Raw genomic sequence first — 72,089 nt, forward strand, 5'->3', positions numbered from 1 at the left:
GTCCGTGATCCAATTGTAGATGGCCGACAGGATGATCTTGGTGGCCTTGCTGGCCTGCATGGCCATGCAGATGAGCGTGGCATACGAGTAGGGCGGCTTCACGTGCGGGTTGGTGGCGTAGTCCTCGTCGTTGGGCGGCAGGGCCTGCAGTCCCGAGGGGGCACTCCGCGGCGTGCACGAGGACGTGGGCTTGCCGGGCGTGTGCAGCTGCCCCAGGCAGGCAGGGTCCACCGCCAGGGGAGAGACCGGCTCGGCCGAGCCTGCCAGCTCGTGGGAGCCGTGGGGGTCTGTGTCCCCCGAAGGCAGGGCGGGGGCCTTGGCGTTGAGAATAGAGAATTCCTGCAGCCACTGCAGGCTGGTAAGGTTGTCATTCAGGGTGTTGCACTCCTCCAGGCCGCCTTCCGGTCCGGCCTCCTCCGCTGCCCCTGCTCCCGAGACGCATAGCCAGCTCTCCGCCATATCTGCGGGGACTCTCTGAGGGGGCGGTCAAGATCCACGAGCCGAGCCGAGGGTGGCCGCCCGAGCTCTCCGGCCCGCTGACTCCCGCGGCTTCAGTTACGCAGCCTCCCGGAAGCGTGCTTCCATCCCGCGATCCGTGGGTAGCCTCCTCTGAACTGAATGTGGTGCCTGCAGGGACCATAGCGGGAACTGAGCGCCCTTTCTCCACCCCCGAGGGGAGAGTGTGTGCGAGGGGGGAGGCTCTTACTAAAATCCTTCCTGCAGCTGGGGAGGATCATTTACTGCCGAGGTCTGGGAAACAGAAGCTGTGCCCGGGGGTCCGACCCACACAGGGTTCGCCTCGCTCTTTTCTTCTTGGATCTTTTGGAGGAGACTTAATTAGCCAAATGAGGGAATAGTGTAGGGGCATGCGAGGCCACCCCTTTCTCCCTCAAAGCGGGGAATTAACCCCCCTCTCTCCCTCCACACAAATGGACATGGGGCAAGAGAGTCCAGGAGGGCAGTACGACGGGTCGGGGGGTGGGGGAGGTCGTCTGATCTTTGAAAAGGGATATTAGGATGGGGATCAAGGGGAAGGAATGAAACCAAACAGAGAGTTATAAGGGGGCGGGAAGTGAGTGTCCCCCAAACGCCTCTGATGTCAGTCCCCGGGCCCACCACTTCCGTCGGGGACGGATGGGAGAGCAGGCTGGTACCGACGCCCTCCCTTCCCAGGCTTGCAGCCCTCCCCGTCCCTTACCTGGCTCAGAGCGCAGCCCGGGCCAAAGGAAGGTTCTCAAAGAAATTCCTCCCACTGTCCACCCTCAACGCGGCTCTCTGCTCCCAGCTCGAGGGCCCAGCCAGCAGTCCTCGTCTGCTCCCAGCTCGAGGGCTCAGCCATCAATCCTCGTCGCCACTCATACCCGACGGCGCCTCTCTGAAAGACAGGGGCCCGGGGACCGGCACTCAGTAGCCGCTGGCAAGGCGTCTCCTGCTGCCATGGCGATGCCCCGCCCATATAAACATCTTCCGCTTCTGCCATTGGCCAGGGCGTCACCAAAGAGACCGAGGGCTCTTAACCGCTCTCTCACGCGGTAACTCTCTTCAAACTCCCTCCTGCCGCCCTCTCCCGCGCGCGACGCAGCCCCCTAACCGCCACCGCGTCCCGGCTCCGCCCATTCCCGCCCGAGGGCCCCGCGCAGGGCTCGGAGAGGCGCGCGGCTCTGCGCTCCCACAGAGGCCCCAGGGCCCTCAGCGAGCAGTTCGCCGCGGGAACCGTACTCCGCCCCACCCCCTTCCCATCTGGGCTGCTCACAGGCGTCGACGGCTCCTGGGACGCAGCCCGTGGCGCGGGGGCCAGGGCTGGGTGCATGCTTGGGGCTTTCCTTTCCTCTCCTCTGGGCTGCGAGTGGCACTTCCTCACGTTTCTGCGGCCTGTCCCTGTCTCCCGACCGAGGGTCGTCTTGGTGCCCGCAAGCAGGTCTGACTCTCCGATGCCACCTGCCGCTCAGGTCCGCAGAAACCGCAGCCCCGGTCGCAGACACCCCATGGCGGCTAGGGTAATCCAGTGTTTCCCGGTAAGCGCTCCCTCCCCGCCCCGTCCTCAGCAAGATTCCCAGAAGCTGACATTCCAGAGGCTTCTTCGGAAGTGCTCTCCCTCCTTTCCAGATAGCCGAGGAAACAGAGCCGGTGGGTGAAACCCAGGAAAGCCGTGGACTTGCCAAATTCTTTTACTGGGGTCATTTGCCCCATTAATTTCACCAGCCTTTAAGTGACGGACTAACGGTGGACTGTGGTCCTTCCTCCTCCCCTCCCCTAGCCTCCCTCCAGTCACCAGCTTTCCTGCTCTTCAATTATTGAGGAGCTGCAGTTGGAAGTTCTCCAGTTGAAGGGGTGGAGGTGGGGGGGTGGAGGTGAGGGCTCCTTATCAGGCCTCTGCGCAGGAGCTGTGCCCGGGGGATGGTACACCAGCTCCCACCCAGAAACATGTCTTTCCCTCTACCCCTTGCCCTCTCTCACTCCTCCATGTCCAGCTTGTCTTCAGTCAAAGAATTAAAGGCGTGCTGGAGAAAGTCGGACGGAAACTTTCACAAATAAGCCAACTGCGCAGTTAACAGCTCTCCTTCCCTTGTGAACAGTTTTATTCATTTTTAAGAATCATGCAGCAGTCCATAAATATTGCATCCTTGACGTCCCCACTGTAGTGTGCCCATGAGTGTACTCCAGGGAGTGAGGGGTACACAGATGGCACAACAGTACACACATACTTACACACACTAGGTGGGCAGATCCTAAAGCACAGTGAGCAAGCAGCATGCCAAGGTCAGGTGAACAGGACACAAACTCTCCCCAGGTGAGATGGCTTAACGTGTGTGGATCCGTGCCCAGGAGATGCCCCAGCGTGGGCATGACCTCTGGTGGGATGGGACTGGGGAGGAGAAGGAAAAAGGGCTCTGTGAGAAGGCTGGGATCACCACACCACCCGGAAGTGAGCTCATAGGTGAGCTCCGACCTGAGTGTGGCAGGAAGGAGCCCCAGGCCTCTGGTTAGTCTGCGTCCTTGTGTGAGAAACCAGGCCCCGTCATATTCTCTGTGGGTCAACTGCTAACAACATGACCATCTCCAGATGATGACTGGGGCGGCTGCCCTCTTCCCCGACAAGGCTCTGTGCCCTGTTCCCTGATCCCAGCCCTTTTGGATGGGATATTTCTGCTCGCCAAAGAGCTAAATGATGGCAAAGTGGTGAGGGGATGGGGGAGAGAGCAGGAACTGTCTGAGAAACAGGAGTGAAGGGCCACTTCTCACCTGGGTATGTCTTGGTTATGGAACCAAGGCCTTGAGGAATCTCTCTGAGCCTCTTCCTGGGAGAAGACAGACCCTCCAGAAAGGGTGAAGACAATGGCTTCCTCTTAGGGTTCCTGGCCACTGTGGCAACTGTTTACCTGCATCTCCTTCATCTCAGGTAACACCACACTGTGAATACTACCTGCCGGGAGAGGAGGTGGATCTGTATGCCACCACCCCAGGCTAAGGGAGGGCCCCCTTCCCTAGTGCCTTTGGGGCTCAGACCTCAAGGAAATCCGGAAGTATGGTTATTGCTCGCATCTTCAATATGAAAGGGGCTGTAAGAATGTTTCGGGGAAAGAAAGGACATTAAATGGGGCCTGACACAGCAGAGCCCACTGCAGGATTTCAGAGCGGGTGGACACGGGAACTCAAGGCAGAAGCTGAGATTCAGGCTTGGCTCATGTAGTGTCTGTCAGGACCACAGGCCTCCCCCTGCCCACCCCCAGGGCAGGATGTGAATCACAACCACCAGGCAGTGAGGGTCACCACGCACCTGGCGGCGCAAAGAAGCCACACAGGAGGTGCAAAAGATCCCCCGGCACTGGGCTCTCTTTGAGGCCTTGGGAAGGACCCTGAAAAGCTCCTCTAGGGCAACAATTCCAACTACTAATTCAGGCCATCATGGTGGGCATAGCCGAGGGCTCTGTCACATCTCAGCCTCACAAACTGTTGGATCCCACTTTGCTTCTCAATCTCATGCTCCACTAAATAACCACCTCTTCCAAAAGCCAGCAGACAATGCATCTATCAGAGAGCTATGAGGAATCCATTGATAACACTAGTGTTGAGAGAGGGACAGCCAACAGCTTACGGTCTTGCTGTTTCAGGCTGTTATTTATATGCCCTACACTGGACTGAGGTGGGGTGGACATGTGATTTGAACAATATCTCTAAATCTCTGATGAGCCTATGGAAGGCAGTACCTCCCCCTCCCCCCATCAGGCTCAGCTGATCTGGAGGACAGGGGAGGAAAACCGGTGGGGTGGGGAGCCTCCCAGACCACCACTGACCCCAGCTCAGCCCTGCCCCCAACCTCCTTTGGGGTTCCTGGGCACCAAATGAGAACCACCGGTCCACCCCTCTCTCAGCTTCTTTCTTCAACTCTTTCAGAAAAGCGGGGTGGAGACGGGGGCAGCAGGGATAAGAATGCCACCTGACAGGGCGGTAGAGATGAAACGTGATAATATACGACAGTCCCTAGCAAGTGCCTGGTACATAGAGGGGGTCAAAAATGCCTTTGCAGTGTCACCTTAGGATGGAGCCCCAGGCCTTCCTGAGTGCACCTGATCATAAAGAACTCCCCGGTACGTCATCATTTAACTGAGGGGTTCTCAGATTCAAGGCCTCCTTCCTAAGCAGACACACGAGGCATAGCCTCTGCTACCAGAAGCAAGAACTGTTTTCCCAACCAACCTTCTGGTGGTTGCCACTGCTTCTTGTCCTTGAGAGAGGAGCTCCTAATGCATTTTGAGGGAAACCCCACTTACAGTGCAATATGGCTTTCCCTTCTCACAGGAGTCATCCCCCAACGCCACCCCAAACTGCAGGTTTCAGATTGGTTATGATGTCCCAGAGAATAGAAAATGCCAGATGGGTGTTTGTAATGAAGTCACCCAAACTCTTCAGTCTTCTTGGTCTACCTCCTAAGGAGAAAAAAAAAAGATGCACAAGAAATAACCAGTTTGTAGACCACAGCTCTACCTGAAGATCAAGATACAGTGGAAACATTCCAGAGACTCTCTGCAAAGGGTCTCATGAGCTGCAGTTCGAGTGGCTTTAGCCCACAAGGAGAAAAGAAGTTTCCAGTCCCCTCTGAGAGGGGAAGGATCACGGTTGCAGAAGAAGATGAGTCTGGGAGAAGGGGCAGGTGCCCTCAGCATCCAGCTTTCACGTGGGCCTAAAAAGTCTCCGTGTGTCTTGCTGAGGATGCCCAAGAGGTCAGTGGTGTCATGAGGCCAGGATGGGATGTGAGAACGGGAGGAGAGCCCTGGTACAGGGTCTGAGGCTCTCAGGTGGCCAAAGGACCCCACATGCAGAGCCTCTTCTCGGGTCCTCCAGGCTGCCAGATGATAAGTGTCAGTGCTGCGTGTTCCCATGACTGACCATGTTGTCGTCACCCTGCCAGCCACCTGAGAAGAAGAAAGGAAGGTTACCAGATCTTTGGTTTGGTCCAGATGGTGTCTCTGGCAGGACAGTCTGGGAGGTTGGCATGAAAACTGGCAAGATGCGCATTATCTGGAACTCCAAGAGGGTACAAACCACAGCACGTGAAACTTGGGAGCAGTGGCGCCCACTGGGCTAGGGACACTCATGGCCACTGTGGACCACTGATGGAGGGACATGCAGGATGGTCCTTGTTTTCTGAGCTTGCCCTAGGATCCACTTTTGTATCTTTATTTGGTCTTGAAGTTTGCCTCAGTGTTACAGCGGACCAAGAACAGAAACTGTGTCTGGCTGAGACTTTCACGAGAGCAGGAGGAGGTGAAGGGGAGGGAGAAGAGTGTGTTAATTTGGGCTCAGAGTTAGTGTTTGCTGTGGGGGCCAGGGTGGGGCAGGAAGGGACTGGCTGCCCAGCAGGGTGCCAGGGACCAAATGGCATGGCAGAGAACAGAGTGACGGCTCTTCCTCTCTTTCTGAACCCGAACAGCACACCGCGATTTGCTATCAGCCGGTGCCACCAACCCAAGGAGACATTAGCTCTAGAGCTTTGGGGTCCCCCGGGTCCCATCCATGAAACTCATCATCTTCCCCCCTTGTACTGCAGTTCGTGCACGAGAAGCACCCACTGCCCATGCTGGAAACCCACTCCTGGTGCTTCTCTCTCCTTCATGCTCTTTATCCAATCCATCCTGACCTCCTTCTTGTTCAAGCTCTAGTAAGGTCTAAATCTGTAGTCAGAAAACCGGGGTACAGCCCCAGCTTGTAACGTACTGTGTGACCTTGATCAGGTCACTGTACTTGGAGCCCTGATTTGGAGACGAGGACTTACCTCCCAGGGATGCTCTGAGACTAAACGAGGCGACATGGGAGAGTGGTGAGCAGGGCGCCTGACTCACAGAATATGCGTAACAACCATCCGCCCCCCAGGCCTTGTTCAGGCTACACTCATCTCCCCGAATTCGTCCTCCCAGCCCACAGACTGGCCCCATCTGATTCATTCCCCCCAGTGCAGCGAGATGCCTCTTCTGAAGGGAGAGGATGAAGCCCTAACCCCCTGAGGTTGGGGAAAGAATTCCATCCTCTGGCCGAGGACTGCTGAGCTGCCTCTTCCATCACCTGCCCGCAGAAGGCCCCCCTGAAGCCAGATAGGGTCCAGCGTGCTCCGAAGTGCTCCCCCACTGGCCCGTACCACCACCCCATTTCTCATGCTGTGTGGAAATTGCTGGATCCTCCAGCACACGGTGATCTCCTCCAGGGCAGAGCCAAGAGCCATGCCCTTCAGAGGGCTCAGTTCGTGGACGGAGCCAGCTGACCCTGGAGGGTGGGCGTGAGGCTCACTGCGTCATGTTTGAGGGAGGCCACTCACAAATGTCTGGGGTCAGCTTCAGGTTAGGCCAGCAAAGACAGGAAACCCTTTAATGGCAGAAATACTAGGATTAAGCGGGTATAAACTGTGTATAACCATAAATGTCCTGGTGTGCTAATCCGCCCTAAGGCTCTAATTATAGTCTTGTGGAGGTGGACCCCAGGGGAAGGGGAGTGAGTGGGACAGGAAATGTTTAGGTATCTCTCACAGCCAGACGGAATGGGGGATCTCCACTCCCTGGGGGTACCGGAGTCCGGCACATGGGTCCACAGTGCTTTTCCCCTCTAAGGGTGACAGGATGAAGAGCAGGCAAGATTGCCCCTTTAATTTAGGAACCCCCAGATGAAATAAGTTGTTCCTTCATTTTATATAATTTGGTAGATCTCATACTTATTCCTCTGTGTTTATGGGGCAGTAGTCCAGAACTGCGGCTGTTCGGTAGGAAAGACCAAAAGCAAATGGTAAACAGGAGAGAAGAGTCACACACACAGATACAGACACACACACACACACACACACACACACAAAGTCAAATCAAAACACTGCCGCAGCCTCGCCGCCACCACCACTGGCTGCCAGGCTGCCTGGCTCTGAATTCATGAGTCCTTGCTACAAACACCACCGGTCCAGATTCTGAGCCAGGGCTGAAAACTGGCTCCTTCTGAAACAGCCTGAAGACTCAGACCTGAAGTCTCTGTTCTCCCCAGCTTCTTGGTAGAGTCGGTGGTGCTCTTTCCTCTAAAAAGGATTCTGCCAGACCCTCGGCGAAACCCTGCTGCTCCGTGCATTCTGGATGCAGAAGGTAAGCCTGGAAGTCGCAGGAGGACTTCCTGAGCGAGTGCTACCATTCTGTCCAGCCCTCAGCCAGAAAAGGGAGCCTGGAGATTCAAAATCCTTCACGGGAGGTAGAGAATGGTGGTTCCCACTTAATTCCATCCTCAGGCTCAGAAACGGTGGAGTGTAGAGACCTCTAGAGGCAGATTTGGGGAGCACATCGAGGGGGATTCCACACACCTCTTTCCTGCCTCTACCCAGCCACTAATTAAATTTAAGGTCTGTAACAGTTCCACCATCTTGTAGAGTTTCTCCAGGAAAAGAGAAAGTTAATTCCAATTTTTCCTTAGTATCTGGGAAGCATAACCCTTCCTACTGGCCTGTTAGTCTTGAGTTATTTCAGGGCTCCATAAGTACTTTTGTTTGTTTTTGGCTGCGCAGTGGTTTGGAGGATCTTAGTTCTCTGACCAGATATTGAAACAGGCCACTGCAGTGAAAGTGCTGAGTCCTAACCACTGGACTGTCAGGGAATTCCCTCCATAAGTACTTCTAGATTTCATTGGTATGCCCACTCCTGTCCAATGCGGTCATTTAAAAACATCTGTATCGGGCTTCTCTGGTGGTGCAGTGGTTGAGAGTCTGTCTGCTGATGCAGGGGACACGGGTTCGTGCCCTGGTCTGGGAAGATCACACATGCCGCGGAGTGGCTGGGCTTGTGAGGCATGGCCGCTGAGCCTGCACGTCCGGAGCCTGTGCTCCGCAATGGTAGAGGCCACAACAGTAAGAGGTTCGCGTACCACAAAACAAAACAAAACAAAAACATTTGTATTTCCACTAATAAACTCAAATTATCTTTGCTTTTTCCCATCACACTCCCCAGAGACTTTTCACAGAATTGTCACTGGTCCCCTGACCACTATCCTGCCGCCTGTGTGATACTCCATCAGATTCCTTGGAGCCCTGTCTACCTAGCACAGCCTCGCGATTCTAATCGGCTCACCACCTACAATGGTCAACTCAGATTTCCTCCCTTTGAGAACCTTGCAGAGCAATCTCAGAACATACCATCACCCCCCCACCCGCCGCCTTGGTCTTGGGGCCAAAGAAGACCCAGAGGCTTCTTAGGGGAAGAGGTGCTGGAATGACACAGGTACTTTCTCAACATCACTCCCACAAGGGTGATGAGAGCAGCGAGGATGGGGACCTGAGCCATCCTTGCCGCCAGCTGGGGCTCCTGACAGAGCACCTGTGGGCCTGGGGAGGGTGGACCATGGGATGTTCCCCGGGCTCCTTCCTTGTGGGCGCTCCGTGAGGGGAGTGGCATCCGTGTGGGGAGGGAAACAGCGTGGAGAGGGGGAGCAAGTGCCTGAGAAGCTATCCTGACGGCCAAGCCAGCCTGAGGTACCTCAGTCTTAGGATGGAACTTTGAACTTACAGCTGAGCGTGGTCAGGTCTGTTGATTCCACGGGACGTACCACAGTGGATGCTCCTGTCATTAACCCGACATTAACCCGACATATGCTTCCGGAGAGTTCCCCAGCTCTTTACTACCAGTGGGACGCTAACAGCAGAAACCGAGAAACATTTTACCAAGAGAGCAGATGCACTTTCCTTCTCCTGTAAGAGCCCTTGAGACCTCGGGGTGAGGCTATGATGCGACCCTCAACTCCCTCTCCCGGCAGCCGCCACTGTCATTCGGTTTCATGTCTGGCCTGAACTGTGAAGCCAGTTTAATCTGAGAATGGCTGTCTCCCGAGATCACCGTAAAGAAGCCCAGGCATTGTTTTCCTTCCAGGTCTCGCTCCCCTGCTGCAATCCCAGAGTGGAATAAACATCCACCAGCAGGTTGGCCCGAAGGAGTGAGGGAGAGGAGGAAGCACAAGGCCTGGGGTCAGTTTCCACCAGCATGGGTGGCTGAAACAATTCCCAGGAACTCTCTCTGCCAAACACGGGGGTTGGTGGGGAGTCACTGCGGGGAGGCAGGAGCCTAGATTCCTCTCTTGAAGCCCAGTGAGCGGCTGGCTGGCACAGCTGCCACAGACTCAGGGCGGAGTGAGGGCAGAGATGGCATCTTCCCCAACTAGTGACCAAAACAAATCCTGCCTGTAACGTTTGCTACAGAAGCATCCACGCTTTTGTGGAACAGGGATTAATCTAGTCTCACAAATATTTTTTTTCCTGGAAAATTTCAGCATATTAAATACAGGCTCTTGCCAGTTAGGAACGGAAGCCTCAGCGAGGGCCCCTTGGATGTGCGTGCGCCCAGCAAGCTTGGGGTTGGGTGTGGGTGAACATGAACTTTCACATGAAGTCTGGATAACCTAAATGAGTTTCAAAATAAACAAACTGGACAGACAGACGTACATTTGGCAAAAAGACATGAGAAACAAATGGACAGACAGAAGCCAGGTAAAGAGTGGGAAGGCAGGAAATGAAGTGTACCCTGGACCTCAGCCACTCTGGCCCAAGCCTGGCTGGGTCAACACTAAGTGGGAAGGGACCGGAGAGCCCCTGGGAAGGCCGTGGGAGGCGTCTCTGGGGATTACCGCTTCCTCCACCACAAGCCTGCATTGGGCCAGAGGGGTGAGGACCTGGGTCTTTTGCAAGCTGATGGAGAGTGGCAACAACAGGAGTTTGTGTCCCTCCAGCACCTGTAACCACGTCGCCAAGAGAGTAAAGCACTGGACCCATGACGGGACGTGGCTGTCCTGAAGCTTAAGCATGTCCAGGCCATGTTTAAGAGATAACAAGCCATGCAACATGAAGGCAGTCTCTGCAGTGAACCCAGGAGGGGCAATTTCGACCTTGTCCACCCGGCAAGACTTGGCTTTAGAGCCATGGTTGGTGAAGCCCTTGGTGAGCATGGAGCAGAGAGACATCAGTGCCCAGAGTGTGACTGACAGGTGGGCTTCTCCTGAGAACACATCCTGGATTCAGTTTAGTGTCATGAGAAGGAATAAGGGGCATGTTGATGGCCCTGATTGAATTTACAGTTAGGGCTCCAGGGAGAAGAGTCACCCTCGACCCCTGATCGTTCCTTTGGGATCCAAATCTAGGGAGCACAAGGCAACTGGTGGTAGCCCAGGGCTCACTGGGTCACAGAGCTAGTCTATAAAATGCTGGCTTTGAAATTCCTCTCTGATGCTAACTAAACACACTCCTCTGAGGGGCTACAGGTTCCCTTTTCAAGGGCTCAGGCTCTCTTCCCAAGACCTTATCACAGAGGCCGTGTCTGCCTCAAACTGCCTGTTGATGGAAACAAGACCAGGCCCCCTGCCATGGGATCTGCAAGATCATGATGGAGGGGGCACGGTCAGGCCAAATCGGAAGGCTTTGGAGGTATTTTTGCGCCTTTCTCCATGCCCAAATTGTTTCGCTTAGAGCAGAGTCGCTCTTTGCCCGAGGACTCTCCCGAGGTCGCCTCACTTCCTTTCAGCAACTGACTCCCAGCACGTTAGCAAAGCCCATGCCTTCTTGCAGGAACTGCAGGGCAGGAGATGGGTGTCCCAGGGTGAGAGCAGGGGTGCGAGCAGGGGAGCGTCTCCCACCAAGTTCATGTTCAGCAGACTGCCACTCACCGGGTAAGCAGACTGCCACTCACCGGGTAAGCAGACCGCAGAGCACAGCTTATTGTCCAGTGCTTTCACGCTGGCGATATCAAAGCCATTGTTATTGTCACACTCCATACCTAGAAATGCGAATGTCCTCTGGACTGTAACGGAGTTAAGGCAGTTAGAGAGGACCTGGCTGTGTTTTTCTCTGCTTTGCTGTCCTTAAAATAAAAATCTTAAGGATGGAGACAAAAAACATCAAATCGTATGTTATAAAAAGACAATAATTAAGTGTGTAGAGCGGACAATAAAGGAAATTGTGTGGGTACGTTTGTGTTCTCGCTCTGTTCTGCTCTGTTTCCTTAACTGGCCCCTTTCCAGCCTTCATTCCTGGGAAATCAGACCCTGGGGAGGTCTGTGGGATTCAGACACGCAGACCCGGGCCCAGAGCAGAGCTAAGCCAGGCTGGAAGAGCTAGGAGAGCCACGGGGGAAGTGACCCCGGGCTCCAGCCTGTGTCTGTCGGTGCACGTGGGGTGTGTTCATGACCACAAGGCTCTGCGAAATGACTAATACATAAAATGGCAATTAAAGCTCTTTGGTCCCGTAATTTTGCACCTCAAATCAAAGAATCGCATTGTTCTCAAAATTATGATTTATTTGCTTTGAGACTTAATTTGCTATTCTGAGGATGTTTTAAGGGGCTGACCAGAAACCTACAGTCGTGTAAGATGGGAAGGGGACAGTTTTAGATGTTATTTTTTCAAGCCCCCCACCCGGTTGTTTTTTACTTGGTGAAAGGGAGAGGAAGAAACATACATCTACTGTGTACAGCATGTCAGGTGGAAACCACATATGGAATGTCAGGCGGAAACCACGTACGGCCCTGTGCCTTTAAGAAGCAAATATTCTACTGGGGACGACAATCACAATGGAGAACTCAGAGCCTTGCGCCCTGAAGACATCAACCGAGGAGAGGTAGCGCCCAACTCCGGCTTGGTTGGCGTGCACGTGCGGCAGAGGCACAGCCTGGGCGACCACCCCTCCTCCGGCACTACTTGGCCAGGAGAGAGTGGTCAAGTGCACATGCGCACCCCCTGCACACCACACCGCCCCCCAAGCAACTGCCATGGCCAAAGCAGAAGCGACTAGCATGACATCTGCATCCAGGCTGGGATCCAGGTTTGCTCTGGAGGTTGCCCTTCTGTGGAGGCACCTCAGAGGAGCAGAGGGGAGAGACACCAGTTCCTGGGACGCCTGGTCCTACACTCCCAGGTGGGATTACCAGCTCGCCTAACCGTCCCCCGCCAATTCCTTGCTCTATATGTAGGTCGTTCCTTTGCTTCTCGGCTTACTAGCAACAAAATTCTTCCGACTGAAGATATAATTGACCTTATTTACAAAACAGAAATAGAGTCACAGGTGTAGAAAACAAACTTATGGTTATGGTGGGGGGCAAGGGAGGGGAGGGATAAACTGGGAGATTGGGATTGACATATACACACTACTATATATATAATAGATTACTAATAAGGACCTGCTGTAGAGCACAGGGGACTCTACTCAGTACCCTGTAATGGCCTATATGGGAAAAGAATCTAAAAAAGAGTGGATATATGTATATGTATAATTGATTTACATTGCTGTACAGCAGAAACTAACACAACATTGTAAACCAACTCTTCCAATTTAAACAAAAATCTACTTGAGGCCTGAATGATGGTAAAGAGAATCGTTCCAATAGCCTACAAACACTAGTGTACGCTGAGCTGCTAACGTCTCTTCACCTCACCTTTGCTGTGCCGCCAGGGCTGTGATCCTTCTGCTACTGTAACATCAGCCATTTTCTTCACTAAAGCAGGAAAACCTACTGCCTAACAGTCGGTTCCCCCAAGGGGAGGAAGCTGTTCTCCTGCTGCAGATGAACTTTGGGGCTGCTAGAGCAGTTCTGTGAGACTCAGCTGAGAAGCTGAAGCAGGAAGGAAGGGGATGGCAGTTGCCCAAGAAGCTTCAGGATCTACTCAACGTAGATGGAGAACTCCATGTATCTTCTGCAGCCTTGGCTCAGAGGCCCAGAAAGAGCCAGGAAGGCTGCTGAGGTCCTCAGATGCCCTGCTTGCTTTGATATTCCATCAAGAAGACAACCTTTTCCCAAAGCCACACCCTTGAGCAGTGCCACCAAGTCACACCAGTGCCCCTTTCTGTACCCTTTAGAGAATACCCGGGAAAGAAATATAATAAAAGGGAGCAAAAAACCAGGTCTTTTACCATCTTCTTGTGTGGGTGATCTGTCCTCTTCTAGAACATCATTTCTCTAGGACAGAAGGAAGGCACTGTGAGTCCATAAAGCAGTGAAATGAGTCTACTGATTGTCAGAAGACAGAACTAATCACCCTCATGGTATCCATACATTTCCTGTCCGTGTGAGATGGCCGTGAGGCCCAGCAGAGGCAGATTTTGCTTGGCGAGGCAGGATCGGCCCGTAGGGACCAGGTCTGAGGCACGTTCCAGAGGGACCAGCTCTGAGGCACCTTACAAAGGGACCCTGGGACTGTCAGGAATAGCATTGGTAATAGTTTAGCTCACACTGTTTCTCTCAGGTGGAAATAAAAGTTGTCAAATGAAAAAGCCAACCGTGAGATCATAAAACTTTCAAAAACCCTTTAGGATCCCCAATCCCATCTAGATACTCCTTTGAGAACATCTGGCTCAAGAGAAAGTTGTAGAGTCCCCACTGGGAGCTGGGCATTCCATATACTTTGGCCACACCTCCTTCAGAGCACTTCTCACGCTGAGTTATAACTCTGATTCCTCCATCAGACGGAGCTCCGGGATGGGTGGGATGGGTGGATTGGGGGCGTGGGCAGGCAAAAGCCATGTCACTCTGTCTTTGTGTCCCCCAGTGCCAGGAAGATGTGAGATGCCTGTGCCAGGTAAATACTAAGTGAATTGGAGAACAAACATCCTCTCAAGGGTCTGCCCTGGAAGACTTCCCTCTGGAACTCACCCCACGCCTATTACGCTGAGAGCAGCGCCCTCTGCTAATCGGACAGTCCCTCTGCCTGCACCCTGCCTCTAACAGATCCAAGTGCACCACCTTGGAAGGCTTCTTCCAGAACAGCCCCCATCCTATTTGCATCCTCTGCCAGCTCCGGCAGTCCCTCTGACCGGGGAGGGGCACCAGCGTCCACCTTGCTCTTACCTCTGCATCCTGCTCTTTGGCGGTGGCGGCGGCGAGGCCCGCAAAGTTGCAGTCTGGAGACGCTGCTGGTGTCACCTACAAAGGAGCAACAAAAGTCAAGGTGCAGTTGCCACCGGCTCTCTTACCCAGCTCACCTGGCAGCAAACACAAACCAAGTCATCAGGACGGAAGTGGTGCCACAAGGAAGATCACATCTGAGGGAGTCTTTGATTCAACGCCACGGTACCCTGTTTTCCAGGGCTCCCCTCCCGAGCACTGGGGGCTTTGCCGATCTCCCTGGCAGGCCCTGGACTGAGCTCCTTGGGATTCAAGTACAGAGCAGAGCAGAGCGGCGAGGGTGATCCCATGCTCCTCTCTTACCTCTGCTTCTTCTGAGGGGGTCCTGCTGGCGGCCCGGGGGCAGGGGAGAGCCTCCCCGTTCTCTTCCGTGCCAGGGGCGATGTAGGAGCCGGACATGGAGGAGACGGTGTCGGTGCTGATCTGGGAGAACACCATGGACATGACCGACTGGGCCAGACTGCTGCTGGCAGGGTCTTTGGAGACAGGAGTTGGAGGAAGGACTCGGAGGTCAGGCCCGGCTGCTGTGAGTGCACTGGGAGCAGAGCTCTCTCGCTGCACCCGGGCAGTGAGGACACCAGCGGCCTGGCCTTGCCCTCACCAAATAGGGTTTAGATGGAAGGTTTTCCAAGGTTTGGCTCCTTTATGTTTTAGAGCTCCAAACTCAACCTCAGGGATCAGGGATTTGCTTTTCCCTGTCATAATGTTAAAGAAAACCTTATGACAGCAGGACTGGGAGTGAGATACCTGCTTCTCCCCCAGCTCAGCCGCTAGACCGCCCTCTCTTTGCAAGGGAGTGAGTCTCACTTCCTTTCACGCCGGGGCCTATTTTGTCTGCCGCTTAGGTATTAATTTGCTGCTCCCCAGTCCATCTGCGAGGAAATATTTGAAGCACTACAGACTCGGCTGACGGGGAAGAACCTGCAGTTGTTCCCACCCACCATCATGTACCTTCTGGGGAGGAAATTGTGGAGGAGAGAGGCGTCCCTGTGCAGGACGACTGGTCAACAGCTCCTGACGATGACAAGGTCAGTTTCTCACTTTCTGGGGTGATGCCACATTCTTGGGTGGGAAAAAAGTAAGCAGCAGTCAAACATGTTAGAGCGGAGGGGTTAGGGCAGGGGCCCGGGGCGAGGAGGAGGAAAGGGGGTCTGGGAAGGGCTGCAGGAGGCGACATGCAGAGGGAGGGCTGGTCTCTCCTCTCATCACTTCTGTGCACCCCTGACCCAGAGTGGCTGTCTCCCGGGGGGAGGTGCAAGCACATCCTGCCCGAGGCCCAGCAGCTGCTGGAGCCACACAAATACTGCCGCTCAGGTGACACGGGTCACCCAACAGCTGTGACACGGGAACACCCCAGGTTTCCCCAGGATTACAAACAGCTCTCCTTTTTTTTTGTCGTATGCAGACAAACAGCTCTTCTTCTGAAGGGAGAGAACACAAAACCAGCGGAGGCCCCGGTACCTGCTGGGCTTCTCCTCTGGGATGGAGGGTTAGTTCCAGCTTGATGGATCTAATACAAACACCGCCTGTCCCCCAGCCCATGCCCGGGACCCCCATCAGCCACCTGGGCTCGCAACCTCGGTGCACCCCAGGGCAGATGCAAAGGCCTACTGATTCTCTTTCTACAGCCACAATTAATAGTTCACATGCCACAACTAAGGAGCCAGTGAGCCATAACTAAGGAGCCTGCTGGCAGAAACTAAGACCCAGTGCAACCAAATAAATAAAGAAATATTAAAAAAGTAAAATAAAACCAGACTCTACATTTTATATAGGAACTTGCTTTTTTTGGTAAACGATGTGGTCATAGATATATTTGCACCTCAGTGGGTACAGCTCTACTTTATTTTTGGCTGAATACCAGTTTATAGTATTGATACACTATAATTTATTTAACAATTCCTGCCTGATGTGTGGAAAACCCACACACATCTAGTGTCAAAAGTGAATCAGGAGGGACTTCCCTGGTGGCCCAGTGGTTAAGAATCTGCGTGCCAATGCAGGGGACATGAGTTTGAAATCTGGTCTGGGAAGATCCCACATGCCGTGGAGCAACTAAGTCTGTGTGACACAAGTACTGAGCCTGTGATCTAGAGCCCGTAGGCCGCAACTAGCAAGCCCGTGTGCCACTACTACTGAAGCCCGCGTGTCTGGAGCCCGTGCTCTGCAACAAGACAAGCCACCACAGTGAGAAGCCTGAGCACTGCAACGAAGAGTAGCCCCTGCTCACCACAACTAGAGAAAGCGGCATGCAGCAACAAACACCCAATGCAGCCAAAAATAAATAAATAAATAAATAAATAAATAAAAAGTGAATTGGGAAAAAGAAGTGAATCAGGGACTTCCCTGGTGGCACAGTGGTTAAAAACCACCTGCCAGGGCTTCGCTGGTGTCGCAGTGGTTGGGAGTCCACCTGCCAATGCAGGGGACACGGTTTCCTGTCCCAGTATGGGAAGATCCCACATGCCACGGAGTGGCTGGGCCCGTGAGCCATGGCCGCTGAGCCTGCGTGTCCAGAGCGTGTGCTCCACGACGGGAGAGGCCACAACAGTGAGAGGCCTGCGTACCGCAAAAAATAAATAAATAAATAAATAAATAAATAAAAAATAAAAAATAAATAAAAAACTGCCTGCCAATGTAGGGGACACGGGTTTGAGCCCTGGTCTGGGAAGATCCCACATTCCATGGAGCAACTAAGCCAGTGCACCACAACGACTGAGCCCGCATACCACAATTACTGAAGCCTGTGCACCTAGAGCCCATTCTCCACAACAAGAGAAGCCACTGCAAGGAGAAGTCTGTGCACCACAATGAAGAGTAGCCCATGCTCACCACAACTAGAGAAAGCCGGCACATAGCTAATGATGACCCAATGCAGCCAAAAATAAAATTAAAATAATTAATTAATTAGTTAATTAATTTTTAAAAAGTGAATCAGCATTTTAGTAGAATACTGAGAGAAGAGGAAACACACAGGAGTATGTTTTTCCTTTACATGGACACTCAGAGAAGTGAAATAGCTGGGCCACAGCTGAAAATTTACTAAATATTGCCAAACTGAATGCCCAAAACAAAATCAGTTGTAGTACAATTATAAAGGAAGGAAGAAGGAAAGAAGATAGCAGACAAAAGGCAAAAAATCCAATCTAATACACACACACACACACACTCACTCAGAAAAGAGGCCCACTCCTTCCATGGACTTTACATTGTGCTATGGACTCATGTCCCCCTCCCCCATTCATACGTTGAAGCCCAACTTCCAATGTGACTATATTTGGAGATGGGGCTTTGGAGAGATAATTAGGGTTAGACAAGGTCATAAGGGTGGGCCCTTCCAGATGGGATTAGTGGCTTTATAAGAACAGAAATAGAGATATAAGTCTCTCTCTCTTTTTTTTCTTTTTGGCCACACCGTGAGGCTTGCAGGATCTCAGTTCCTCAACCAGGGACTGAACCCGGGCCACGGTAGTGAAAGCCGGGAATCCTAACCACTAGGCAACCAGGGAACTCCCAGTCTCTTTCTGTCATGTGAGGACACAGTAAGAAGGCAGTCATTGCAAGCCAGGAAGAGGGCCTTCACCAGCAACCCAGTCTGCCGGCACCTTGATCTTGGAGTTCTCAGCCTCCAGAACTGTGAGAAGTGAGTATGTGTTGTTTAAGCCACCCAGCCTGTGGTATTTTGTTACGGCAGCCTGGGCAGATGAATACAGGCTCCAAGGCAGTAGATACTGGGGTACTTGTGACCAACCGGTCTGGTTACACTGGGGCCTGGGCACAAACCAACCTGCAGACAAAACCCGTGCAGAGGATCCCATTTAAGTGGTAACTGACCCCAGGGGCTGCTTCTCTGTGTCCTCTGCCCTAACTTCTCCCCTTCCCTCAACTCACACTGCCCACAACTTTTGAATCTGCACCATCCTTATTTTTTAATGCTGCTATCCTAGTTGAGGTAGTTTTCATTCTTAACTAAAACTACGACCTCTTAACTTGTCTCCTTAAACTCCTCCCTTTCTGATTCACTCTACCCTGTGAGTTGATTTAAAGAGCTAACTTTCTAAAATGGAAATCAAATCACAATAGTTGTCATTATTTGAATTCTGAAAATATTCCAGCAAGATAGATTTTTTTTAAACTTTTTTTTAATTTTTAATTTTTTGGCTGCACTGTGTGGCTTGTGGGATCTTAGTTCCCTGACCAGGGATTGAACCCAGGCCTGCAGCAGTGAGAGCATGGAGTCCTAACCACTGGACCACCGGGGAATTCCTAAGTTTTTTTTTTTTTCGGTACACGGGACTCTCACTGTTGTGGCCTCCCCTGTTGTGGAGCACAGGCTCCGGACGCGCAGGCTCAGTGGCCATGGCTCACGGGCCTGGCCACTCCACGGCATGTGGGATCTTCCTGGACTGGGGCACGAACCCGTGTCCCCTGCATTGGCAGGTGGACTCTCAACCACTGCGCCACCAGGGAAGCCGTAATTGGGAGTTGTTATTGCAAGATCTCTAATCAATCTGCCCTTCTTTGGGTATTTTTTTAAAAATTGAGGTCACAGTAAAATAAATTAGATATCCTGCCTATAAGTGAAAAATACTAATCTTCACCTATTTACTTTGGACCAATGGAGTTATATCCTTGATTATTGTAGAAAATGGAATTGTACTTAAAAATAACTTCATACAAAATTAAAATATGGGAAACAAGTTTAAAAATAAATAAAAAGAAAAATTAAAATATGGAAAAACTGGCTATGGAAATCCTATTACGTTTTCATACATTTGAAAAATCTTCATCTACATGGCATTTCAATAACATACTTTAAGCTTAAGGTCACAAAAATAAAAGGAAAGTAACAAAATTGTATTTAAGCACCTCTAACTGTTCAAGTCAATTCTAATGCTACAGTGCTGCTTTTGTTATTCATGTTTTTACCTATTTAAAAAAATTATACGGACTTCCCTGGTGGTGCAATGGTTAAGAATCCACCTGCCAGGGCTTCCCTGGTGGCACAACAGTTGAGAGTCTGCCTGTCAATGCAGGGGACACGGGTTTGTGCCCCGGTTCGGGAAGATCCCACATGCCACAGAGCAGCTGGGCCCGTGAGCCATGGCCGCTGAGCCTGCGCGTCGGGAGCCTGTGCTCTGCAACGGGAGAGGCCACAACAGTGAGAGGCCCGCATACCGCAAAAAAAACCCCAAACAAACAAACAAAAATCTCACAGAAGAATCCACCTGCCAGTGCAGGGGACACGTGTTCGAGCTCTTGTCCGGGAAGATCAGGCATGCCGCGGAGCAACTAAGCCCGTGCGCCACAACTACTGAGCCCACGTGCCACAACGACTGAAGCCTACGTGCCTAGAGCCCATGCTCCGCAACAAGAGAAGCCACCACAATGAGAAGTTCATGCACCACAATGAAGAGTGGCTCCCGCTTGCTGCAACTAGAGAAAGCCCACGCCCAGCAGCAAAGACCCAACACAGTGAAAAATAAATTAAATAAATAAACAAAATTTAAAAATTATATAAGTAATACATGTCTTTGACAAAAAAAATACAAAGAAGTATGTAATTTAAAAAGTGATAATCTGGGCTTCCCTGGTGGCGCAGTGGTTGAGAGTCTGCCTGCCAATGCAGGGGACACGGGTTCGTGCCCAGGCCTGGGAAGATCCCATGTGCCACGGAGCGGCTGGGCCCATGAGCCATGGCCACTGAGCCTGCACATCTGGAGCCTTCGTTCTGCAACAGGAGAGGCCACAACAGTGAGAGGCCCGCGTACGATGAGAAAAAAAATGTGATAATCCAACACTATGAAAGGTAACTCCATTATTAACAATCAGTTTGCAGCCTTCCAGATTTTCCTGTACATATATAAACACATTCAGGTTTTCTGTTTTGCTTTATTTTGATATTTTACCTAATTGGGATATTACTCATATTGATCTGCATGTTGCTTTTTTTCCTAATGTACTGTAGGCATCTTTCCATGTCTGTACTTACGGATTGACGTCATTGCCTCATTGGTTTTTTTTGGCCCGCTGCGAGCAGCTTGCGGGATCTTAGTTCCCCAAACTGGGGCTGAACCCGGGCCTCAGCAGTGAAAGCGCCAGAGTTCTAACCACTGGACCGCCAGGGTATTCCCAAACTAACTGTTCTTAATGACTACATAATAACCACCTCTTGGGTTTCCCTGATGGCACAGTGGTTGAACGTCCCCCTGCCGATGCAGGGGACACGGCTTCGTGCCCCGGTCCGGGAAGATCCCACATGCCGCGGAGTGGCTGGGCCCGTGAGTCATGGCCACTGAGCCTGCGCGTCCGGAGCCTGTGGTCCACAACGGGAGAGGCCCCAACAGAGAGAGGCCCGCATACCGCAAAAAAAAAAAAAAAGGAATTTTGAAATATGTAGATATTTTCTTACTTGTTTTCTTGTTTTCTATCTTAATTGCATCACTGTCTGAGAATGTACTCTGTATGATTTAGAGCATTTGAATTTGTTGAGACTTGTTATATGGCCCAGCATTTTCATAAACATTCCATGTAGACTGGAGAAGAATTTGTGATCTGCAGTTGTGGGTGCAGTATTCTCTATATATAATCTATTAGGTAAGGTCTGCTTATCCAGTTGTTCAGATCTATTTCTTACTAGCTCTCCATCTGCTTGTTTTAACAGTTACTGATATATGCATCTTCCACTGTATTTGTAGATTTGTCTCTACCTTCTTGCAATTCTGTCCATGGTTTTGCTTTCTATATTTTGAGGCTATGTGTATTAGGCACACACAAATTCAGAACTGTTATGTCTTCTTGGTGAATGAAGCATACCATCATTATGAAGCATCCCTCTTTACTTCCAGTCATGCTTTTTTGCCATAATGCCTACTTTCTTTTGGTAGATTTTGCATGGTTTGTCTTTTTAAATTTTTGTTCTTCTTTCAAAAATTGTGGTGCAATGCACAATTTACTGTCTTAACCATTAAAAGTTTTAAAAATTGTGGTAAAATCTCTGTTAACATGAAGTTTACCATTTTAGTCATTTTAAAGTGTACAGTAAAGTACATTTACATTGTTCTGCAATTAATCTCCAGAAGTCTTTTCATCTTACCACACTGAAGACGCTATATGTGTATCCAGGTAACAATTCCCCATCCTTCCGCCCCACCCCCTGCTTGGTAATCACCCTTCCTACTCTCGAAGAATTTGTCTACTCTAGATGCCCTCGTACAAATACAATCAGACAGTTGTTTGTTTCTTGCTGCTGGTTTATTCCACATAGCACAATGTTGTCAAGGTTCATCCATGTTGTAGCATGTGTAGCATTTCCTCCCTTTTTAAGGCTGAGTAATATTCCATGGTGTGTATATGCCACATTAAAAAAAATCTGTTCATCTCTTGATGGACGCTTGGGTTGCTCCCACCTTTGTGTGATTGTGAATAATGCTGCTATGAACATGAGTGTTTAATATCTGTTTGAGTCCTTGCTTTCAATTCTTTTGGTTATATACCCAGAAGTGGAAGTGCTGGGTCATATGGTCATTGTTTAATTTTTTGAGAAACTGCCATAATGTTTTCCATGGTGGTCGCACCATTTTACATTCCTACCAGCAATGCACAAGTATTTTAATTTCACTACATCTTTGCCAACACTTGTTATTTTCTGTTTTTTGTTTTTGTTTGGATAACAGTTGTCTTAATGTGTGCGAGGTGATACTTACTCTGGACTTAAGTTGCTGAAAAAGCAAAGGACCTTAGGGCACAAGGACCCCAAACCTTAGAATCACCTCCCTGTTCTGTCTACCCCTGATAGTTTTCACTCTTATTAACCCACCAGATGTTTCCAAGCAGATGTTTTGAGGAATACATTGTCTATTTTGTTTTAGTAGTCCTTAGTGGGAGGGTTAGTCTGAATTATCTGGACCACCATCAGTTCTTTTTTGGATTTCAAAAAGAAATGAAGTGGGCCTTAAAGGTAGAAGGAGAGTAGGAGTCCATGGATTTAATATTTCTTTATTTTTTAAACCACGTTATTTCCCACATCTCTATTTTAAGTAACCTGGAGTGGATATCCTGGCTGAGTACTCACAGTAGCTCACATTAACAGGCAGTGAATTTTTTTTAGATTAAGAAGGAATAAAAAGAGAAGAAAATCCATGGAAGAAAAAGGAGTGGAAGAAGAAGGGGAGAGAGAAAGAGGACCTAGAGGGATAGAGATGGAGAAGGCAGAAAAGTGGGAAGAAGAAAAGAGAAAGATGAAGCAGGGAGGACAGAATTAAAGGAAGCTCCATTTAGTTTGACCAAGACCTGTAGCCAGTGCTTCTGTGGAAATCCAGAGTTATTACTTGTTTAACAAGCAAACAAACAAAAAATTCCTTTCATATTGTCCTTTCCTTGCCAACCATTCACTTATTTTCATGACTGGTCGTGGAAAAAGGAAACTAATTCATTCACTCAACAAATATTTATTAGGTACCCACTATATGCCAAGCTCTGTTCTGGGCACTGAGGAGAAACAAATGAACAAACCTACACAAGCCCTTGCCCTCACTGAACTTCTGTTCTAGTGGGCCACTGTACCCAAGGTACAGTGATTGAGGTGCTAAATGCTGTAACAAACAGATCACAACTTCTCAGCAGGTTAACGTAATAAAGGTCTGTTGTCTGCTCAGCTGAGAGTCCTTGCATGTATTTTTGGTCATGCAGATCTGCCCTGCTCATTCAGAGTCACACTTCTGCTTCACGTCTATTGGCAAGAACTAGTCACATGGCCCCAAAGGCAAGGGCATGGCTGGGAAATGTAGTTCCCAGTAACAAACACAAGTCTTTGGTGACCAGCAAACTGATTCTTCACATGGAAAGATACAGACAAGAAACTGAATAACAAATTATTTATTACTTTCGGAGGTGATAAATGCTATGGGAAAAATGCAGGAAAGAAATAGAGTGTCTGGGAGGGGGGAGTATTGAAAATTTAAATAGACTGGCGAGAGATGGACTCACTGGGCTGAGCAAAGCTTGAAGGAAGCAGAGGCGTGAGCCATGTGAATATAAGGGAGACGGCGTTACTGGAAGAGGGAACACTCAAAAAGGAGCCCATTATGGCTGAAACAGAGCCGCAAAGAGAGGCAGGAGATGAGGTCCAACAAATCAGAGGCAAATCGTGTGGGACTCTAGATTTATCCTCTGAATGAGATGAGAAGAAATCAGATGGGTGTGAGCAGAGAAGAGCTAGGATTCGATCTGCACCTTATCGAGACTAGTGTGGTGGCTAAGTTGGGAATACACTGAATGGGGGCAAAGGGAAGGAGATAAAAGTGCATGGGACCAGAGTGGCAACAATGGAGGTGATAAGAGATGTCGGTTGCTAGATACAATTTGAAGGCAAAGCAGGATTTGTAGATGGATTGAAGATGGAGTTTGAGAGAAAGACAGGAGTGACTGTGGCCTGAGCAATTAAGAGATGGAGCTAGGGAAGACTATGGTGGAGCACGTTTGTGGGGGGAACTCAAGAACTCACCTCTGGACATGTTGAGCTTGCGACGTCCATGCGAGTTTCATGTGGAGACGCTAAAAAGCTGCTGGACTAGGGTCTGAAGCTCAGGAGAAAGCCCTGGTCTTGAGCTACAGGTTTAGAGTCCTTTTTCAGGGTAAAGACGCTACTCAAAGCCTTGAGACCGAAAGAGAAGGGCAGGCAGTGTAGTTGAAAAAGAGAGACCCAAGGGCTGAGCCTTAGGTCTGGACAGAATAAGATGTGGCCATTGCTGGGGATGGGGAGAAAAAAAGTGAGGGAAGGAAGCGGGCGTGTGTGGGGAATTATTTGGGGCTGTGGTTCATCAGATCAGAATCAGAATGGAGCACCATTAATGGTGACCAAGGGGTCTGTTTCCCCCCAACTCCACTCCTACCTGCCTGCATCTAGCTGTGTACAATCCCAGTGGTCTGATGATGGGCAGGGCCGTCAGCTGCTCATTCCATGCTTCTGCACTCTTTCACCACCACCCCTCGCTCTCATAAAGGTTTGGTCATTCATTCAACAAATCTTTACTGAATGCCTATATATGTGCCAGGCCCTGAGTGAACAAGCTGGACAAGGCCTGTGCCCTTATGGAGCTTATACTCCATAAGGGGGCTGGGGCAGATAATAAACAATCAACAAATAGACAAACAAGAACATTCCTAATCCAGGGTAAAAGAATAGAGAATGCCCTGCTTTGGTGAAGGGGATCATGAAAATTCTCTTCCAGGAGGGGACATCCGAGCTGAGACCTGAGCGCTAAAAGGATGATGGCCATCAGATCTGGGGGTCAAGGATCTGGCTGGAGGGAGGCTTGCAGTGCTGCAGGGGAATGTTGAAGGCCAGTGTGCTGATCATGGTGAGGAGCCCCCTCACATGGGACCTTGGAGGCTATGGTTAGGAATTCGGTTTTATTCTAAGTGTGACGAGGACACCTCCCATGGGTTTAAGCAGAGGACTCACGTGACAACATTTCACAGACCTCACTGGGTTGGTCAGATGGAGAGCAGACAGTAGGGGGCAGAGTGGAGGCAGCGAAAGGAGTTAGGAGGGTTTTCGAGCTGAGGCCACAGGTGGCATCTTGCACTAGGATGGGCCAGGATGCACGTTGTCTTGGACGAACGGGTGGGTCAGGCAGTCATACATATATCAAGCTCTTCTCTGGGTCCAGGCCCATGCAAGGCCAAGAAAAGCACCTCCTAAAGAAACATGGGCGAGGTACAGTCCTTGCCCTCAGCTTACTGAATGCTGAATTACAGGAAACTCAGACCACACATATTTAGGTGCCGGGTAAACAGAAAGCAACCAATAAGTCAGTGCATAGGAGGGGTTGACTAGGTGCAGAAGGGGGACTGGAAACAGTAACTGGCTACCGCGTAAAGGGGAGATTTTGGAGCCTTCTCCAGACGGGCAGGGCGCCTCATCTTGCAGCGGGCAGCGGCAGAGGGTCGCGAGCAGCGCTGCCTCCCCACCCCCAGCCCACGGCCCCGCGTGGCGGCGGGGCCTGGATTGTCCAAGAACTTGGCTCCGGGCTCCAGTTTCCCAACTCACTCGGAGCTCAGAGAAGCGGTGACTCACGTGAGGGCCCTCCCGGCACGCCGCGTTCTCAGCCGGCCTGCAGTGACTCACCACCTCGCTCCCTCCCTCACCGCTGACCCCGGGCCAATCCCTTAAGGAGTCTACACCCCACTCTTCTCACTTGGCCGGGACAATTGCCTGGTGGAGTTTTTAGCTTCCCGGGGGCAGGGCTTCTGTCAGCAACCGTCCAGGTTCCTCGAGAGAGGCTTCTCCTAGGGTCTGGTGGAGCGTAAAACCCTTGGGTGGACCCGAAGGCCCCAGGCCCTCCCCGTGCACTGAAGGAGGGCTTTAATGCCTGTGCATTCTTCTAATTTCAGAGCCTTTCAACAGCATTTTATACCGAATACAATTTCGCAAGTCTTGGTGTCCTGGAGGAATTTTCCCTTGGACACCTCTTGGTCAAAATTTGCTTGGGGGAAACCAAAAAGCAACCAGAGTAGGCCCCCAAATCTGCAAAGCAGAGACCAGTGGCAATGGGAGGCGAGAGTGCAGCGGACTGACCAACGGGCCCTGGGGCAATGGGACCACCGTGCGAGGGCGTGGGATGAAGCTCTGCTCGCCAGCGCAACTGAAAGCGAGAGGCGAGTATCGCGAGAGCGCTCAGCTCCCCTGAAGCGAGCCCTCGGGCAGGAGCGGAGGCCCAGGCGGCGGGCGTGGACTGCGGGGTCGCTCGCCTGGTTCCCCGGCTGGCATCTAGGCGACCCTACTTCCAGCGCGCCCCATCGCAGCCAGGCTACCTGAGCGGCCCCCAACCAGCCTTGGGCCAGAGTTCTGCCCGCAGTCCTCCGCTCGCCCGGGCGCCGGCGCTCGACAACCGGCTGGGACACGGCAGTTGGACTGCGGCGTGCGCACCCTCCGTCCGTCCCCGGCCCCTCCCTCGATCCCTTGCGTGCCTCTGCTCGCCGGCCAGAGCTCGCTATCTGTGCCCCCGAGTTACCTGCCTCAGGAAGTCCCAGTGCACAAGCAGCCCGGACTGTAAAAGGGTGGATTCGGCAGAGCCCAAAACCACATTTCTAGGGGAGGGTTGGGGTCCCCATCTAGAGGGTCGCAGATCGCATTACTGGCCGAGGGGAGGAGACAGCGGAAGGGAGAGTCAACAGGGGTAAAAGTTGCTTTTCGCTTAGTACTCCCCCTCCCCCTCCCTAACGCGCTCCAATGCCGGTAGGCTCGGGGACACAGTGTCCGCCCAGGTTCCAGAGCCCGATGGCCCCGGAACGGTTTGGCAGGACACAAGCATCTTTCCATACGCGGATGCTGCCGTCAGAGCGCCGGTTGGCCTGCAGGGCTGCCGGGCTGCAGGGCCCCGATGGAGACCCCTCTCCAGGCAACGAAGCCCGCCTCCGGGCAACGAAGATCTAGAGCAATAACAGATGCATAAATAAATCAATGAGCGGCTCTTTGCTGCCAGCAGCAGAGAAACCTCGGGCTGATTAAATGCAGACGCGGGGTGTCTGCCAGGACAGGAGGGCGGCGGGGTACAAGGGAACCGGCGTGGAGGCGAAGGGTGGGGGGAAGGGAGGCCGGGGCAGGAGCGACGGGAAAGACCCAAAGCCACGTTTTTAAACATGGGGGGCGGTTTTAAAGGAAAACAGTACGGGGGAGGTGGGGACAGGGCTGCGGGCCTCTGGGCCTCCAAGCCACCCGGGGCAACTTTCCAGGTGGGAGGTGCGGCCCGAGGGGCGGTGCCGGCGGCGGGAGGCGGGAGTCCGAGGCCGAGGGCGGGGGGGGGCGGTCACTTTAAAGGCTCTTTCTTACCCATAATGCTTTGTGGGGGCGTTGCCATAATGGATCCAAGATGGCGTAGAAAGTAATGAGAGGTAAGTCCTGAATTCCCCCTTCTTTGCTGCTGGGATTGCTCCGCGAGCTGCCGGAGCCCTCCAGAGAGAGAACCGGACTCCCCTCCGGTCCTCCAAGTCCCGGGAGGGTCGGCCCCGGGGCGGGCCTGGGGCCCAGACGGCCCGCGGCGGGGCCTGGGAAGCGGGGCTCTTCGAGGCGAGGCCCGGACGCTGGGGCTGCTTACAGCTTCTTTCCCTCCCTGGCCCCCTTCCCCTCCGGTGGGGGCCGCGGAGCTCTCGGCCCAGGCCGTGGAGGGGGCCTCGCAGACCCCGGCCGCGAGCCTGCGGGAGGTTTGTCCAGCCCACGGCACGCCGGGAGGGGGAGTCGAGCCGCCTTGCACGCTCCCCTCCTCCGGGTCGCGGCTGGGGGTGGGGAGCGTGCAGGCCTCCCATGCCCCGCTCGATTGCCCCCTCTGGGCTCGGACTTCCACGCGGGGTGGGGCGGGGGCCGGAGGGTGAGCGCGGGGAAAAGTGGGTCAGGGGTGCACCCCTCCGTCCCCCGCCGAGGGCTGTTGCCTGAGCTTCACTTTCTTTACCCCCTTTCTCCGCCCCCTCCTCGGAAATTCTCATTGGCCCACAAGCACATCAACAAAAACAAAAACAGAGGATCCTTTCCTGGAGATTCCTTCAAGACTTCCCTTTTCTTGGGCTAAGGGACCGCAGCTTTATCTAAGGAACTTTGACTGCTCTCCCCCCAAATTATTTGAGCCTTCTGCACCCTCCCCTTTGCTGAGGATCGTCCAGCCAGGCTTGGAAATCAGGGTCTTAGGATTCTTCTTGGATTGAGACCCTCAGGTTGTGTTTGACACTCAAAATTGTTGTTCCTTCACCCTCACCACTTACACTTTTCAGGCAAATCGTTTATAGATGTGTAACTCCAGAGACAGTGGATTCCTAGAGTTGGGCGGGGAGAGGGGGGAGGAAGGCGTCGTCCTGGCTAGTTTGTTCTTAATTTTGCCCTCTCTTAAACTCGTATGAATGGATTTCTTCTCCATCATCTCTTCTTTTTTCTCCTTCTTTTTCATTTGATTTTTTGAAAGTAAGGTCAGTGAGATATGACATTTTTATGTTTGGATTTTAAGAACACTTTATAATTATTCTTTTCTCACACAGAGAGGAAATGTTTTTGTTTTAAAGTAAAGCCAACAGACTCATTTACAAAGCTGCATACTGTACCATTTTGGTAACTTTTTCCATTTGAAATTTATATGCCCTTTCACTTCAGGCTGATAGAATGTTTGCTACATGTCTCTTACTGGTGTTGTCTAGACACATTTTACTTTTCTGTTTATCTCAGGAATTGGATGAAGTCATTGATGACTAAAGAACTGCAGTGCTGGTGAGATGTGTAAGGTGAGACTGCAGTTAAAAATGATTTACCTTTTTTCCTTCTTTATTTTAATCAAGTCATGAGGGTGAGACTGCAACTAAGTAACTTGATGGGGCCATCTTTATTTCCAAATCACTCACTCAGTCAAATGGGAGTAGAGGCAGGGCTAGATTTGGAAAGGACAACTGTGTCAAGTATACCAAACTTTTCAGCTACTGGAGCTTATCCAGAGCCAAATGTTATTTGCAGCCATCCTTGATTAGTATCTTCACCAGGGGTAATTATAGTTTGCCTATTTAAATTCCCTTGTGTAACTTTAATTGAATGTCTTAATTTTATCTGTGCTTTGGTGTCCATCACTTAGTCTGCATTGAGTGTTAGTGATTGTGTATGCGGATTTTGTGTGTCTACAGTTTGTGGGACTCGTGTAAAGTACACCCTTTGCATTGGAAAGAATGATTTCAGGCAAATCCTGCTTTTATTTTCTGAAAAATGGAACAGTGCTTGGCTCTCTCATAATTATTTGGAAATAAAAATGATAGTGTTGCATTTTGGTTAGGTTATTAGGGATAAGACTGGCTTGTCATTATCTTCTGGTCACATGTAGTGTGTGAATTCAGAGTGTTGCTTTATTTAATCTAACTCATAAGGCTTTGGATTTATAGAACATTATGAATACAGGGTCAATGAACAGTCAGTATTCTGTACTGGTGAGAAGGACAGTGTTGCTAATTTTACATTCTTCACAAGCAATTTTCTCAACTTTAAAAATATATCTTTTATTTTTTTATTTTAGTCATTGTAGATGTACTATACTACAGTGCGAGTGAGTGTGTGTGTCTGTAAAATATTTTACTGTGGTTTATTGAGAAAATGTAAGTTGTTATGGTAGATTGGTTACTGCAGGGTTTTGTTTTTCCTTTAACACATCAGAGTAGCCTTTGAATTTTGAAATTCACTCACAAAGTTTTCATCTCTATCACACATCTGTTTAAGAAGAGTAAGCTGTGCTTTATTTTATTCCAGATTGAGGCATACAATTGACATTTTTGCCTTAAAAAAAAAACTTGGGAGAGGAAGGTGGACATAAACCAAGATCGTTTTGTAAGTGCACACACCACATTTGCTTGTGTTTGAAACTCAGAAGTGCTTGTGTGTATTACATATATTTTTGTTTTTATTCTTAGCAGAGCAAATACGGATTTTAAAATTTATTTATTTTCAGCTAACAGATGGAGGCATATTCATGCCTTAGACCTCCCAATCTGTACCTTTTATCTTTTTTTGAAAATACATATTACTTTGTGGAAAGAACCAATGATCTACTTTAGGGCCTATGGAGATGTTTGTTTATAATCCAAAAGGGAATATTTAGAAATAGGTCATCTTGTGTGGCTAGTGTTGTTTGGCCTGAGCTGTGTCAAGACATCTTCCACAATTTTCACACGTGTAGACCATGTGAAGTGTTAGTATTGACTTCAAAGTGAAGTTGGTGGTTGGCCACTGAACAGGTTGTCACACGAAGCATTCTAAAATGGGAAATGCCGTAGTACTGAAGTTTGTGGTGAAGCGAGGGTCTGTGTCTTTGAGTTGAATGAAGACATAGCTTTTTTAGTCTGTCCTTTTGGCTGGGAAGCTGGGACACTATTTTTAGGTAAGGCGGGAGTTTTGGGGAGCCAGTAAGTGCCTCTCTATCAGCTGGTGTGCTTGATTTTTGCAGTTGTTAGCAAGAAGTTTCATTTCTAATACCATAAGTATTCAATCTACATTGTTTTAAAGTCTGTATACATTTATGCACAGTCCAGTGTTTTACTGGAGAAGGGAGTGATTCCAAAATAACAGGGGAAATTATTCCTGCTTGCAAAGCACCTTGTGTAGTTTAAAAATATAGAGCATATTCATGAAAGGCTAAGAATATTGCAGAGGGACCTACAAATAAGTAGACCGGATCTTACACATGCATTTTTGTCCTCTGTTTAAGAAGTAGGCATGGTATTGATATTAAATGCAAATTAGTCTATAATTATCTGTCAGACTATATTTAAGATTCTATTTTTTTTTTTTTGCGGTACGCGGGCCTCTCACTGTTGTGGCCCCTCCCATTGTGGAGCACAGGCTCCGACCGCGCAGGCTCAGCGGCCATGGCTCATGGGCCAAGCCGCTCCGTGGCTTGTGGAGTCTTCCCGGACCGAGGCACGAACCCGTTTCCCCTGCATCGGCAGGCAGACTCTCAACCACTGTGCCACCAGTGAAGCCCTAAGATTCTAACTACAGGCCCAGCACAAGAAGTAATGTCCTTTGGTCTGTTGTTTTAAATGCTTAGTAGTTTTAAATGCATAGTAGATTTGGGGCCAAGATTATCAACTTGTCGATAACAAGAGATGGGGAGGAGCTACTTAAAAATTATAAACAAATTGTTATGGCTGTTTATTTCCATCAACTTAGATAAGTATACATGCAAATATAATTTGATTTCTAAATAATAGTTTGAATTGTTTTCTAGGAGAGAAGTATGATATGTGTGGTGAGTGTGGCCGCAGCAGCTTGTAGTTCATTTAAATTGCTGGGTGTAGTCAGGATGACTTTGGTAGCACTGGCTAGGAGCCGCATAAAACTTAGTGGTCTGTCACTTCACCGGTGGCTGAGATTATACTTTTGAGCCATCCTGAATTTAATAAGGTTAATATTCCTCTTTCAAAAATAAATAGTAGATATAACATGAAGATTTTTAATTTATATGTCTATATATGTGTGCATATATATTTATATATGTATGTATCTTTATTTTAAAAGCTACCAATTGTCTAAAGCAAATTGAAAGTTTTTCAGCATACTACTAAAGGTCATACCAACCTGTTTACTGGTGTAAATTGTACTGGGTCAGTTTGTCCAAGGGCAGGAAGTTGTCTGGTAAAGCCAGAATTTGTGTGTTCAACTTGTTTTGACCCCCAGAAACCCTGATTCATCATTAGGTTCTTCAAAGAATGCAGGCACATTTTTTTGAGTAAACCATTGTGACGTGTGAATGCTTGTGATTTTTGTTATTTCTGTGCATTATTTTAGGTGTTCTCAGAACATCTGAATTTGCCTCTTTGCTTTCTTCTGTCGATATTCTCCTGGTGGTGAAAATATTCCTGTGAGGCGAGCTTCCTTTCAGTAGGCAATATGTGTAACTAATATAGTTTAAAAAACTATTTATTTTTATGTAAAGCTGATGCATGCTATGGTAAACAAATCCAAGCAGTGCTAAGTGTATATAGGAAAAAAGATATAAAGCCTCTGCTCTCCTTCCTCCATCGTTAGCCATGTCCCCCTAATCTGACCGTAGAAAGCAGTTGGTGTTACTTGGTGTTTGGAAGACCTCTCTTGCCTAGGTGCGAGGGCAGTAGTGAAAGTAGAGGGAGAAGTCATGGAAGGCATGGCCACTGAACCCGTTTAGATGTTAGGCAGGTATTCCACCCTTATTGCCTGTGATTTTAATTAATATTGATAATCTTAAACTTCCATTAGTTTAAGATAACTGTAATTGAATTGTTAGTGAAACACTCAAACAATTAATTGCATTGTCTGGTTGGTAAAGTTTTGATTTGTTGATCTTGTAAGGAAATAAATATTTGGAAATTGAATTCACGTAACCTTAGGGCTGGGAGTAATGTTGGTAATTATCATCTGTGGAATTTCATGATGAGATGCACAGTATACTTACTATAGCTTCTATCTAGTCTGTCTTATTTTCCAGATGAGGAAATTGAGGCCTGGAGAAGTCAAGTGACTTTCCCAAGGTCACACAGCTGATCAGTAGCAACATTAAAGCAAACTTTTATCTCTGGACCCTTATCTCAGGACTCTTGGTCCTGGCTGTTTATGCTACATTTTACTGCAGTACTTTGGACCAAAGGACCATACGCTGTGACCACTGGATACAAATGCTTCAGAACTGATACATCAGCAGTGGTGTTTTCTAGTATGTATTAAAAGGTTCCTTCTCTCTGTTTCAGAAATTATAAAGAGCTCTGATGGGCTCTTTGGGTGATACCCAGTGCAGTGAACTGCAGGTGAGTAAGGTCTGGGAGAGCCTTATTTACAAAGCAAGGAGTTGGTAATGCCTGAGGAAAAGACAAAAGGGACTTAATCTAGAGGAGGGTGTCTGGTCAGCAAGATGAGGTGGGACAAGGTGGAGGAAGTAGGGCCGTGGTGCAGCAGTGGTGACCTGGCTGAATTGGTTACTTCTGGAGCCGACTGGATGATGGTGAACCTACTCCAAACAGACTGCCTGATGCTTTGTCAGTTTGTTTGAAGAGAAGTGAGGGTAGGTTAATCTTCCACTTCTGTTTTGAATGAGTAACTGCACAGGGATTCAACCTATCTGCATATGATTGGATCTTCAGAGGTCCTTCAGTTTTTGTGTCAACATTCTTGAGTGTTGACCGCCCAGTGCTCTGATGAACGGGTTAAGTGTTAAATTGTTTGTTTTCCTGTTATGTACTATGTGTGTTTTGTCATGAATGACTATATATCCGTATTTTTGAGGATCTGGATACCAGGAACGTATCAATGGAAACAGAAGGTTAAACGTTTTTCCTAATGGTTGTATTAGTCCTTTAGATTATTTGTTTACTGCTGAAATGCCCTAAGAATGACATTTTAGTCTTGAGTATTTATTATTTCACAGTAATTAATCTTCTTGGTCCATTATAGTATCTTGGCCATTCAGTATTAAACTAAGAAAATGGTAATACTACAGAAAAAACAATTAGAAGACAGTTTTAATATTGTCCTTGTGGGGGCATCAGTGCTAAAATTATTTTTTGATATATTTTTAATGTTAGTCCCAGACACTATAATGAGACAATGCTATATACTTTTAGGGTTTATAATTAAACCTAGGCTTGGCTACTTATTGATTGCTAAAGTAAAACATTGTTGTAGGGGTTCTTTGTTTCTTGAGTTAGGGAAGTTTGCACGATTCATCCCCCACAGGTTCATGGGGATGATCAGAAGGCTAGTTGAGCTGGTTTCTTGGTCCTTGGAAAGCTGGGGTCTGGGTTTTCATAGGTCATTGTGATAAGAAGTAAGTGAGCATTCTTAGTTAAGGCCAAAGTGAGCAGTAAAAGAGAGGTGTGGACCTCTACCTGAGACTGTATCGAGTTTGCATCCTGGGACCCCTAAGTTTGCTCAGTATGGTAGAACTTTCTCTCTTAAATTATAAAATAATTTAAGCATTGTTATTAAGTAAATTGTTAAATATTTGGGTTACTACCCCTAAAACAGTTGATTTTCTTTTTGGCATTCTGTTAAAAAAATATATATATATATATAGATGTATGTCTATATGTATCTATACACACACACACACACACATATTATTGTACTTATTTTAAATTATAATGCATATAATTTGAATTTTTTCTACTTATTATATTATGAAACATTTCCATGTTATAGTTGTCACAATTTTAATTGACATGATTACACTTTGAGAGGCTGCAAAATATGTCATCAAGTCATGCCGTCAATAATTTACTTAAATCTTTTGATGTTAGATATTTATGTTGCTGGCTGGTTTTCAGTTAATACTTTAATCTACGTTATTGTAGATATTATTGTATTTTTTTTCTGGCTAATTATATCTCTAGGATAAATTTTTGAATGCATTATTGTGTTAAATGGTATGAATGTTTTTATGGCTTTTGATATATATCGCCATACTGTTTTTCAAGAATGTTATACCAGTTTGTACTAAAAACAGATATACAGATGTACCTGTTTCACCATAACTGGATATAAATACATTTTTTCCTTAAAAGATTTTGCTTATTTAATAGTGTAAAGTGGTATTTGTACTTCTTTGTTCTATAATGTTGAATTTTTCTCTTTGAGTCTCTTCATGGTGAATTGTTTGTTCATATCCTTTGCTATTTTAATCAGTAAACTATCGATGTGGGCTTTGGATGGTAAGGCAAGTATAACCAGCTAATAAACAGGTGATTATTAAAAAGATGATCAGAACATGTTTGGGGAGAATGTTCAGAGAGTCTAGTCTGGATGGTAAGTTTTCTTGAGAACATAGTGGTTGAAGGGGAACGGGTGAGTTATTCCAAGGTTCAGCTCAGCACATGTTTAGTGTGTATCCATTGTGTACCATGTGTTGCATCCTCTTAGTGCTCCTCAAGTCATCGTGGCGAGTACTTGGCTGAAGGAGGGGGCTGCTTGAGGCTGCTTGAGGCTTGACTTGTGGGACTTTGGCTGCTGAAGTCTCTTTGTGGAGGGCTGAGGGGATGACTGACTAGAACCTCTTTAGCTCATTCAGGGCATACCACAGTGCCACGGCACAGTCTTTGAGAAGCTCTGTTCTGAAGGATACAAAGATGAATAAAGCATCATTTCCTCTGACACGGAGCGAATCATCTAGTAGAGAGAGTAGGGGCACCAAAACAAGAAAGGACTAAAGGACTAATAGGAATTTGAAGGGTGCTGTAAGAGGGGTTCAGACAAGGTGCTTAGGGGTTCAGTGGAGGGAGTGATGCTCCCCCCTTGGGGATGTAAGGGAACACTTCACCTGAGGAGGTGGCATTTAAATTGCACCACTGTGAAATTGAGGCGCCAGGGAAAGAAGAGGGCATGCTGGAGGTAAGGGTAGCTTGAGCAAAGGCTGAGGGGTGGTGTTGGAAATGAGGTGGATGTCCGGAAACTGAGTATCCAAATTACCCGGACCCTGGGTTACATGAAAACATAGTGGACAGTGAGTCTGTTGAGAGGTCATGACTGGGTTTTGGAGAATGCATATGATGGATTGTGAGTGAGGAGAAACTAGAGACAGGGTTTTCAGTCGGGTTCATGGTACTACTCCAGGTGAGGGATGATGAGTGCCTGAGTTGGTGTGCTTGGGAATGAAAGGAGGTGGTGGAGTCAAGAGATACTTTGGAGGTTGAACAGAGAGATGTGGTGACTGATTAGGTAGGAGGGGAAGGAACAGTCAGTTCTGTGTCTTAAGTCAGAGATGATGCTGACGTATTTGTGGTTGGATGGCTGGCAGAATGGGACAGCAGGAATACAGAAGTCAGGAGGAAGAGCAGGTCTTAGGGGTTTAGAATAGAGAAAAGACGATTTTGGTTTTGTGTGTTGAGTTTAAGGAACTAGTAGAAAGGTGAAATCAGAATCTTAACCCTGGAAGGAACAGATGAGGAAGTTTGGGGCCCAGAGGAGCTTGAGGGACCAGTGAGGTCTCACAGTTAGATAAAGCAGAGTGAAGACTGAAGCTTCCTGATTCCCAGTGCGGCACTCTCTTCAGTGCCTCAGACTGAGAAACTTCTCTGCTGTGGTGTTTTCCTCGCACCCAGGTGTGCTCAATAGGAAGTTGGAAGTGGCAGAGCTTATGTTGGGAGCGAAGAGATTATTTTTTAATTACATTTTTGTATTATGGAAAATTTCAGATGTATAGAAGTGGAAAGGGTATAATCAATCCCACTGTACCCGTTGTTCAACTTTAATAGTTAGTAATGTTGTTTCATCTGTTTCCTCCCTCTCCATCAATTCTATTGAAGCAAATCGGATAAAGTGTTTTGGTAAACTTGAACTCTGGGTATCTGTAGTTAAGGAGAATTGAACAGTTCAGTAGGGTATGTTCTGAGCTTTCTGGGTGGGGGTCTAGAGTGAACAGAAGTAGCATTAATTGCCAGGATTCCTGGGCAAATCATTTACGTCTTCTGAGCCTTTGTTTGTCTGTGAGACGGAGGTAATAATGGCAGAATCTCAGGCAGAATCACCTGAGATAAGGTGTAGAAAACGCTCTGTGAACTGTGAGCCTGAAGTGTTATGCAGATTTTAGTTGTTGGTAATAACAGAAAGGTAGTGCTATTCCTTTGGGCTTCTGTGTTGCTGGCATTGAATACATTTTTATTATTCAACAAAGAATTATGCGAGGTACCTGAGGCTTCAGCAGGGAACAAAACAGACAAAATCTCAGCTCTCCTGGAACTCATGTTCTGGGTCTGGAGTATAATAGGAAGCTAATACGTTAAAAGTGATTAGTGTGGGCCAGACACTGTTCTGAGTGCTTTCATATTTTGCCCTATTTAATTCTTGCAGTAATGCCTTGAAGTGTAGCCCTGTTATTATTCCCATTTTGCAGATTTGGAAATCAAAGCAGATTTTTAAGCAGATTGCCTCAGGTCACAATGCCGGGATTCAGATTCAGGCAGAGCTGGCTTCAAGCGTATACTCTTACCCCTGTGCCATTAAAATGCTTTAGCTCATTCATGGCGTATTAGTGTTTGGTACAAATAAAAAAGGTAGGCCCTGATTGAAATTATTCCTAAACAAGTAAGTGTTCTCTTCTTGTGGGAGAAAAAAAGACAAAAACAAAGGAAAACAATGGCAGTACACAGTTCTCTGTGGATGGGGGTATATTAGTATTCTTACACAGAAAAGAATTTTTCTTCCTACCTTTTTATAGGCTTCACCAACTTTCTCGGTTTCTTAAGATACAAATGGCCACCTCAGTGGCACGAAGTCATTTTCCTGCTGGTACTTGAGAAGAGTCTCTTCTTGAATGAATCTCCTTCTTGCTTACAATTCTTCTTTCTTCTCCTACTACTCTCTTTCCTTACCTTGGGGCAGTTCCCTTCTCTGATTTCCCCTGTTGTCTGATCCTCCTTTACCTCACAGCTGTGGTGTCCCTTCCCAGTGTCATCAGCTGCCCATGTTCTCAGGGATTTCCTTCCTTCTGCCTTTGCCTTCTCTTCCCTAGCCTGCCTCTGTCCGTCTTCTTGGGCCTTACCCTCTGTTGTGGCTCTTCTGAGTTTCTTCAGCGGGACTAACGTCAGGACTAATTTCCCGCCTCTGGCTCTGGCTCTGCCCTGCCAGCTCGTGGTTCTCCTTCCTGGGCAGGGAAGATGGGGAAATGGGCAGTGAGCATTCCTTAAGTTTGCATCAGGATTAGGACATGAGCCTCACTCCTTTTAAGGAGGGTTAGGAGGGTATTATGGCTTGCATACCTGTGGGGTTTTTTTTGAGTATTGTTAAAATATACATAACATAAAATTTACCATTTTAATCATTTTAGCATACAAGGTTCAGTGTCATTAAGTGCATTCACATTGTTGTACAACCATCACCACCATCCATCTCCAGAACTTCATCATCTTCCCAAATTGAAGTCTGTACTCATTAAACACTAACCCTCCATCCCCCTCTCCCTCAAGCACCTGGCAAACATCATTCTACTTTCTGTTTCTCAGAATTTGAATAGGGTCCATTCATACCATAGGTACCTCATATAAGTGCACTGATACAATATTTGTCTTTTTGTGACTGGCTAATTTCACTTAGCATGTCTTCAAGGTTCATCCATATTGTAACATGTGGCAGCATTTTCTTCCTTTTTAAGGCTAAATACTATGCCATTGTATGTAAGTACCACATTTTTAAAAATTCCAACCAGTTTTTGATAGACACTCAGGTTGCTTCCACCTTTTGGCTCTTGTGAATAATGTTGCTGTGAACTTGGGTGTATACATATCTGTTCAGGTCCCTACTTTCAGTTCTTTTGGGAAATACCCAGAAGTGGAATTGTTAGATCATATGGTAATTCTGTGTTTAATTTTTTGAGGAATCCCCATATTCTATTCCATAGCAGTAGCACCATTTTATGTCCACCAGAAATGTAAAAGGGTTCCAATTTCTCCACACCCTTTCAAACAGTTTTTTTCTATTTTTTGATAGTAGCCATCCTAAGGGTTGTGAAATGATAATATATAATTGTTTTTAAAGGTGTTTTATGTAGAATAATAGAATTTCAGGACTAGAAATGGTATTAAAGATTTCTGATTCAATTAGCTGAAGACAGCAACGAATGTTCTCATATGTTTTAGCATTTTCACTTCTTTCTCAGTTGGAGAAAGGCATTTTGGGCAGATGAGTCTCTACTGGATCTTCGGCTCAAGATGAACTATGTCTGACTCAGGCAGGGTACATGGAATGCAGCTTTCCAAGAGATCTGCTCTTCTCTTCTGCCAGTGACTCTCTTATACTTCTTTACAGTTTCCAACTGTGTCTTCTGGGTTATTTAATCTTCTTTCCAGCTTCTTTAAGGGATAAGGTAATTGTATTCAAATAAACATTCTTATTTAAAAAAACTAGGTAAGTTAGCAATTAATGAGCCCAAGATTAGTATACACGGCTCAGTTGTTTAAAAAGACTGTATTCAATATCAATTTGAAGGAAACCTAAATATTACTCCTGAATGTTTGCTATAATTCCTTACTATGTAAAATAAGTCATCCCTTTTCATTTTTATTTTAATTTGGAGGAGATGAGTTAAGCAGCATAAAATGAAATATATTTTATATTTACGAGAAGATTATAACTTCTGGATTAGTTTGGGTTTTGAATCTTTTTTAAGTTAAAGAAAACTATTAGTTTAATTTATATTATGAAAATCTTTACGCCTACAGCAAAGTTGTAAGAATAGTATAATCCATACCCAATTGTTAACGTTATGTCATAATTTGCCTTGTCTCTCTTTCTCTGTCAAATAGATAGAATTTTTTTTCCTGAGCCAGCTACAAGTAAGTGGCAGACATCTTAGATGGCATTTCGTTCATACTTCATCATGTGTCTCCTAAGAATGAGGACATAGTTCTTCATAAACATAAGACCATTCTCCCACCTAAGAAGATAATACAGTAATACTAATAGTTACACAATCAGATATCAAGTCCATGTATAATTTTTTCTATTTCTTCCCAAAATGTATTTTATTTCTTTAGTTTGTTTTTGACTCTTTAGTTTCTATTTTTTAATTAATTAATTTAATTTATTTATTTTTGGATGCATTGTGTCTTCGTTGCTGTGTGCGGGCTTTCCCTAGTTGCAGCGAGGAGGGGCTACACTTTATTGCAGTGCACGTGCTTCTTACTATGGTGGCTTCCCTTGTTGAGCACGGGCTCTAGGAGTGCGGGCTTCAGCTGTTGTGGCGCACGGGCTTAGTTGCTCTGCAGCATGTGGGATCTTCCCGGACCAGGGCTGGAACCTGTGTCCCCTGCATTGGCAGACGGATTCTTAACTACTGCACCACCAGGAAAGTCCCAGACTTTCCTTTTCTTAATGACAATTTTGAAGAGTCCTGGTTCACGTATTTCATAGACTGTCCCTCAACTTGGGTTTGTGTGATGTTGTCCTCATGACTGGAAGGGAGTTAGGGTTTTGGGGAAGGAGATGTTTACTTTTAAAATTTTGTTTCATCTCTATCTCTTGGCTTTTTATATAAGATATTCAATGCATTTTGATATATATATAAAAATGCAGGCTTGCAGACTATTATTTTATAATCTGCTTGCTATTTTGTAATCAGCTTGGGATGATGGTGGTATGCTTTTTTTTTTTTTCAGTATACGCGCCTCTCACTGTTGTGGCCTCTCCCGTTGTGGAGCACAGGCTCCGGACGCGCAGGCTCAGCGGCCGTGGCTCACAGGCCTAGCTGCTCCGCGGCATGTGGGATCTTCCCGGACCAGGGCACGAAGCCGTATCCCCTGCATCGGCAGGCAGGCTCTCAACCACTGCTCCACCAGGGAAGCACGGTACACTTTTGTTTTCATTATGCAGTTGGCTCTCTTGCGTTGATTTACATTTTATTGATAAAGCTCAACTGCTTTGGATTATGATGTGTTTACAAGGCTACACAGATAATCTGGAAGGGAAAATGAAGAAATACAAATGACAGAAAATGTTTTATAATAATAAAATTTTCTTGGCAAGCAGCAACCTTTTCTCAAAGTCAGTCTTTTAATATAATTTGCTTGCTTCATAAATATGTTTTTTTTTGTTTTTTCATATCTTTATTGATTAGTAAGCATGTTAAATGACTTGGGAGGAATCTCACTCTCTTCAAGAAATAATTTGGAATTATTGATCCAGAATGCTGACAATTCTCAAAAATGGGTCAAGAAAATCAAAGTAATAGATGGAAAAAAAATCTCAATTTTAGCTGTTGATATAACTTTTCTTAAATTTAGGGTTTTTTTATAATTGAAGTTACTAAAACAGTTGGTGGAAGGTCCATCAAGATATTTATTTTATGTATTTAAAGCATTTTACTTTGCTGTATTGAATTCCATTCATTCTGGAATTTAGGAGAATTGACCTCTTTATGAAAGAGATGATTCAAAGTAGAAAATGATTGCTGACCTTCGCTTCCAGTTTTCTTCTCAATAGACTTAGTCTCTCCTAATGCTTCTTGCATACTCAGTAATTGTATAAGTTTTAGAGAAAAATGCAGGTCTGGCTGAAAAGTAAGCACAGTACGATAAATAAAGCTTTTTTCCTTTGCAGAATATTTTACATGTGTGTCCCATAGATTCATCAGAGATTCTAGTTTTGGATAAAGGCAAGTACATTTCAAGACAATACAACATCCCTGTGTATGACATTGGCATTCGAATGAGAAGTGAATTTGGTTGAGGACGGTTCTTGGAATGCTTGGCATTTAGGTTATTTTAGGTCAACTCTTTGGGAAATTCAATTAGAGTATTTATTGAATGGTTTTAGTGAGCTGAATGGTTGTCATGTCATGTCATAGATGGTCTAAAACATGACTCTTATTTCTAAACTAGTTGTGTTGGTCAGATAAGGCATCTTACATGATGTATTTAATCCAAGATAATGATGGATGAGTAAGAGGCAGATCATTGTAGAGGAAGTAATTTTGGTTTTGAGAGAGGCATTCTTAGGGAAATAGGCCTTGGTGTGTTCATTTAGAGCTGGGCAGGATTGAGGTCCGAGAGAGGAGGGAAAGGATATTTGGGTAGAGGGAAGGGCATTGGCAGAGCCTCAGAGGCCTGACGGTTCCTGGGGCCTTTGTTGGAATGGTGGGAAAGTTGGGTTGCAGTCAGCCTGTGGGTAGCCTGGACGTTGGGTAATGAGCGTGGCCATCAGTTTATGGGCGCCCTCTCTAGAGTGGTCTGTAACTTGCTTCCTCCCTGAGGAAGTGTGACACGCTTGTGCTAGCTGCAGTGTCTTCCCCACAGCTGTGCTGTCCATGGAGGAGAAGGGGGCCTGCTCTGCCATGGCTTCCTTACTCCTCAGGGTATGGCGTGTGAGTTATTTTAATAATGTATCAATCTGCCTTTTCTTTCTTTTGTCACAATGCCTTTGCTTTCTAAAGTGGTCTTGTTTTCAGGATAATAATTGGGTTTCCACAGGGAAAATGATAATGTATGAGGCAAATTACTGACTAAAGGCAAATTCCTGACTTAAAAAATGAATCTCTAATTTTTTTCTAGTAGTTCTTCTTTTGTTTAAATTTTTGTTTTGTTAGTTATGTAAAGAAACTTATGGATAGTTATTTCTGCTCAGGTGGATAGTGGTACTGTTTAGCACAGCTCATTGGTCTTCTGAAACTTTTACAAATGCAGTCTGATTCATTCCAGCCAAGTTAATTAGGAGGTACATAATTTTTTTCCCCTAATGGAGACAAATGGAAAAGACAGAGATACAGAAATCATCTTCAGTTTAGATTGAAGAAATGTCAGTTACTACTGTTTGTTCCTGCTGTTTGATCACAGTTTATTTTTATATTTGGAAGTCTGTTTCTAATCAAAAAGAGTTAATGTTTTAGAAGTAATAGAGGACCATGACTAAACTAAGAAGAAAAGTTAATTTAAGGACAAGAATTGATTTTTAAAAATATAAAAGTACATTTCATGACTTGATTTGAAGATGATCTGGTGGTATCCTTATACTGTCGCAGAAGGAAGTCCACAGTGGGACGAGAATGATGCTTACAAATCAGCACCCTTATTATCTATTACTGAAGATGTCTTAGTCCAGGCCAGTCTGCCTACCACCTCTGTGGTACACTGTTGATTTCATTTTTCTTCCAGTATTTACTTTTGGTTCTGGACCAGTTATCTAGCTGTGATGGGATTCTTCAAAAGTATCCTACATTTTGTACTTAGTGAACTAGTGATTGTCCTGTTTGCAGACATTCTTTCTGAGGCTCTACTCTTGCCTGGAAAACCGACATTTGCAGAAAGGGAAATGTATAGGTTTTCCTTTTAAATGTATTTATTTTTATTTATTTTTTATTTATTTTTGGCTGTGTTCGGTCTTCTTTTCTGTGCGAAGGCCTTCTCTAGTTGTGGCGAGCAGGGGCACTCCTCATCGTGGTGCCTGGGCCTCTCACTGCCGTAGCCCCTCTTGTTGCAGAGCACAGGCTCGAGAAGCACAGGCTGAGCAGTTGTGGCTCACGGGCTTAGTTGCTGTGAAGCATGTGGGATCTTCCCGGACCAGGGCTCAAACCCGTGTCCCATGCACTGGCAGGCGGATTCTTAACCACGGCCCCACCAGTTATTCTTTTTTTAAAAAAAATATTTCCTCATTTGTTTTTTTGTGATGATGCCTTTATTTATTTATTTTTATTATTGTTTATATTTGGCTGTGTTGGGTCTTTGTTGTTGCCCGCGGGCTTTCTCTGGTTGTGGCAAGTGGGGGCTACTCTTTGTTGTGGTGTGCGGACTTCTCATTGTGGTGGCTTCTCTTGTTGTGGAACACGGGCTCTAAGTGTGCGGGCTTCAGTAATTGCAGCACCTGGGCTCAGTAGTTGTGGCACACAGGCCCTAGAGTTTGCAGGCTTCAGTAGTTGCTACGTGTGGCCTCAGTAGTTGTGGCTCGCGGGCTGTACAGCGCAGGCTCAGTAGTTGTGATGTCCGGGCTTAGTTGCTCTGCAGCACGTGGGATCTTCCCGGACCAGGGCTGGAACCTGTGTCCCCTGCATTGGCAGACGGATTCTTAACCACTGCACCACCAGGAAAGTCCCAGACTTTCCTTTTCTTAATGACAATTTTGAAGAGTCCTGGTTCACGTATTTCATAGACTGTCCCTCAACTTGGGTTTGTGTGATGTTCTCCTCATGACTGGAAGGGAGTTAGGGTTTTGGGGAAGGAGATGTTTACTTTTAATATTTTGTTTCATCTCTGTCTCTTGGCTTTTTATATAAGATATTCAATGCATTTAGATATATATTTAAAAAAGCAGGCTTTTAGACTATTATTTTATAATCTGCTTGCTATTTTGTAGTCTGCTTGGGATGATGGTGGTATGCTTTTTTTTTTTTTTTTTTTCGGTACACGGGCCTCTCACTCTTGTGGCCTCTCCCATTGTGGAGCACAGGCTCCGGACACGCAGGCTCAGCGGCCATGGCTCACAGGCCTAGCCGCTCCGCAGCATGTGGGATCTTCCCGGACCGGGGCACGAAGCCGTGTCCCCTGCATCGGCAGGCAGGCTCTCAACCACTGCTCCGCCAGGGAAGCCCGGTACACTTTTGTTTTATTTATGCAGTTGGCTCTCTTGCGTTGATTTACATTTTATTGATAAAGCTCAACTGCTTTGGATTATGATGTGTTTACAAGGCTACACAGATAATCTAGAAGGGAAAATGAAGAAATACAAATGACAGAAAATGTTTTATAATAATAAAATTTTCTTAGCAAGCAGCAACCTTTTCTCAAAATCAGTGTTATAATATAAGTTGCTTGCTTCATAAATATGTTTTTTTTGTTTTTTCATATCTTTATTGATTAGTAAGCATGTTACATGACTTGGGAGGAATCTCACTCTCTTCAAGAAATAATTTGGAATTCTTGATCTAGAATGCTGACAATTCTCAAAAATGGGTCAGGAAAATCAAAGTAATAGATGGAAAAATATCTCAATTTTAGCTATTGATATATTTTTTCTTGAATTTAGGGTTTTTTTATAATTGAAGTCACTAAAACAGATGGTGGAAGGTCCATCAAGATATTTATTTTATGTAATTAAAGCATTTTACTTTGCTGTATTGAATTCCATTCATTCTGGAATTTAGGAGAATTGACCTCTTTATGAAAGACATGATTCAAAGTAGAAAATGATTGCTGACCTTCGCTTCCAGTTTTCTTCTCAATAGACTTAGTCTCTCCTAATGCTTCTTGCATACTCAGTAATTGTATAAGTTTTAGAGAAAAATGCAGGTCTGGCTGAAAAGTAAGCACAGTACGATAAATAAAGCTTTTTTCCTTTGCAGAATATTTTACATGTGTGTCCCATAGATTCATCAGAGATTCTAGTTTTGGATAAAGGCAAGTACATTTCAAGACAATACAACATCCCTGTGTATGACATTGGCATTCGAATGAGAAGTGAATTTGGTTGAGGACGGTTCTTGGAATGCTTGGCATTTAGGTTATTTTAGGTCAACTCTTTGGGAAATTCAATTAGAGTATTTATTGAATGGTTTTAGTGAGCTGAATGGTTGTCATGTCATGTCATAGATGGTCTAAAACATGACTCTTATTTCTAAACTAGTTGTGTTGGTCAGATAAGGCATCTTACATGATGTATTTAATCCAAGATAATGATGGATGAGTAAGAGGCAGATCATTGTAGAGGAAGTAATTTTGGTTTTGAGAGAGGCATTCTTAGGGAAATAGGCCTTGGTGTGTTCATTTAGAGCTGGGCAGGATTGAGGTCCGAGAGAGGAGGGAAAGGATATTTGGGTAGAGGGAAGGGCATTGGCAGAGCCTCAGAGGCCTGACGGTTCCTGGGGCCTTTGTTGGAATGGTGGGAAAGTTGGGTTGCAGTCAGCCTGTGGGTAGCCTGGACGTTGGGTAATGAGCGTGGCCATCAGTTTATGGGCGCCCTCTCTAGAGTGGTCTGTAACTTGCTTCCTCCCTGAGGAAGTGTGACACGCTTCTGCTAGCTGCAGTGTCTTCCCCACAGCTGTGCTGTCCATGGAGGAGAAGGGGGCCTGCTCTGCCATGGCTTCCTTACTCCTCAGGGTATGGCGTGTGAGTTATTTTAATAATGTATCAATCTGCCTTTTCTTTCTTTTGTCACAATGCCTTTGCTTTCTAAAGTGGTCTTGTTTTCAGGATAATAATTGGGTTTCCACAGGGAAAATGATAATGTATGAGGCAAATTACTGACTAAAGGCAAATTCCTGACTTAAAAAATGAATCTCTAATTTTTTTCTAGTAGTTCTTCTTTTGTTTAAATTTTTGTTTTGTTAGTTATGTAAAGAAACTTATGGATAGTAATTTCTGCTCAGGTGGATAGTGGTACTGTTTAGCACAGCTCATTGGTCTTCTGAAACTTTTACAAATGCAGTCTGATTCATTCCAGCCAAGTTAATTAGGAGGTACATAATTTTTTTCCCCTAATGGAGACAAATGGAAAAGACAGAGATACAGAAATCATCTTCAGTTTAGATTGAAGAAATGTCAGTTACTACTGTTTGTTCCTGCTGTTTGATCACAGTTTATTTTTATATTTGGAAGTCTGTTTCTAATCAAAAAGAGTTAATGTTTTAGAAGTAATAGAGGACCATGACTAAACTAAGAAGAAAAGTTAATTTAAGGACAAGAATTGATTTTTAAAAATATAAAAGTACATTTCATGACTTGATTTGAAGATGATCTGGTGGTATCCTTATACTGTCGCAGAAGGAAGTCCACAGTGGGACGAGAATGATGCTTACAAATCAGCACCCTTATTATCTATTACTGAAGATGTCTTAGTCCAGGCCAGTCTGCCTACCACCTCTGTGGTACACTGTTGATTTCATTTTTCTTCCAGTATTTACTTTTGGTTCTGGACCAGTTATCTAGCTGTGATGGGATTCTTCAAAAGTATCCTACATTTTGTACTTAGTGAACTAGTGATTGTCCTGTTTGCAGACATTCTTTCTGAGGCTCTACTCTTGCCTGGAAAACCGACATTTGCAGAAAGGGAAATGTATAGGTTTTCCTTTTAAATGTATTTATTTTTATTTATTTTTTATTTATTTTTGGCTGTGTTCGGTCTTCTTTTCTGTGCGAAGGCCTTCTCTAGTTGTGGCGAGCAGGGGCACTCCTCATCGTGGTGCCTGGGCCTCTCACTGCCGTAGCCCCTCTTGTTGCAGAGCACAGGCTCGAGAAGCACAGGCTGAGCAGTTGTGGCTCACGGGCTTAGTTGCTGTGAAGCATGTGGGATCTTCCCGGACCAGGGCTCAAACCCGTGTCCCATGCACTGGCAGGCGGATTCTTAACCACGGCCCCACCAGTTATTCTTTTTTTAAAAAAAATATTTCCTCATTTGTTTTTTTGTGATGATGCCTTTATTTATTTATTTTTATTATTGTTTATATTTGGCTGTGTTGGGTCTTTGTTGTTGCCCGCGGGCTTTCTCTGGTTGTGGCAAGTGGGGGCTACTCTTTGTTGTGGTGTGCGGACTTCTCATTGTGGTGGCTTCTCTTGTTGTGGAACACGGGCTCTAAGTGTGCGGGCTTCAGTAATTGCAGCACCTGGGCTCAGTAGTTGCGGCACACAGGCCCTAGAGTTTGCGGGCTTCAGTAGTTGCTACGTGTGGCCTCAGTAGTTGTGGCTCGCGGGCTGTACAGCGCAGGCTCAGTAGTTGTGATGTCCGGGCTTAGTTGCTCTGCAGCACGTGGGATCTTCCCGGACCAGGGCTGGAACCTGTGTCCCCTGCATTGGCAGACGGATTCTTAACCACTGCACCACCAGGAAAGTCCCAGACTTTCCTTTTCTTAATGACAATTTTGAAGAGTCCTGGTTCACGTATTTCATAGACTGTCCCTCAACTTGGGTTTGTGTGATGTTCTCCTCATGACTGGAAGGGAGTTAGGGTTTTGGGGAAGGAGATGTTTACTTTTAATATTTTGTTTCATCTCTGTCTCTTGGCTTTTTATATAAGATATTCAATGCATTTAGATATATATTTAAAAAAGCAGGCTTTTAGACTATTATTTTATAATCTGCTTGCTATTTTGTAGTCTGCTTGGGATGATGGTGGTATGCTTTTTTTTTTTTTTTTTTCGGTACACGGGCCTCTCACTCTTGTGGCCTCTCCCATTGTGGAGCACAGGCTCCGGACACGCAGGCTCAGCGGCCATGGCTCACAGGCCTAGCCGCTCCGCAGCATGTGGGATCTTCCCGGACCGGGGCACGAAGCCGTGTCCCCTGCATCGGCAGGCAGGCTCTCAACCACTGCTCCGCCAGGGAAGCCCGGTACACTTTTGTTTTATTTATGCAGTTGGCTCTCTTGCGTTGATTTACATTTTATTGATAAAGCTCAACTGCTTTGGATTATGATGTGTTTACAAGGCTACACAGATAATCTAGAAGGGAAAATGAAGAAATACAAATGACAGAAAATGTTTTATAATAATAAAATTTTCTTAGCAAGCAGCAACCTTTTCTCAAAATCAGTGTTATAAGTTGCTTGCTTCATAAATATGTTTTTTTTGTTTTTTCATATCTTTATTGATTAGTAAGCATGTTACATGACTTGGGAGGAATCTCACTCTCTTCAAGAAATAATTTGGAATTCTTGATCTAGAATGCTGACAATTCTCAAAAATGGGTCAGGAAAATCAAAGTAATAGATGGAAAAATATCTCAATTTTAGCTATTGATATATTTTTTCTTGAATTTAGGGTTTTTTTATAATTGAAGTCACTAAAACAGATGGTGGAAGGTCCATCAAGATATTTATTTTATGTAATTAAAGCATTTTACTTTGCTGTATTGAATTCCATTCATTCTGGAATTTAGGAGAATTGACCTCTTTATGAAAGAGATGATTCAAAGTAGAAAATGATTGCTGACCTTCGCTTCCAGTTTTCTTCTCAATAGACTTAGTCTCTCCTAATGCTTCTTGCATACTCAGTAATTGTATAAGTTTTAGAGAAAAATGTAGGTCTGGCTGAAAATTAAGCACAGTACGATAAATAAAGCTTTTTTCCTTTGCAGAATATTTTACATGTGTGTCCCATAGATTCATCAGAGATTCTAGTTTTGGATAAAGGCAAGTACATTTCAAGACAATACAACATCCCTGTGTATGACATTGGCATTCGAATGAGAAGTGAATTTGGTTGAGGACGGTTCTTGGAATGCTTGGCATTTAGGTTATTTTAGGTCAACTCTTTGGGAAATTCAATTAGAGTATTTATTGAATGGTTTTAGTGAGCTGAATGGTTGTCATGTCATGTCATAGATGGTCTAAAACATGACTCTTATTTCTAAACTAGTTGTGTTGGTCAGATAAGGCATCTTACATGATGTATTTAATCCAAGATAATGATGGATGAGTAAGAGGCAGATCATTGTAGAGGAAGTAATTTTGGTTTTGAGAGAGGCATTCTTAGGGAAATAGGCCTTGGTGTGTTCATTTAGAGCTGGGCAGGATTGAGGTCCGAGAGAGGAGGGAAAGGATATTTGGGTAGAGGGAAGGGCATTGGCAGAGCCTCAGAGGCCTGACGGTTCCTGGGGCCTTTGTTGGAATGGTGGGAAAGTTGGGTTGCAGTCAGCCTGTGGGTAGCCTGGACGTTGGGTAATGAGCGTGGCCATCAGTTTATGGGCGCCCTCTCTAGAGTGGTCTGTAACTTGCTTCCTCCCTGAGGAAGTGTGACACGCTTCTGCTAGCTGCAGTGTCTTCCCCACAGCTGTGCTGTCCATGGAGGAGAAGGGGGCCTGCTCTGCCATGGCTTCCTTACTCCTCAGGGTATGGCGTGTGAGTTATTTTAATAATGTATCAATCTGCCTTTTCTTTCTTTTGTCACAATGCCTTTGCTTTCTAAAGTGGTCTTGTTTTCAGGATAATAATTGGGTTTCCACAGGGAAAATGATAATGTATGAGGCAAATTACTGACTAAAGGCAAATTCCTGACTTAAAAAATGAATCTCTAATTTTTTTCTAGTAGTTCTTCTTTTGTTTAAATTTTTGTTTTGTTAGTTATGTAAAGAAACTTATGGATAGTAATTTCTGCTCAGGTGGATAGTGGTACTGTTTAGCACAGCTCATTGGTCTTCTGAAACTTTTACAAATGCAGTCTGATTCATTCCAGCCAAGTTAATTAGGAGGTACATAATTTTTTTCCCCTAATGGAGACAAATGGAAAAGACAGAGATACAGAAATCATCTTCAGTTTAGATTGAAGAAATGTCAGTTACTACTGTTTGTTCCTGCTGTTTGATCACAGTTTATTTTTATATTTGGAAGTCTGTTTCTAATCAAAAAGAGTTAATGTTTTAGAAGTAATAGAGGACCATGACTAAACTAAGAAGAAAAGTTAATTTAAGGACAAGAATTGATTTTTAAAAATATAAAAGTACATTTCATGACTTGATTTGAAGATGATCTGGTGGTATCCTTATACTGTCGCAGAAGGAAGTCCACAGTGGGACGAGAATGATGCTTACAAATCAGCACCCTTATTATCTATTACTGAAGATGTCTTAGTCCAGGCCAGTCTGCCTACCACCTCTGTGGTACACTGTTGATTTCATTTTTCTTCCAGTATTTACTTTTGGTTCTGGACCAGTTATCTAGCTGTGATGGGATTCTTCAAAAGTATCCTACATTTTGTACTTAGTGAACTAGTGATTGTCCTGTTTGCAGACATTCTTTCTGAGGCTCTACTCTTGCCTGGAAAACCGACATTTGCAGAAAGGGAAATGTATAGGTTTTCCTTTTAAATGTATTTATTTTTATTTATTTTTTATTTATTTTTGGCTGTGTTCGGTCTTCTTTTCTGTGCGAAGGCCTTCTCTAGTTGTGGCGAGCAGGGGCACTCCTCATCGTGGTGCCTGGGCCTCTCACTGCCGTAGCCCCTCTTGTTGCAGAGCACAGGCTCGAGAAGCACAGGCTGAGCAGTTGTGGCTCACGGGCTTAGTTGCTGTGAAGCATGTGGGATCTTCCCGGACCAGGGCTCAAACCCGTGTCCCATGCACTGGCAGGCGGATTCTTAACCACGGCCCCACCAGTTATTCTTTTTTTAAAAAAAATATTTCCTCATTTGTTTTTTTGTGATGATGCCTTTATTTATTTATTTTTATTATTGTTTATATTTGGCTGTGTTGGGTCTTTGTTGTTGCCCGCGGGCTTTCTCTGGTTGTGGCAAGTGGGGGCTACTCTTTGTTGTGGTGTGCGGACTTCTCATTGTGGTGGCTTCTCTTGTTGTGGAACACGGGCTCTAAGTGTGCGGGCTTCAGTAATTGCAGCACCTGGGCTCAGTAGTTGCGGCACACAGGCCCTAGAGTTTGCGGGCTTCAGTAGTTGCTACGTGTGGCCTCAGTAGTTGTGGCTCGCGGGCTGTACAGCGCAGGCTCAGTAGTTGTGATGTCCGGGCTTAGTTGCTCTGCAGCACGTGGGATCTTCCCGGACCAGGGCTGGAACCTGTGTCCCCTGCATTGGCAGACGGATTCTTAACCACTGCACCACCAGGAAAGTCCCAGACTTTCCTTTTCTTAATGACAATTTTGAAGAGTCCTGGTTCACGTATTTCATAGACTGTCCCTCAACTTGGGTTTGTGTGATGTTCTCCTCATGACTGGAAGGGAGTTAGGGTTTTGGGGAAGGAGATGTTTACTTTTAATATTTTGTTTCATCTCTGTCTCTTGGCTTTTTATATAAGATATTCAATGCATTTAGATATATATTTAAAAAAGCAGGCTTTTAGACTATTATTTTATAATCTGCTTGCTATTTTGTAGTCTGCTTGGGATGATGGTGGTATGCTTTTTTTTTTTTTTTTTTTCGGTACACGGGCCTCTCACTCTTGTGGCCTCTCCCATTGTGGAGCACAGGCTCCGGACACGCAGGCTCAGCGGCCATGGCTCACAGGCCTAGCCGCTCCGCAGCATGTGGGATCTTCCCGGACCGGGGCACGAAGCCGTGTCCCCTGCATCGGCAGGCAGGCTCTCAACCACTGCTCCGCCAGGGAAGCCCGGTACACTTTTGTTTTATTTATGCAGTTGGCTCTCTTGCGTTGATTTACATTTTATTGATAAAGCTCAACTGCTTTGGATTATGATGTGTTTACAAGGCTACACAGATAATCTAGAAGGGAAAATGAAGAAATACAAATGACAGAAAATGTTTTATAATAATAAAATTTTCTTAGCAAGCAGCAACCTTTTCTCAAAATCAGTGTTATAAGTTGCTTGCTTCATAAATATGTTTTTTTTGTTTTTTCATATCTTTATTGATTAGTAAGCATGTTACATGACTTGGGAGGAATCTCACTCTCTTCAAGAAATAATTTGGAATTCTTGATCTAGAATGCTGACAATTCTCAAAAATGGGTCAGGAAAATCAAAGTAATAGATGGAAAAATATCTCAATTTTAGCTATTGATATATTTTTTCTTGAATTTAGGGTTTTTTTATAATTGAAGTCACTAAAACAGATGGTGGAAGGTCCATCAAGATATTTATTTTATGTAATTAAAGCATTTTACTTTGCTGTATTGAATTCCATTCATTCTGGAATTTAGGAGAATTGACCTCTTTATGAAAGAGATGATTCAAAGTAGAAAATGATTGCTGACCTTCGCTTCCAGTTTTCTTCTCAATAGACTTAGTCTCTCCTAATGCTTCTTGCATACTCAGTAATTGTATAAGTTTTAGAGAAAAATGCAGGTCTGGCTGAAAATTAAGCACAGTACGATAAATAAAGCTTTTTTCCTTTGCAGAATATTTTACATGTGTGTCCCATAGATTCATCAGAGATTCTAGTTTTGGATAAAGGCAAGTACATTTCAAGACAATACAACATCCCTGTGTATGACATTGGCATTCGAATGAGAAGTGAATTTGGTTGAGGACGGTTCTTGGAATGCTTGGCATTTAGGTTATTTTAGGTCAACTCTTTGGGAAATTCAATTAGAGTATTTATTGAATGGTTTTAGTGAGCTGAATGGTTGTCATGTCATGTCATAGATGGTCTAAAACATGACTCTTATTTCTAAACTAGTTGTGTTGGTCAGATAAGGCATCTTACATGATGTATTTAATCCAAGATAATGATGGATGAGTAAGAGGCAGATCATTGTAGAGGAAGTAATTTTGGTTTTGAGAGAGGCATTCTTAGGGAAATAGGCCTTGGTGTGTTCATTTAGAGCTGGGCAGGATTGAGGTCCGAGAGAGGAGGGAAAGGATATTTGGGTAGAGGGAAGGGCATTGGCAGAGCCTCAGAGGCCTGACGGTTCCTGGGGCCTTTGTGGGAATGGTGGGAAAGTTGGGTTGCAGTCAGCCTGTGGGTAGCCTGGACGTTGGGTAATGAGCGTGGCCATCAGTTTATGGGCGCCCTCTCTAGAGTGGTCTGTAACTTGCTTCCTCCCTGAGGAAGTGTGACACGCTTGTGCTAGCTGCAGTGTCTTCCCCACAGCTGTGCTGTCCATGGAGGAGAAGGGGGCCTGCTCTGCCATGGCTTCCTTACTCCTCAGGGTATGGCGTGTGAGTTATTTTAATAATGTATCAATCTGCCTTTTCTTTCTTTTGTCACAATGCCTTTGCTTTCTAAAGTGGTCTTGTTTTCAGGATAATAATTGGGTTTCCACAGGGAAAATGATAATGTATGAGGCAAATTACTGACTAAAGGCAAATTCCTGACTTAAAAAATGAATCTCTAATTTTTTTCTAGTAGTTCTTCTTTTGTTTAAATTTTTGTTTTGTTAGTTATGTAAAGAAACTTATGGATAGTAATTTCTGCTCAGGTGGATAGTGGTACTGTTTAGCACAGCTCATTGGTCTTCTGAAACTTTTACAAATGCAGTCTGATTCATTCCAGCCAAGTTAATTAGGAGGTACATAATTTTTTTCCCCTAATGGAGACAAATGGAAAAGACAGAGATACAGAAATCATCTTCAGTTTAGATTGAAGAAATGTCAGTTACTACTGTTTGTTCCTGCTGTTTGATCACAGTTTATTTTTATATTTGGAAGTCTGTTTCTAATCAAAAAGAGTTAATGTTTTAGAAGTAATAGAGGACCATGACTAAACTAAGAAGAAAAGTTAATTTAAGGACAAGAATTGATTTTTAAAAATATAAAAGTACATTTCATGACTTGATTTGAAGATGATCTGGTGGTATCCTTATACTGTCGCAGAAGGAAGTCCACAGTGGGACGAGAATGATGCTTACAAATCAGCACCCTTATTATCTATTACTGAAGATGTCTTAGTCCAGGCCAGTCTGCCTACCACCTCTGTGGTACACTGTTGATTTCATTTTTCTTCCAGTATTTACTTTTGGTTCTGGACCAGTTATCTAGCTGTGATGGGATTCTTCAAAAGTATCCTACATTTTGTACTTAGTGAACTAGTGATTGTCCTGTTTGCAGACATTCTTTCTGAGGCTCTACTCTTGCCTGGAAAACCGACATTTGCAGAAAGGGAAATGTATAGGTTTTCCTTTTAAATGTATTTATTTTTATTTATTTTTTATTTATTTTTGGCTGTGTTCGGTCTTCTTTTCTGTGCGAAGGCCTTCTCTAGTTGTGGCGAGCAGGGGCACTCCTCATCGTGGTGCCTGGGCCTCTCACTGCCGTAGCCCCTCTTGTTGCAGAGCACAGGCTCGAGAAGCACAGGCTGAGCAGTTGTGGCTCACGGGCTTAGTTGCTGTGAAGCATGTGGGATCTTCCCGGACCAGGGCTCAAACCCGTGTCCCATGCACTGGCAGGCGGATTCTTAACCACGGCCCCACCAGTTATTCTTTTTTTAAAAAAATTATTTCCTCATTTGTTTTTTTGTGATGATGCCTTTATTTATTTATTTTTATTATTGTTTATATTTGGCTGTGTTGGGTCTTTGTTGTTGCCCGCGGGCTTTCTCTGGTTGTGGCAAGTGGGGGCTACTCTTTGTTGTGGTGTGCGGACTTCTCATTGTGGTGGCTTCTCTTGTTGTGGAACACGGGCTCTAAGTGTGCGGGCTTCAGTAATTGCAGCACCTGGGCTCAGTAGTTGCGGCACACAGGCCCTAGAGTTTGCGGGCTTCAGTAGTTGCTACGTGTGGCCTCAGTAGTTGTGGCTCGCGGGCTGTACAGCGCAGGCTCAGTAGTTGTGATGTCCGGGCTTAGTTGCTCTGCAGCACGTGGGATCTTCCCGGACCAGGGCTGGAACCTGTGTCCCCTGCATTGGCAGACGGATTCTTAACCACTGCACCACCAGGAAAGTCCCAGACTTTCCTTTTCTTAATGACAATTTTGAAGAGTCCTGGTTCACGTATTTCATAGACTGTCCCTCAACTTGGGTTTGTGTGATGTTCTCCTCATGACTGGAAGGGAGTTAGGGTTTTGGGGAAGGAGATGTTTACTTTTAATATTTTGTTTCATCTCTGTCTCTTGGCTTTTTATATAAGATATTCAATGCATTTAGATATATATTTAAAAAAGCAGGCTTTTAGACTATTATTTTATAATCTGCTTGCTATTTTGTAGTCTGCTTGGGATGATGGTGGTATGCTTTTTTTTTTTTTTTTTTTCGGTACACGGGCCTCTCACTCTTGTGGCCTCTCCCATTGTGGAGCACAGGCTCCGGACACGCAGGCTCAGCGGCCATGGCTCACAGGCCTAGCCGCTCCGCAGCATGTGGGATCTTCCCGGACCGGGGCACGAAGCCGTGTCCCCTGCATCGGCAGGCAGGCTCTCAACCACTGCTCCGCCAGGGAAGCCCGGTACACTTTTGTTTTATTTATGCAGTTGGCTCTCTTGCGTTGATTTACATTTTATTGATAAAGCTCAACTGCTTTGGATTATGATGTGTTTACAAGGCTACACAGATAATCTAGAAGGGAAAATGAAGAAATACAAATGACAGAAAATGTTTTATAATAATAAAATTTTCTTAGCAAGCAGCAACCTTTTCTCAAAATCAGTGTTATAATATAAGTTGCTTGCTTCATAAATATGTTTTTTTTGTTTTTTCATATCTTTATTGATTAGTAAGCATGTTACATGACTTGGGAGGAATCTCACTCTCTTCAAGAAATAATTTGGAATTCTTGATCTAGAATGCTGACAATTCTCAAAAATGGGTCAGGAAAATCAAAGTAATAGATGGAAAAATATCTCAGTTTTAGCTATTGATATATTTTTTCTTGAATTTAGGGTTTTTTTATAATTGAAGTCACTAAAACAGATGGTGGAAGGTCCATCAAGATATTTATTTTATGTAATTAAAGCATTTTACTTTGCTGTATTGAAGTCCATTCATTCTGGAATTTAGGAGAATTGACCTCTTTATGAAAGAGATGATTCAAAGTAGAAAATGATTGCTGACCTTCGCTTCCAGTTTTCTTCTCAATAGACTTAGTCTCTCCTAATGCTTCTTGCATACTCAGTAATTGTATAAGTTTTAGAGAAAAATGCAGGTCTGGCTGAAAATTAAGCACAGTACGATAAATAAAGCTTTTTTCCTTTGCAGAATATTTTACATGTGTGTCCCATAGATTCATCAGAGATTCTAGTTTTGGATAAAGGCAAGTACATTTCAAGACAATACAACATCCCTGTGTATGACATTGGCATTCGAATGAGAAGTGAATTTGGTTGAGGACGGTTCTTGGAATGCTTGGCATTTAGGTTATTTTAGGTCAACTCTTTGGGAAATTCAATTAGAGTATTTATTGAATGGTTTTAGTGAGCTGAATGGTTGTCATGTCATGTCATAGATGGTCTAAAACATGACTCTTATTTCTAAACTAGTTGTGTTGGTCAGATAAGGCATCTTACATGATGTATTTAATCCAAGATAATGATGGATGAGTAAGAGGCAGATCATTGTAGAGGAAGTAATTTTGGTTTTGAGAGAGGCATTCTTAGGGAAATAGGCCTTGGTGTGTTCATTTAGAGCTGGGCAGGATTGAGGTCCGAGAGAGGAGGGAAAGGATATTTGGGTAGAGGGAAGGGCATTGGCAGAGCCTCAGAGGCCTGACGGTTCCTGGGGCCTTTGTGGGAATGGTGGGAAAGTTGGGTTGCAGTCAGCCTGTGGGTAGCCTGGACGTTGGGTAATGAGCGTGGCCATCAGTTTATGGGCGCCCTCTCTAGAGTGGTCTGTAACTTGCTTCCTCCCTGAGGAAGTGTGACACGCTTCTGCTAGCTGCAGTGTCTTCCCCACAGCTGTGCTGTCCATGGAGGAGAAGGGGGCCTGCTCTGCCATGGCTTCCTTACTCCTCAGGGTATGGCGTGTGAGTTATTTTAATAATGTATCAATCTGCCTTTTCTTTCTTTTGTCACAATGCCTTTGCTTTCTAAAGTGGTCTTGTTTTCAGGATAATAATTGGGTTTCCACAGGGAAAATGATAATGTATGAGGCAAATTACTGACTAAAGGCAAATTCCTGACTTAAAAAATGAATCTCTAATTTTTTTCTAGTAGTTCTTCTTTTGTTTAAATTTTTGTTTTGTTAGTTATGTAAAGAAACTTATGGATAGTAATTTCTGCTCAGGTGGATAGTGGTACTGTTTAGCACAGCTCATTGGTCTTCTGAAACTTTTACAAATGCAGTCTGATTCATTCCAGCCAAGTTAATTAGGAGGTACATAATTTTTTTCCCCTAATGGAGACAAATGGAAAAGACAGAGATACAGAAATCATCTTCAGTTTAGATTGAAGAAATGTCAGTTACTACTGTTTGTTCCTGCTGTTTGATCACAGTTTATTTTTATATTTGGAAGTCTGTTTCTAATCAAAAAGAGTTAATGTTTTAGAAGTAATAGAGGACCATGACTAAACTAAGAAGAAAAGTTAATTTAAGGACAAGAATTGATTTTTAAAAATATAAAAGTACATTTCATGACTTGATTTGAAGATGATCTGGTGGTATCCTTATACTGTCGCAGAAGGAAGTCCACAGTGGGACGAGAATGATGCTTACAAATCAGCACCCTTATTATCTATTACTGAAGATGTCTTAGTCCAGGCCAGTCTGCCTACCACCTCTGTGGTACACTGTTGATTTCATTTTTCTTCCAGTATTTACTTTTGGTTCTGGACCAGTTATCTAGCTGTGATGGGATTCTTCAAAAGTATCCTACATTTTGTACTTAGTGAACTAGTGATTGTCCTGTTTGCAGACATTCTTTCTGAGGCTCTACTCTTGCCTGGAAAACCGACATTTGCAGAAAGGGAAATGTATAGGTTTTCCTTTTAAATGTATTTATTTTTATTTATTTTTTATTTATTTTTGGCTGTGTTCGGTCTTCTTTTCTGTGCGAAGGCCTTCTCTAGTTGTGGCGAGCAGGGGCACTCCTCATCGTGGTGCCTGGGCCTCTCACTGCCGTAGCCCCTCTTGTTGCAGAGCACAGGCTCGAGAAGCACAGGCTGAGCAGTTGTGGCTCACGGGCTTAGTTGCTGTGAAGCATGTGGGATCTTCCCGGACCAGGGCTCAAACCCGTGTCCCATGCACTGGCAGGCGGATTCTTAACCACGGCCCCACCAGTTATTCTTTTTTTAAAAAAAATATTTCCTCATTTGTTTTTTTGTGATGATGCCTTTATTTATTTATTTTTATTATTGTTTATATTTGGCTGTGTTGGGTCTTTGTTGTTGCCCGCGGGCTTTCTCTGGTTGTGGCAAGTGGGGGCTACTCTTTGTTGTGGTGTGCGGACTTCTCATTGTGGTGGCTTCTCTTGTTGTGGAACACGGGCTCTAAGTGTGCGGGCTTCAGTAATTGCAGCACCTGGGCTCAGTAGTTGCGGCACACAGGCCCTAGAGTTTGCGGGCTTCAGTAGTTGCTACGTGTGGCCTCAGTAGTTGTGGCTCGCGGGCTGTACAGCGCAGGCTCAGTAGTTGTGATGTCCGGGCTTAGTTGCTCTGCAGCACGTGGGATCTTCCCGGACCAGGGCTGGAACCTGTGTCCCCTGCATTGGCAGACGGATTCTTAACCACTGCACCACCAGGAAAGTCCCAGACTTTCCTTTTCTTAATGACAATTTTGAAGAGTCCTGGTTCACGTATTTCATAGACTGTCCCTCAACTTGGGTTTGTGTGATGTTCTCCTCATGACTGGAAGGGAGTTAGGGTTTTGGGGAAGGAGATGTTTACTTTTAATATTTTGTTTCATCTCTGTCTCTTGGCTTTTTATATAAGATATTCAATGCATTTAGATATATATTTAAAAAAGCAGGCTTTTAGACTATTATTTTATAATCTGCTTGCTATTTTGTAGTCTGCTTGGGATGATGGTGGTATGCTTTTTTTTTTTTTTTTTTTCGGTACACGGGCCTCTCACTCTTGTGGCCTCTCCCATTGTGGAGCACAGGCTCCGGACACGCAGGCTCAGCGGCCATGGCTCACAGGCCTAGCCGCTCCGCAGCATGTGGGATCTTCCCGGACCGGGGCACGAAGCCGTGTCCCCTGCATCGGCAGGCAGGCTCTCAACCACTGCTCCGCCAGGGAAGCCCGGTACACTTTTGTTTTATTTATGCAGTTGGCTCTCTTGCGTTGATTTACATTTTATTGATAAAGCTCAACTGCTTTGGATTATGATGTGTTTACAAGGCTACACAGATAATCTAGAAGGGAAAATGAAGAAATACAAATGACAGAAAATGTTTTATAATAATAAAATTTTCTTAGCAAGCAGCAACCTTTTCTCAAAATCAGTGTTATAATATAAGTTGCTTGCTTCATAAATATGTTTTTTTTGTTTTTTCATATCTTTATTGATTAGTAAGCATGTTACATGACTTGGGAGGAATCTCACTCTCTTCAAGAAATAATTTGGAATTCTTGATCTAGAATGCTGACAATTCTCAAAAATGGGTCAGGAAAATCAAAGTAATAGATGGAAAAATATCTCAATTTTAGCTATTGATATATTTTTTCTTGAATTTAGGGTTTTTTTATAATTGAAGTCACTAAAACAGATGGTGGAAGGTCCATCAAGATATTTATTTTATGTAATTAAAGCATTTTACTTTGCTGTATTGAATTCCATTCATTCTGGAATTTAGGAGAATTGACCTCTTTATGAAAGAGATGATTCAAAGTAGAAAATGATTGCTGACCTTCGCTTCCAGTTTTCTTCTCAATAGACTTAGTCTCTCCTAATGCTTCTTGCATACTCAGTAATTGTATAAGTTTTAGAGAAAAATGCAGGTCTGGCTGAAAATTAAGCACAGTACGATAAATAAAGCTTTTTTCCTTTGCAGAATATTTTACATGTGTGTCCCATAGATTCATCAGAGATTCTAGTTTTGGATAAAGGCAAGTACATTTCAAGACAATACAACATCCCTGTGTATGACATTGGCATTCGAATGAGAAGTGAATTTGGTTGAGGACGGTTCTTGGAATGCTTGGCATTTAGGTTATTTTAGGTCAACTCTTTGGGAAATTCAATTAGAGTATTTATTGAATGGTTTTAGTGAGCTGAATGGTTGTCATGTCATGTCATAGATGGTCTAAAACATGACTCTTATTTCTAAACTAGTTGTGTTGGTCAGATAAGGCATCTTACATGATGTATTTAATCCAAGATAATGATGGATGAGTAAGAGGCAGATCATTGTAGAGGAAGTAATTTTGGTTTTGAGAGAGGCATTCTTAGGGAAATAGGCCTTGGTGTGTTCATTTAGAGCTGGGCAGGATTGAGGTCCGAGAGAGGAGGGAAAGGATATTTGGGTAGAGGGAAGGGCATTGGCAGAGCCTCAGAGGCCTGACGGTTCCTGGGGCCTTTGTGGGAATGGTGGGAAAGTTGGGTTGCAGTCAGCCTGTGGGTAGCCTGGACGTTGGGTAATGAGCGTGGCCATCAGTTTATGGGCGCCCTCTCTAGAGTGGTCTGTAACTTGCTTCCTCCCTGAGGAAGTGTGACACGCTTCTGCTAGCTGCAGTGTCTTCCCCACAGCTGTGCTGTCCATGGAGGAGAAGGGGGCCTGCTCTGCCATGGCTTCCTTACTCCTCAGGGTATGGCGTGTGAGTTATTTTAATAATGTATCAATCTGCCTTTTCTTTCTTTTGTCACAATGCCTTTGCTTTCTAAAGTGGTCTTGTTTTCAGGATAATAATTGGGTTTCCACAGGGAAAATGATAATGTATGAGGCAAATTACTGACTAAAGGCAAATTCCTGACTTAAAAAATGAATCTCTAATTTTTTTCTAGTAGTTCTTCTTTTGTTTAAATTTTTGTTTTGTTAGTTATGTAAAGAAACTTATGGATAGTAATTTCTGCTCAGGTGGATAGTGGTACTGTTTAGCACAGCTCATTGGTCTTCTGAAACTTTTACAAATGCAGTCTGATTCATTCCAGCCAAGTTAATTAGGAGGTACATAATTTTTTTCCCCTAATGGAGACAAATGGAAAAGACAGAGATACAGAAATCATCTTCAGTTTAGATTGAAGAAATGTCAGTTACTACTGTTTGTTCCTGCTGTTTGATCACAGTTTATTTTTATATTTGGAAGTCTGTTTCTAATCAAAAAGAGTTAATGTTTTAGAAGTAATAGAGGACCATGACTAAACTAAGAAGAAAAGTTAATTTAAGGACAAGAATTGATTTTTAAAAATATAAAAGTACATTTCATGACTTGATTTGAAGATGATCTGGTGGTATCCTTATACTGTCGCAGAAGGAAGTCCACAGTGGGACGAGAATGATGCTTACAAATCAGCACCCTTATTATCTATTACTGAAGATGTCTTAGTCCAGGCCAGTCTGCCTACCACCTCTGTGGTACACTGTTGATTTCATTTTTCTTCCAGTATTTACTTTTGGTTCTGGACCAGTTATCTAGCTGTGATGGGATTCTTCAAAAGTATCCTACATTTTGTACTTAGTGAACTAGTGATTGTCCTGTTTGCAGACATTCTTTCTGAGGCTCTACTCTTGCCTGGAAAACCGACATTTGCAGAAAGGGAAATGTATAGGTTTTCCTTTTAAATGTATTTATTTTTATTTATTTTTTATTTATTTTTGGCTGTGTTCGGTCTTCTTTTCTGTGCGAAGGCCTTCTCTAGTTGTGGCGAGCAGGGGCACTCCTCATCGTGGTGCCTGGGCCTCTCACTGCCGTAGCCCCTCTTGTTGCAGAGCACAGGCTCGAGAAGCACAGGCTGAGCAGTTGTGGCTCACGGGCTTAGTTGCTGTGAAGCATGTGGGATCTTCCCGGACCAGGGCTCAAACCCGTGTCCCATGCACTGGCAGGCGGATTCTTAACCACGGCCCCACCAGTTATTCTTTTTTTAAAAAAAATATTTCCTCATTTGTTTTTTTGTGATGATGCCTTTATTTATTTATTTTTATTATTGTTTATATTTGGCTGTGTTGGGTCTTTGTTGTTGCCCGCGGGCTTTCTCTGGTTGTGGCAAGTGGGGGCTACTCTTTGTTGTGGTGTGCGGACTTCTCATTGTGGTGGCTTCTCTTGTTGTGGAACACGGGCTCTAAGTGTGCGGGCTTCAGTAATTGCAGCACCTGGGCTCAGTAGTTGCGGCACACAGGCCCTAGAGTTTGCGGGCTTCAGTAGTTGCTACGTGTGGCCTCAGTAGTTGTGGCTCGCGGGCTGTACAGCGCAGGCTCAGTAGTTGTGATGTCCGGGCTTAGTTGCTCTGCAGCACGTGGGATCTTCCCGGACCAGGGCTGGAACCTGTGTCCCCTGCATTGGCAGACGGATTCTTAACCACTGCACCACCAGGAAAGTCCCAGACTTTCCTTTTCTTAATGACAATTTTGAAGAGTCCTGGTTCACGTATTTCATAGACTGTCCCTCAACTTGGGTTTGTGTGATGTTCTCCTCATGACTGGAAGGGAGTTAGGGTTTTGGGGAAGGAGATGTTTACTTTTAATATTTTGTTTCATCTCTGTCTCTTGGCTTTTTATATAAGATATTCAATGCATTTAGATATATATTTAAAAAAGCAGGCTTTTAGACTATTATTTTATAATCTGCTTGCTATTTTGTAGTCTGCTTGGGATGATGGTGGTATGCTTTTTTTTTTTTTTTTTTTCGGTACACGGGCCTCTCACTCTTGTGGCCTCTCCCATTGTGGAGCACAGGCTCCGGACACGCAGGCTCAGCGGCCATGGCTCACAGGCCTAGCCGCTCCGCAGCATGTGGGATCTTCCCGGACCGGGGCACGAAGCCGTGTCCCCTGCATCGGCAGGCAGGCTCTCAACCACTGCTCCGCCAGGGAAGCCCGGTACACTTTTGTTTTATTTATGCAGTTGGCTCTCTTGCGTTGATTTACATTTTATTGATAAAGCTCAACTGCTTTGGATTATGATGTGTTTACAAGGCTACACAGATAATCTAGAAGGGAAAATGAAGAAATACAAATGACAGAAAATGTTTTATAATAATAAAATTTTCTTAGCAAGCAGCAACCTTTTCTCAAAATCAGTGTTATAATATAAGTTGCTTGCTTCATAAATATGTTTTTTTTGTTTTTTCATATCTTTATTGATTAGTAAGCATGTTACATGACTTGGGAGGAATCTCACTCTCTTCAAGAAATAATTTGGAATTCTTGATCTAGAATGCTGACAATTCTCAAAAATGGGTCAGGAAAATCAAAGTAATAGATGGAAAAATATCTCAATTTTAGCTATTGATATATTTTTTCTTGAATTTAGGGTTTTTTTATAATTGAAGTCACTAAAACAGATGGTGGAAGGTCCATCAAGATATTTATTTTATGTAATTAAAGCATTTTACTTTGCTGTATTGAATTCCATTCATTCTGGAATTTAGGAGAATTGACCTCTTTATGAAAGAGATGATTCAAAGTAGAAAATGATTGCTGACCTTCGCTTCCAGTTTTCTTCTCAATAGACTTAGTCTCTCCTAATGCTTCTTGCATACTCAGTAATTGTATAAGTTTTAGAGAAAAATGCAGGTCTGGCTGAAAATTAAGCACAGTACGATAAATAAAGCTTTTTTCCTTTGCAGAATATTTTACATGTGTGTCCCATAGATTCATCAGAGATTCTAGTTTTGGATAAAGGCAAGTACATTTCAAGACAATACAACATCCCTGTGTATGACATTGGCATTCGAATGAGAAGTGAATTTGGTTGAGGACGGTTCTTGGAATGCTTGGCATTTAGGTTATTTTAGGTCAACTCTTTGGGAAATTCAATTAGAGTATTTATTGAATGGTTTTAGTGAGCTGAATGGTTGTCATGTCATGTCATAGATGGTCTAAAACATGACTCTTATTTCTAAACTAGTTGTGTTGGTCAGATAAGGCATCTTACATGATGTATTTAATCCAAGATAATGATGGATGAGTAAGAGGCAGATCATTGTAGAGGAAGTAATTTTGGTTTTGAGAGAGGCATTCTTAGGGAAATAGGCCTTGGTGTGTTCATTTAGAGCTGGGCAGGATTGAGGTCCGAGAGAGGAGGGAAAGGATATTTGGGTAGAGGGAAGGGCATTGGCAGAGCCTCAGAGGCCTGACGGTTCCTGGGGCCTTTGTTGGAATGGTGGGAAAGTTGGGTTGCAGTCAGCCTGTGGGTAGCCTGGACGTTGGGTAATGAGCGTGGCCATCAGTTTATGGGCGCCCTCTCTAGAGTGGTCTGTAACTTGCTTCCTCCCTGAGGAAGTGTGACACGCTTCTGCTAGCTGCAGTGTCTTCCCCACAGCTGTGCTGTCCATGGAGGAGAAGGGGGCCTGCTCTGCCATGGCTTCCTTACTCCTCAGGGTATGGCGTGTGAGTTATTTTAATAATGTATCAATCTGCCTTTTCTTTCTTTTGTCACAATGCCTTTGCTTTCTAAAGTGGTCTTGTTTTCAGGATAATAATTGGGTTTCCACAGGGAAAATGATAATGTATGAGGCAAATTACTGACTAAAGGCAAATTCCTGACTTAAAAAATGAATCTCTAATTTTTTTCTAGTAGTTCTTCTTTTGTTTAAATTTTTGTTTTGTTAGTTATGTAAAGAAACTTATGGATAGTAATTTCTGCTCAGGTGGATAGTGGTACTGTTTAGCACAGCTCATTGGTCTTCTGAAACTTTTACAAATGCAGTCTGATTCATTCCAGCCAAGTTAATTAGGAGGTACATAATTTTTTTCCCCTAATGGAGACAAATGGAAAAGACAGAGATACAGAAATCATCTTCAGTTTAGATTGAAGAAATGTCAGTTACTACTGTTTGTTCCTGCTGTTTGATCACAGTTTATTTTTATATTTGGAAGTCTGTTTCTAATCAAAAAGAGTTAATGTTTTAGAAGTAATAGAGGACCATGACTAAACTAAGAAGAAAAGTTAATTTAAGGACAAGAATTGATTTTTAAAAATATAAAAGTACATTTCATGACTTGATTTGAAGATGATCTGGTGGTATCCTTATACTGTCGCAGAAGGAAGTCCACAGTGGGACGAGAATGATGCTTACAAATCAGCACCCTTATTATCTATTACTGAAGATGTCTTAGTCCAGGCCAGTCTGCCTACCACCTCTGTGGTACACTGTTGATTTCATTTTTCTTCCAGTATTTACTTTTGGTTCTGGACCAGTTATCTAGCTGTGATGGGATTCTTCAAAAGTATCCTACATTTTGTACTTAGTGAACTAGTGATTGTCCTGTTTGCAGACATTCTTTCTGAGGCTCTACTCTTGCCTGGAAAACCGACATTTGCAGAAAGGGAAATGTATAGGTTTTCCTTTTAAATGTATTTATTTTTATTTATTTTTTATTTATTTTTGGCTGTGTTCGGTCTTCTTTTCTGTGCGAAGGCCTTCTCTAGTTGTGGCGAGCAGGGGCACTCCTCATCGTGGTGCCTGGGCCTCTCACTGCCGTAGCCCCTCTTGTTGCAGAGCACAGGCTCGAGAAGCACAGGCTGAGCAGTTGTGGCTCACGGGCTTAGTTGCTGTGAAGCATGTGGGATCTTCCCGGACCAGGGCTCAAACCCGTGTCCCATGCACTGGCAGGCGGATTCTTAACCACGGCCCCACCAGTTATTCTTTTTTTAAAAAAAATATTTCCTCATTTGTTTTTTTGTGATGATGCCTTTATTTATTTATTTTTATTATTGTTTATATTTGGCTGTGTTGGGTCTTTGTTGTTGCCCGCGGGCTTTCTCTGGTTGTGGCAAGTGGGGGCTACTCTTTGTTGTGGTGTGCGGACTTCTCATTGTGGTGGCTTCTCTTGTTGTGGAACACGGGCTCTAAGTGTGCGGGCTTCAGTAATTGCAGCACCTGGGCTCAGTAGTTGCGGCACACAGGCCCTAGAGTTTGCGGGCTTCAGTAGTTGCTACGTGTGGCCTCAGTAGTTGTGGCTCGCGGGCTGTACAGCGCAGGCTCAGTAGTTGTGATGTCCGGGCTTAGTTGCTCTGCAGCACGTGGGATCTTCCCGGACCAGGGCTGGAACCTGTGTCCCCTGCATTGGCAGACGGATTCTTAACCACTGCACCACCAGGAAAGTCCCAGACTTTCCTTTTCTTAATGACAATTTTGAAGAGTCCTGGTTCACGTATTTCATAGACTGTCCCTCAACTTGGGTTTGTGTGATGTTCTCCTCATGACTGGAAGGGAGTTAGGGTTTTGGGGAAGGAGATGTTTACTTTTAATATTTTGTTTCATCTCTGTCTCTTGGCTTTTTATATAAGATATTCAATGCATTTAGATATATATTTAAAAAAGCAGGCTTTTAGACTATTATTTTATAATCTGCTTGCTATTTTGTAGTCTGCTTGGGATGATGGTGGTATGCTTTTTTTTTTTTTTTTTTTCGGTACACGGGCCTCTCACTCTTGTGGCCTCTCCCATTGTGGAGCACAGGCTCCGGACACGCAGGCTCAGCGGCCATGGCTCACAGGCCTAGCCGCTCCGCAGCATGTGGGATCTTCCCGGACCGGGGCACGAAGCCGTGTCCCCTGCATCGGCAGGCAGGCTCTCAACCACTGCTCCGCCAGGGAAGCCCGGTACACTTTTGTTTTATTTATGCAGTTGGCTCTCTTGCGTTGATTTACATTTTATTGATAAAGCTCAACTGCTTTGGATTATGATGTGTTTACAAGGCTACACAGATAATCTAGAAGGGAAAATGAAGAAATACAAATGACAGAAAATGTTTTATAATAATAAAATTTTCTTAGCAAGCAGCAACCTTTTCTCAAAATCAGTGTTATAATATAAGTTGCTTGCTTCATAAATATGTTTTTTTTGTTTTTTCATATCTTTATTGATTAGTAAGCATGTTACATGACTTGGGAGGAATCTCACTCTCTTCAAGAAATAATTTGGAATTCTTGATCTAGAATGCTGACAATTCTCAAAAATGGGTCAGGAAAATCAAAGTAATAGATGGAAAAATATCTCAATTTTAGCTATTGATATATTTTTTCTTGAATTTAGGGTTTTTTTATAATTGAAGTCACTAAAACAGATGGTGGAAGGTCCATCAAGATATTTATTTTATGTAATTAAAGCATTTTACTTTGCTGTATTGAATTCCATTCATTCTGGAATTTAGGAGAATTGACCTCTTTATGAAAGAGATGATTCAAAGTAGAAAATGATTGCTGACCTTCGCTTCCAGTTTTCTTCTCAATAGACTTAGTCTCTCCTAATGCTTCTTGCATACTCAGTAATTGTATAAGTTTTAGAGAAAAATGCAGGTCTGGCTGAAAATTAAGCACAGTACGATAAATAAAGCTTTTTTCCTTTGCAGAATATTTTACATGTGTGTCCCATAGATTCATCAGAGATTCTAGTTTTGGATAAAGGCAAGTACATTTCAAGACAATACAACATCCCTGTGTATGACATTGGCATTCGAATGAGAAGTGAATTTGGTTGAGGACGGTTCTTGGAATGCTTGGCATTTAGGTTATTTTAGGTCAACTCTTTGGGAAATTCAATTAGAGTATTTATTGAATGGTTTTAGTGAGCTGAATGGTTGTCATGTCATGTCATAGATGGTCTAAAACATGACTCTTATTTCTAAACTAGTTGTGTTGGTCAGATAAGGCATCTTACATGATGTATTTAATCCAAGATAATGATGGATGAGTAAGAGGCAGATCATTGTAGAGGAAGTAATTTTGGTTTTGAGAGAGGCATTCTTAGGGAAATAGGCCTTGGTGTGTTCATTTAGAGCTGGGCAGGATTGAGGTCCGAGAGAGGAGGGAAAGGATATTTGGGTAGAGGGAAGGGCATTGGCAGAGCCTCAGAGGCCTGACGGTTCCTGGGGCCTTTGTTGGAATGGTGGGAAAGTTGGGTTGCAGTCAGCCTGTGGGTAGCCTGGACGTTGGGTAATGAGCGTGGCCATCAGTTTATGGGCGCCCTCTCTAGAGTGGTCTGTAACTTGCTTCCTCCCTGAGGAAGTGTGACACGCTTCTGCTAGCTGCAGTGTCTTCCCCACAGCTGTGCTGTCCATGGAGGAGAAGGGGGCCTGCTCTGCCATGGCTTCCTTACTCCTCAGGGTATGGCGTGTGAGTTATTTTAATAATGTATCAATCTGCCTTTTCTTTTCTTTTGTCACAATGCCTTTGCTTTCTAAAGTGGTCTTGTTTTCAGATAATAATTGGGTTTCCACAGGGAAAATGATAATGTATGAGGCAAATTACTGACTAAAGGCAAATTCTGACTTAAAAAATGAATCTCTAATTTTTTTCTAGTAGTTCTTCTTTTGTTTAAATTTTTGTTTTGTTTAGTTATGTAAAGAAACTTATGGATAGTAATTTCTGCTCAGGTGGATAGTGGTACTGTTTAGCACAGCTCATTGGTCTTCTGAAACTTTTACAAATGCAGTCTGATTCATTCCAGCCAAGTTAATTAGGAGGTACATAATTTTTTTCCCCTAATGGAGACAAATGGAAAAGACAGAGATACAGAAATCATCTTCAGTTTAGATTGAAGAAATGTCAGTTACTACTGTTTGTTCCTGCTGTTTGATCACAGTTTATTTTTATATTTGGAAGTCTGTTTCTAATCAAAAAGAGTTAATGTTTTAGAAGTAATAGAGGACCATGACTAAACTAAGAAGAAAAGTTAATTTAAGGACAAGAATTGATTTTTAAAAATATAAAAGTACATTTCATGACTTGATTTGAAGATGATCTGGTGGTATCCTTATACTGTCGCAGAAGGAAGTCCACAGTGGGACGAGAATGATGCTTACAAATCAGCACCCTTATTATCTATTACTGAAGATGTCTTAGTCCAGGCCAGTCTGCCTACCACCTCTGTGGTACACTGTTGATTTCATTTTTCTTCCAGTATTTACTTTTGGTTCTGGACCAGTTATCTAGCTGTGATGGGATTCTTCAAAAGTATCCTACATTTTGTACTTAGTGAACTAGTGATTGTCCTGTTTGCAGACATTCTTTCTGAGGCTCTACTCTTGCCTGGAAAACCGACATTTGCAGAAAGGGAAATGTATAGGTTTTCCTTTTAAATGTATTTATTTTTATTTATTTTTTATTTATTTTTGGCTGTGTTCGGTCTTCTTTTCTGTGCGAAGGCCTTCTCTAGTTGTGGCGAGCAGGGGCACTCCTCATCGTGGTGCCTGGGCCTCTCACTGCCGTAGCCCCTCTTGTTGCAGAGCACAGGCTCGAGAAGCACAGGCTGAGCAGTTGTGGCTCACGGGCTTAGTTGCTGTGAAGCATGTGGGATCTTCCCGGACCAGGGCTCAAACCCGTGTCCCATGCACTGGCAGGCGGATTCTTAACCACGGCCCCACCAGTTATTCTTTTTTTAAAAAAATATTTCCTCATTTGTTTTTTTGTGATGATGCCTTTATTTATTTATTTTTATTATTGTTTATATTTGGCTGTGTTGGGTCTTTGTTGTTGCCCGCGGGCTTTCTCTGGTTGTGGCAAGTGGGGGCTACTCTTTGTTGTGGTGTGCGGACTTCTCATTGTGGTGGCTTCTCTTGTTGTGGAACACGGGCTCTAAGTGTGCGGGCTTCAGTAATTGCAGCACCTGGGCTCAGTAGTTGCGGCACACAGGCCCTAGAGTTTGCGGGCTTCAGTAGTTGCTACGTGTGGCCTCAGTAGTTGTGGCTCGCGGGCTGTACAGCGCAGGCTCAGTAGTTGTGATGTCCGGGCTTAGTTGCTCTGCAGCAACGTGGGATCTTCCCGGACCAGGGCTGGAACCTGTGTCCCCTGCATTGGCAGACGGATTCTTAACCACTGCACCACCAGGAAAGTCCCAGACTTTCCTTTTCTTAATGACAATTTTGAAGAGTCCTGGTTCACGTATTTCATAGACTGTCCCTCAACTTGGGTTTGTGTGATGTTCTCCTCATGACTGGAAGGGAGTTAGGGTTTTGGGGAAGGAGATGTTTACTTTTAATATTTTGTTTCATCTCTGTCTCTTGGCTTTTTATATAAGATATTCAATGCATTTAGATATATATTTAAAAAAGCAGGCTTTTAGACTATTATTTTATAATCTGCTTGCTATTTTGTAGTCTGCTTGGGATGATGGTGGTATGCTTTTTTTTTTTTTTTTTTTTCGGTACACGGGCCTCTCACTCTTGTGGCCTCTCCCATTGTGGAGCACAGGCTCCGGACACGCAGGCTCAGCGGCCATGGCTCACAGGCCTAGCCGCTCCGCAGCATGTGGGATCTTCCCGGACCGGGGCACGAAGCCGTGTCCCCTGCATCGGCAGGCAGGCTCTCAACCACTGCTCCGCCAGGGAAGCCCGGTACACTTTTGTTTTATTTATGCAGTTGGCTCTCTTGCGTTGATTTACATTTTATTGATAAAGCTCAACTGCTTTGGATTATGATGTGTTTACAAGGCTACACAGATAATCTAGAAGGGAAAATGAAGAAATACAAATGACAGAAAATGTTTTATAATAATAAAATTTTCTTAGCAAGCAGCAACCTTTTCTCAAAATCAGTGTTATAATATAAGTTGCTTGCTTCATAAATATGTTTTTTTTGTTTTTTCATATCTTTATTGATTAGTAAGCATGTTACATGACTTGGGAGGAATCTCACTCTCTTCAAGAAATAATTTGGAATTCTTGATCTAGAATGCTGACAATTCTCAAAAATGGGTCAGGAAAATCAAAGTAATAGATGGAAAAATATCTCAATTTTAGCTATTGATATATTTTTTCTTGAATTTAGGGTTTTTTTATAATTGAAGTCACTAAAACAGATGGTGGAAGGTCCATCAAGATATTTATTTTATGTAATTAAAGCATTTTACTTTGCTGTATTGAATTCCATTCATTCTGGAATTTAGGAGAATTGACCTCTTTATGAAAGAGATGATTCAAAGTAGAAAATGATTGCTGACCTTCGCTTCCAGTTTTCTTCTCAATAGACTTAGTCTCTCCTAATGCTTCTTGCATACTCAGTAATTGTATAAGTTTTAGAGAAAAATGCAGGTCTGGCTGAAAATTAAGCACAGTACGATAAATAAAGCTTTTTTCCTTTGCAGAATATTTTACATGTGTGTCCCATAGATTCATCAGAGATTTCTAGTTTTGGATAAAGGCAAGTACATTTCAAGACAATACAACATCCCTGTGTATGACATTGGCATTCGAATGAGAAGTGAATTTGGTTGAGGACGGTTCTTGGAATGCTTGGCATTTAGGTTATTTTAGGTCAACTCTTTGGGAAATTCAATTAGAGTATTTATTGAATGGTTTTAGTGAGCTGAATGGTTGTCATGTCATGTCATAGATGGTCTAAAACATGACTCTTATTTCTAAACTAGTTGTGTTGGTCAGATAAGGCATCTTACATGATGTATTTAATCCAAGATAATGATGGATGAGTAAGAGGCAGATCATTGTAGAGGAAGTAATTTTGGTTTTGAGAGAGGCATTCTTAGGGAAATAGGCCTTGGTGTGTTCATTTAGAGCTGGGCAGGATTGAGGTCCGAGAGAGGAGGGAAAGGATATTTGGGTAGAGGGAAGGGCATTGGCAGAGCCTCAGAGGCCTGACGGTTCCTGGGGCCTTTGTTGGAATGGTGGGAAAGTTGGGTGCAGTCAGCCTGTGGGTAGCCTGGACGTTGGGTAATGAGCGTGGCCATCAGTTTATGGGCGCCCTCCTCTAGAGTGGTCTGTAACTTGCTTCCTCCCTGAGGAAGTGTGACACGCTTCTGCTAGCTGCAGTGTCTTCCCCACAGCTGTGCTGTCCATGGAGGAGAAGGGGGCCTGCTCTGCCATGGCTTCCTTACTCCTCAGGGTATGGCGTGTGAGTTATTTTAATAATGTATCAATCTGCCTTTTCTTTCTTTTGTCACAATGCCTTTGCTTTCTAAAGTGGTCTTGTTTTCAGGATAATAATTGGGTTTCCACAGGGAAAATGATAATGTATGAGGCAAATTACTGACTAAAGGCAAATTCCTGACTTAAAAAATGAATCTCTAATTTTTTTCTAGTAGTTCTTCTTTTGTTTAAATTTTTGTTTTGTTAGTTATGTAAAGAAACTTATGGATAGTAATTTCTGCTCAGGTGGATAGTGGTACTGTTTAGCACAGCTCATTGGTCTTCTGAAACTTTTACAAATGCAGTCTGATTCATTCCAGCCAAGTTAATTAGGAGGTACATAATTTTTTTCCCCTAATGGAGACAAATGGAAAAGACAGAGATACAGAAATCATCTTCAGTTAGATTGAAGAAATGTCAGTTACTACTGTTTGTTCCCTGCTGTTTGATCACAGTTTATTTTTATATTTGGAAGTCTGTTTCTAATCAAAAAGAGTTAATGTTTTAGAAGT

General features: G+C 44.6%; 1 long non-coding RNA gene across 2 annotated transcripts; it reads left to right on the plus strand.

Moving 5' to 3' along the window:
- The first annotated feature begins 27,242 nt into the window (after nt 1-27,242).
- On the plus strand, nt 27,243-32,696 carry LOC309793474. Of its 2 annotated transcripts, none has more exons than XR_014291916.1 (3): nt 27,243-27,291; nt 28,607-28,662; nt 32,638-32,696. It is a non-coding gene; the product is annotated as an uncharacterized lncRNA (long non-coding RNA). The 2 variants fall into 2 exon arrangements; XR_014291917.1 differs by lacking the exon at nt 27,243-27,291 and adding an exon at nt 27,695-28,104.
- Nucleotides 32,697-72,089: the final 39,393 nt, after the last annotated feature.

The sequence above is a fragment of the Mesoplodon mirus genome (genome assembly GCF_964341445.2).
Source record: "Mesoplodon mirus genome assembly, chromosome: 18".
In the NCBI taxonomy this organism is placed as follows: Eukaryota; Metazoa; Chordata; class Mammalia; order Artiodactyla; family Ziphiidae; genus Mesoplodon; species Mesoplodon mirus.